Below are 72,089 nucleotides of genomic sequence, written 5' to 3' on the forward strand. Positions count from 1 at the left end.
CCCGCTTCATTGGAGGTCCCAAGGGGAGTAAGACAAGGGGTGCATTCTTGCACCTCTGTTATCTACACTTTACATAATCAAATTAGAACCTGCAGTTACTGATGCATGCAGGGATATTCCTAGGGCCAGACAAAAATTCATACCTGCTTTAATGTATGCATATGATGCAGTTTAGATAGCAATGACAACATTGGGTCTGCAAAAGCTATTGGATGGCGTCATTGGTTTTGTGGATTTTCTGAACCTTTCTACCAATTTTTAAAAATCACATACCATGGTGATAAGTGTCGCGATGTCAGCGGCTCAAAGTAAGGAATGCCACTAACCTCGGAGGAACACCGTCGAAACGATGGTGCGTGGAATACCCCCCCCCCAGAACCCTGAGGCGCAGTCCCACACAGAGTGAAGGAGACACCACTATGTGAGAAAGCCCGCCGAGGAAAAGGGAAGTGGAAAAATAAGAAAGTGCTGCTTAACAGCTAACTGCCTCTTAGTCCGGCGTCTGTTTTCAGGGTTCTGTACAGATGCAGAAGGAACTCCCCGGGTATAACTATAGAAGAGAAACAAACAAGAAGTGTTGTGGGTTAGCGCTCTCCCTAACAACTCACTTCACACACAAGCGTTGCTACGTCTCCCAACCTTGCCACCCCGATACTCACAGGGGAATGTAGCAGCAATCACAGGGAAAACATGAGGGACTGAGGTTGTGTTTCTGCTTCGGGAAGCAGGTCCTCCACCGGGTTGGGTCCTTCAAGGAAATGGAATGTCTTGCAAACAAGTACCCCACACACACCCCAATGCTGTTGCCTCACAGCAATGGTGTATCAAGGGTCTGAATACTAGCGATATGATAGTGAAGCAGCTTAACAGAGTACCTGGTGGGGCGCTCCTGCGTGCCTCTCTCACGCATTGGGTTTAGCGCTCAAGTCTCTTGGCAGCCAACAGAGTACCTGGTTTGGGTGCTCCTGCACCTTTCTCACCCACGGGTCCAGCGTTCACATCTCTCGCTGTCCCGCGAGGGAAATGCCTCCGCTATGGGCCATCCGGCTGTTCTCCGGCCCTAGAATCCTTCTCCTCAGTACTGATCCCGCGGGGATTACCATCCGCGTTCTTCTCCCGGAAGGATTGTCAAGCCCTGATCCCTGGAAGAGGGAAGGGCTTTATGGTGGCAATTCCGGCGGCGAAGCCGGGATCTTCTTCCGGGTCAACCGCCATAGGCATGCCGTGATTTGTAGTGCTGGGCGTTTGCGTACTCCCCGGCCTCGCCTTACGCACCATGCTTTCCGTACTGCGCGCTGGATCCTGGGGGTGCATGGGGGGCATTGTGTCTTGCGCGCCGCGCTCTGGCCTTGGTACGCGTAAATCGCCACAGAACCTCCTCTCAAGGACCGCCGTCCCGGCGGACGTCCGGGTTTTTTGGGATGACTAGCATGAAAGCGTGCAACAAGAAGAGGGCAGTGCAGGTTATCGGCGGGTTCCCAGGTACGGTCCACTACCCCATACCCCACCCAATCTATCAGGTACTGAATTCGCCCTCTGACTAAACGGGAGTCTAGTACTTCTCGTACTTCATATTCTTCCTGTCCGTCTATCTCAATGGGAATAGGTCTCGATGGGAGTCTCATGGATGCGGGACAGCTTTTGAGCAAGGAAACGTGAAATACAGGGTGTATGTGCCATGCTTGGGGTAGGGACAGTTTCAGTGCGACAGGGTTAATGATTTCAACCACGGCGTAAGGTCCTATGTATTTGGGTAAGAGCATGCCCACCCCTTTCAGATGCAAGTTTTTTGTGGCCAGCCGGACCCTGTCTCCCACCCGATATACAGGTTCGGGGGTTCTCTTCTTGTCTGCGAAGCGTTTGTGTGTGTTTTGAGCGATCAGCAGTTGTTGCTTGGCTTCGCTCAACACAGCCCGAAGATGGGCATGATGTTCCTGTATAGTGGGATGGTTGGAAATAACAGGCCATTCAAATGGAAGCATATTGGGATGGAACCCGTAAAGACAGAAGAAGGGGGAACATCCCAGCGTGGTATGTTCCGCGCTGTTATAAGCGAATTCCGCCATCCAGACCAGAGGGTACCACTCAGTGGTGTTTTGCAGGGTGAAACATCTAAGGTATTGCTCCAAAGATTGGTTAAGCCGCTCCGTTTTACCATCTGTTTGAGGATGGTAGCTGGTGGACAAGCAGGCATCTACTTCCATGGTCGTGCAAAGCACTTTCCAGAAACGAGAGGTGAACTGAGCACCACTGTCTGTGATGAGGACCCTGGGTATTCCATGTGCTCGTACAACATGTTGAAGGAACGTGACTGCCAGTTCGGAGGACGTAGGAAGCCTTTTCATGGGAATGAAATGCCCCATTTTTGTCAGATGATCGATGATCACTAGTATAGCGGTGTAACCTTCACAGGGGGGCATTTCTATGATAAAATCCATAGCGACTGTGTGCCATGGGAGAGGAGGAATGGGAATGGGCCGCAATAGTCCTGTGGGTTTTGCATGACTGGCTTTGCCTTGAGCACACACTGCACAGGTCCGTAGGTAGTCTTTAGTGTCTTTACGCAGTGTGGGCCACCAAAAGGATCTCTCTACCGCAGCTATGGTCTTATATTCTCCCAGCAGACCTCTGAGAGTTGAATCGTGAGCCCAGGCCAACACTTGAGTTTGGAGGGCAGCCAGGGGGATATACAAGGCATGGTTCTGATACGCTAGGTCCTCTTTGGCGCTCCTGTGTTCGGGGTCTTCCTCTATCCACCGTTGGACATCCATATCGGCCACGGCCACCTAACGTCCTCAAGAAAGCCCTGGGACATGAGTAGTGCGAGGGTCTCGTCCTGGAAGGCAGTGCTGGGTAGTATAGAGGGTGGTTCCGTTGTTTCTTCCGCCTGGTGTTCTGTAGGTTCATCCTTTCTGGACAGTGCGTCAGCCTTACCGTTCGGGAGACCAGGCTTATATTTGATGATAAAATCGTAGTCCGAAAAGAAAAGAGACCACCGTAGCTCTCGTGGAGTGAGAGCTTTGGCGGTCTTTAGGAACAGAAGGTTCCGATGGTCCGTATAGATTTCGACGGTATGGTGAGCTCCTAGGAGGTAATGCCTCCATTCCTCGCAGACTCGTTTGATTGCTAAGAGCTCCTTGTCGGAAATAGAATAGTTCGCCTCGCAGGGGGTGAGTTTCTTGGAATAGAAGGCAACAGGGTGGAGTTGCCCCGTGGTAGGATGCCGTTGTGACAACACCCCTCCTAGGGCGTATTGTGAGGTATCTGTTTCAAGGATGAAAGGCAGGCGTGAATCCGGATGACGCAAGATGGGGGCGTGTGTGAACCATTGCTTTAGTTCCTCAAATGCGTGGTCTGCCTCGTCGTTCCACAAGAAAGGGATATTCTTCCGTAAGAGACTGGTTATGGGGTGTATTACCTTGGAAAAGTCCTTGATGAACCGTCGTAATAGTTGGCGAAACCTAGGAAGCTCTGTATGGATTTCACATTTTGTGGTGCCCTCCATTGTGATATCGCTGTGACCTTTCCCGTATCCATCTGGAAGCCTCGAGCATTAATGCCGTATCCCAGGAAGGCGACTTCCTTAACGTGAAAAAGGCACTTCTCCAGTTTGGCGTAGAGCGAGTGTCTTTGAAGGCGTTCCAGGATGGTTCTAACGTGGGTGATATGGTCTGGGAGGTTTGCTGAATAGATGAGAATATCGTCTATGTATACGATACATATGGTGTCCAGCAATCCCCGCAACACCTCGTCCATAAAGAACCTGAACGCTGCTGGTGCATTGCACAGTCCAAAGGGCATCACTTGGTACTCGTACAGCCCATACTTAGTTCTGAAAGCAGTCTTCCACTCGTCCCATGTCCTTACCCGCACCAGGTGATAGGCCCCACGGAGGTCTAACTTGGTGAAGATCTGTGCCCCCTTCAACTGATCCAACAGCACCGGTATCAAGGGCAATGGGTATCTGTTCTTAATGGTAATTTTGTTGATGGCTCTAACGGCTCTATAGTCTATGCTCGGCCTCATCCATCCATGGAAGAACACCCCAAGATAGCGGATGGGTCGCAATCTTTTTTGGTGATGAAAAAGAGAGGGGACGAGGCGGGGGAGGTCGAGTGTCTTATGAATCCAGATGCTAGGTTTTCTTCCAAGTAGTTTTTGAGGTATCGGGTTTCGGGTTCGGTAAGGGCATAGACCCTGCTACAAGGGATGTCTGCACCGGGCAGTAAATCAATGCAGCAATCGTATGGTCGATGGGGTGGTAGCCGGGTCGCCCTTTGTTTGTCAAAAACTGGCAGGAAGGACCGGTATTCCTCCGGTAGCAGGGTAGAACAACAAAGTCCGATGGATTCATCTCCGATAGCCAGGAACCCTGCTTGGGTATTGATGGTTGGTTCCTGGAGCGTGGATTGTTTGGTGCAATGTTCCATGCAGAACTCGGAAGACAAGGAAACCGTACGGTGTGCCCACCGTATAACAGGATCATGCAATGTTAGCCAGGGCATCCCCAAGATGAGGCGAAAATGAGGGGCGTCTATGAGGTCGAAGTGTATAGTCTCATAATGCTCCTCGTTGATGTTCATCACCAGCGGGATGGTCTGGTATCGGACAGGTCCCGAAGTCAGCGTCTTCCCATCTACCGCCCGCACCATGGTAGGAGTCCTCTTCTTGACATAGGGGACTCCTATGTTCCAAGCGTATTGCTGGTCTATGAAATTGCCCGTGGCACCTGAGTCTATCAAAGCAGGCACTCTCAAGGGCGTGAGGGCGTGAGAAAGATTCAGGTGGGCCACAGATGGTTGTATGGTGTTTGCCAGAATAGAAGGGATCGTGATTGCTCCTGAACCCAAGACGGAGATACCGTCCTGGCTTGGGTTCTTTAGTTTTCCGCCTCTTGCTGGGTGGCTGCTTGGGTCCTGAGAACAGTTCCCTTCTCTGGGACCTTTGCCCTGGCCCGGCATTCTCTTATAAAAGGACCCCCTTTTCCGCAATACAGACACAGTTTCTGTTGTCGTCTTTTCTCTCGCTCCTCTGCGGAAAGGGGACCTCGGATTCCTCAGTTTTTCATGGGTTCTGACCCATCCGCTATCTTGGGGTGTTCTTCCATGGATGGATGGGGCCGAGGAAAGGCAAAACGTGGTTCTCCTATGCTTTTGTCCCCCTTTCTTTCCTGCAACCGATGGTCCAATTGAACGGTTAGCTCAATTAGCTCTTCGCACGACTGAGGGAACTGTACTACTTGGGAAAGAACGTCCTTCAGCTCCCCCTGTAGGCCTTGAAAGAACTAGTTTGGTTTAAGAAGGTTTCAAATTTTTTCGGATCTCCGTAGAAGTGTTCAGGGGGTGCTAAAGGAATCCCGGGGTTCTGTATGACATGGACCGTAGGGGCGGTGCCTACAGCGGGAGAGGTGGCTACGGGTGTGGAAAAGAAACCGGTGCCCTTGGACCCTTCCCCCAGGGATGATGCTGGTGGCGGCAATGTCCACTCCCTGATATAAGAGCTTTTCCCTGTGTTTGAGGGTGTACTAGAGAGCCCCGCTACCTCCCTACGTAGGGTCCCATTTCGTTCCTAAGCTCCTGGGTCTCTCTGAGGGAGGTCTGTACTTCCTGCTGGACAGCAGTAATGCTCTCCAGCAGTGTGGACATGACCGCTGCGGCGTCCATCACTCAGGCCGACAATCTTCTTGGGCTTGACAATTACGGGTGTGGAAAAGAAACCAGTGCCCTTGGACCCTTCCCCCAGGGATGATGCTGGTGGGGGCAATGTCCACTCCCTGATATAAGAGCTTTTCCCTGTGTTTGAGGATGTACTGGTTCTAGAGAGCCCCGCTACCTCCCTACGTAGGGTTCCCATTTCGTTCCTAAGCTCCTGGGTCTCTCTGCGGGAGGTCTGTACTTCCTGCTGGAGAGCAGTAATGCTCTCCAGCAGTATGGACATGACCGCTGCGGCGTCCATCGCTCAGGCCGGCAATCTTCTTGGGCTTGACAATCTGTTGAGATGTCAGCGGCTCAAAGTAAGGAATGCCACTAACCTCGGAAGAACACCGTCGGGAGCGATGGAGCATGGAATACCCCCCCTCAACCCCGAGGCGCAGTCCCACACAGAGTGAAGGAGACACCACTATGTGAGAAAGCCCCCCGGGGAAAAGGGAAGTGGAAAAAATACGAAAGTGCTGCTTAACAGCTAAGTGCGTCTTAGTCCTGCGTCTGTTTTCAGGGTTCTGTACAGATGCAGAAGGAACTCCCCGGGTATAACTATAGAAGAGAAACAAACAAGAAGCGTTGTGGGTTAGCGCTCTCCCTAACAACTCACTTCACACACAAGCGTTGCTACGTCTCCCAACCTTGCCACCCCGATACTCACAGGGGAATGTAGCAGCAATCACAGGGAAAATATGAGGGACTGAAGGTGTGTTTCTGCTTCGGGAAGCAGGTCCTCCACCGGGTTGGGTCCTTCAAGGAAATGCAATGTCTCGCAAACAAGTACCCCACACACACACCCCAATGCGATATGATAGTGAAGCAGCTTAACAGAGTACCTGGTGGGGCGCTCCTGCGCGTCTCTCTCACGCACGGGTTTAGCGCTCAAGTCTCTTGGCAGCCAACAGAGTACCTGGTTTGGGCGCTCCTGCACCTTTCTCACCCACGGGTCCAACGTTCACGTCTCTCGCTGTCCCGCGAGGGAAATGCCTCCGCTCTGAGCCGTCTGGCTGTTCTCCGGCCCTAGTATCCTTCTCCTCAGTACTGATCCCGCGGGGATTACCATCCGCGTTCTTCTCCCGGAAGGATTGTCAAGCCCTGATCCCTGGAAGAGGGAAGGGCTTTATGGTGGCAATTCCGGCGGCGAATCCGGGATCTTCTTCCGGGTCAACCGCCATAGGCATGCCGGGATTTGTAGTGCTGGGCGTTTGCGTACTCCCCGGCCTCCCCCTTACGCACCATGCTTTCCGTACTGCGTGCTGGATCTTGGGGGTGCATGGGGGGCATTGTGTCTTGCCCGTAGCGCCCTGGCCTTGGTACGCACAAATCGCGACAATAAGCCAGCAGAAGAGAGCTAAGAGAAAATCTTTAGGAAATAGGGCCAAACTTTCAAGGGTTGCTATCTTCCCATATTTGGGTGTACTTTTTTGATTAGCAGGAATCGTGGATCTCTCAAGAAATAAAGAAAAAAAACACTTAGTTAAGAGCAGTGGTGGCAACATTTGCTTTCGCCAGGAGATTAGGAGCTAAGCTGATAAAGGCTTTGATCAAGGTGTACCAAGAAAATTGTATCCCCATGGCTAGCTATGGTTTTGACTTCTGGGGATACACAAATTGTAGGGAGATGCAAAGGACAGAAGATACATTTCTGAGAAATATTTTGGCTGTTCCTGCGAGCACCCTGTCTTTCATGTTACATGAAGAACTGAACATAGGGTACATATCGGATTTGATCATCTTGGCCTTGATTTTGCGATGGCTTAGAATTTGGGCAACCCCTGCTCTCAATTTAAATAGGTTAATGTTTAATGACTGGAGGGTGGGCTTAGTATCCCCTTGCTTGGATATGTCAAAGGCTGGTTATACAAAGTGGGTCAGACAGATTTGTTCGACAACCCGGCAACCTTGAGAAAAAGGAATTTGTTGTAAATACAGAGCCTACTATTTCAATCATGGCTGTGGTAAGAGAGGGGAGGGAGCTTATCAAACCCTCAGTGAGAGTACACATTATGTTGGTAACGGGCCCTGCAATTGAGCAGTATTTGGTGACGGTTATTAACCCACACCATAGGTTTTTATTGACCAGGTTTAGGTTTAATATGATTTATTGGTTCTTGGATGGCCCCACAGGATTCCATAAAATTGAATGCCTGGCCCCTTGCCCCTGCAATAACTTTTCTGTACAGCATATCATGCACTTTATATTATGTTGTGATTTCTATTTGCTTGTAAGGAACCGTTTTATTTTTACACTGTTAATAGGAATGGGCTTACCGCAAGCTAAACCAGCAATGATATACTTGCAAATGCTCATGTCCCCCTTGGTTACTTGTAGCATTGCAAGTTTTTTGGGAGGGGGGTACTTAGGGGCATATTTACAATAGAAGTGGCGGAGCATAACACCGCGCTCTTCCACTTCTGAAACGTAGGGCTGCACCATTTTTACGACAATATGGTGCAGCCCTGCGTTTGCCCCTGTGCTGGAGCTTAACTTAGCAGCCTAGCGCCAACGCAGACACCCTTGCACCATAGAGCAAGGGTATCTGCGTTGCAGGAAAAGATTGTTTATGTGCAGGAAGGTGTCCCTTCCTGTAGATTAACAATCTTTGAACAGAGTTTTGTAACTTTTATGTGTGCTGCTTAATGCAAAGTTGCAAAACGTAATTGTTTTAAAAATGATTGTGTTTGTGCAGGAAGGGACACCTTCCTGCACATGAACAATCAATGGCATTTAGCTGTTTCCATGTGTGCTGCAAAGTGCAGTACACATGGAAACAGCAAAAACAAGGAGTAATTAAACATTTCTCCTTGTTGTGTCAGTGTACAATCAGGTTTTCACTGGTCTTAATTTTGGTGCTTCCCGATATTTACTCCACTCTTGTAAATATGGGGCAGCGTCAAAATCAATGGATGTTGTGGCGGAACCCCCATTGCCCTCCCCATCCATACTAAGTATACATAGCGTGAAAGGGTGCCTTATTTACAAGGCAGCGTTAAACCACGTTAAGGGCTTAACTCTGCCTTGTAAATAAGGCAAAGCCCCTATCGCCACTGCAAAGCCGTGAAATGTGACATTATGGTGGAGATAGGGGCTTGTAAATATGACCTCCTAGAGTCAGAAAAATAACTTTTTGGAGCGTAGGTGTGATTGTACATGAGATATTCAGATGGGATGGCTTTATTAAAGCAGTGGTGGAGTACCTCTTGTTTATCTATGCCTAGGTAATATTTGTTTTATGATTTTGAATGAGTTCCAACATGGATCTTATGATACTGGCTTTTAACATGGCACTTGTTTTAATGAGTATTATTTTATGATATGGAACTCTTTATTAAGGTATGTGTTTAATGGATATTATTTATGTTATGGTTTTTAATGTCGTTATGTATTCTGGATCTTTTATGGTTATAAAATTAACGTATAAAGTATTGCTGACTGACTGACACACTTCCCAACATTATAATCACATTGTTTTGAGTGCATCATTAATTCATCGATTACAATTATATTCATCATAAAAATCATTAGTATGCACACATTATTTATTGCTCAAAAATGCACATTTGAAAAATCTTCAACACACATATCTGTCAAGTCATACCAGAGTTCTAAAGGATCAATTTGAGAGGTAAGTAAAACACTTTCGAGGAAACCAATCATGTCAATGAGCAAGACCTCAAGTAATTGATTATTTAAACGTTTGTGAAGAAAGGCAGCAAAACCAGCAGGACTCCAAGGTTGTTCTGGAGTACAGATGGTCTGGTTGCAGATGCAGGGAAGATGGCAGAGAGTTCCTGAGTGATTATTCATGGGGTTAGGGGAAATATCCCCCAAAACGCATTTAACAAAACAGACTCAAGAAAATCAGTCTTGGGCCTAAGACTGATTACCCTATTAGCTAACAGACTTATGCTTGTGGTTAGATAGAAGGGTAGGAATTCTGGAGAAGTTACAGGAACAAGTCATGAAGAGTGTTTTGAGTTAGACACAAGTATTTGTTCTTTGAACATTGCTCAATTAGTAACAAGTGTGGCAATTTTTTTGCCGTTATGATGTAGCAGCAGCACCAAGCCAAGATTAAAATGAAGAGAAAAGAAGAACCTCCTTAAAGGCATTATTACAATTCTCACGTATACTCAGTAAACATATGTAATGTAGGATATTATAATTCTCTATGCCATTGCCATAGAGGAAGTAGCAGGAGAAATCACAGTAAGGCTCTCAGAATATGGAAAATGAACTGTCTGACAGAACAGACCCTTGGATCCAATGATAGAAGCCGAATCCCAGCTGTGAAACTTCACTGTTGATAGAGGAGTTGTGCCCATGGTGGAGGGTCAGCTGGGATCCATCTGTCCAGTGAGCAAGATATCTCTTTTTATGTGGAGCCTCTAGGGATAACTGAGCCTGCACACTAGGGACATGTGTACTACTGTGGTCTTAGACTTGCATGACAGAATTTGCTTCACTATGCAATATAAGAATAATTATGCTTAGGTGCATTTTGGCAGGTTCCCAACAATTAGAGCTCAAACACACGGAGCTACTCACCTTGAACCCAGGGCCACTGCAAAAGTACCACAAATAGAAGATATTTCTAAATCAACTTGCTATACTACAAATTTCTGTTTTGCAGAAAAGACAATGTAAACACTGCTGTAGTAGTACACGTGTGTCCTGAGAGTTTCTGAAGATAGTTAAGCAAGTTTAAACCTCTATCTGCAGGTTAATAGTGGGTAAGGTGTCACACTTTATTGGGACAGCAGATCCCCAGGACGTGGTTGCTGTAGTTGGATTTGAGGTGTCCCATGTCGGGCTTTGGTGTAAATGAAACAGGAGAGCCCGCCCTCTATGGTTGGCTCTTCCCTGAGAGCCAGACAGTCTTTCGGGGCAAGAAAAAGGTGCCTGAGAGGGCCCTCCAGCAGGGGCAGCCAGGGGATTTTCAAAGTGGTGGAGCACAGCACTGAAATGAAAGCAAAATGAATGAGCACAGCAAGCAGGCTTAAACAGAGAAAGAAGGGGAGGTGGCGGGGTGAGGGGGCATAGGGTAAGCTCCTAGATTTTTTATTTCCCCTTTGTTTATGTAGTACAAACGCGACCTGAAGGTACTGGAGTGCTTTACATGACCGTGAGCTACAATACATTAGGTCACATTTATTTTGTAGGCATTAGAGAGTTTGCCCAGAATCACACACTGTTGAGCTGACTCAGATCTTGGTTCTCTACTTCCAAATCCTTTACCGTAGATCTGACGTCAGTGCCATGGATACCTAACTACCTTGGAACTATTCTCACATGTCACAGCTTCATTAATGTAGAAGGAAGCTGGCATATGCCTTTTAGTTTACTAATAGAATTGTCATCACAGCAGGGCAGGAATATGTCTCAGTTCGAGTTTAAAAACTTGCACTTTTAATAAAGATTAATTCACCAACGTAATCCAATGTACTAAGGTGACACACATCTGTGTGTTCAAGAAATACACTGTTTTTCATTTTCAAGTCACCATATCTTGGATCAATCCCGGCATCCCTGTTTGACCAAATTTTGTCATCCTAGGCAAATACTATATTTCGTCGTCCTTCTCTTTTTAAAACATGGGTGAGGACAAGATGACTTGTATACCCTCAGTCAAGTATTAGGCACCCTTATGACTGACTCTGTCCCATTATCGCCAGCATGAATACTTGGATGGTGTGGATGAAACAGTGGCTCAAAAAGGGCTGAAATGGGACTGTGGCTGAGGGACATTGAAAGCTGGTTGAACATAAGTAATAATGGTCTCTCTGCTTATGCCCTTCCCTCAACACCTTGCCTCAGTGTCCGGGCCCACCACTAAACCTGGAAGATAAGGTCTATGTTACCACCACACACTGACTCGCTGACTGTTCTGGCCTGGTAGATTCAACCATTCCAACTTCGTTTCTTCAAATGGGCACTCCTATTTTTTATTTTATTTTTAAAAGGATTCAGAGTGCTTTACATGAGCACCAATTACATTACATAATGTAACATTCAATCTGCAGTTGTGGGGAGATTAAATGATTTACCCAGAAGCACGGGCTGTTGAGCTGATGCCAAGAATTCACAGATATAATCTGGTGTACTGAGGTAACACACATCTGCATGTTAAAGAAATATGCTGTTTTTAATTTTCAAGTCACCTTATCTGGAATCAATGCCAGCATCCCTTTTTGGCCAAATTGTGTGATCCCAGGCAAATACTCTATTTCATCAGGCCTTCATTTTCTTTGTTATTGCATAAATGAGGTCAACAAGGCTGGTGTACACACAGTAAAGTATCAGACTTCTTTATTACTGACTGTGCCCCAAACATTGGGGACCCTTGACCCTGTCCACAGGCAGGTCGCTCCCCCATGCCTCACAGCACCACATTTGTGCACGTGGCCCCTGCTTGCTGCCGCTGCTGCAAACTCGAGGCCCCCTGCCTCGGTCGCTTTGGTAATTGTTAGCGCTGTTGTTGCCCTCATTTTGCTGCATTGCTCTCTGTGACCTTTTTCCTTCTGTGCCCTTGTGCCCTTTGTCCGTTGTGCCCCTTTTGCCCTTTTGATTTTTGGGCCCTTTGTGCTTTGCCCCTTTTTTGCCTTTTGTGCCCTGTGTGCCTTTGCCCCTTTTGCTGACCTTCCGTGCCCCTGCTCCCTGCCCGTTTTCCCGCTGCTGCGTCCCCTGCAGCCCAGCCCCCTGCTCGCCCATTCGCCGCCCCGCTCCTGACTCCCAGCTGCTCCTCCCTCCCACCTCCCCTTTATATGGCAGCCACGCGCAGCGGGTGCACTGCTGGTGCGCCAAAGGCGCACCTAAGACAAGCCCGTCTGCGCCCGTCCGCGCCTGGACCGCGCCCAGTGCCAGAATCCATGGCCCCCGCGGATGCCACGACGCCCGTCTCCGCTACGATGCCAGCACCCTCCACGCACTCAACACCGGAGGATCACACACCTGCTTCCTGGCCTCCCCGAAGTGCACCCACGGACCGTTCTGCTGCTGTAACTGCAGCTTCACCAGCATCCGATCCGCCAACCCACCCACCGGGAAAGATCGCAACCACCTCAGATGCATCCTTTTCAACACCCGCTCCGCCCGCAAACACGCCGTTGAACTCTGGGACCTACTCGACTCAACCGACCCAGACGTCACCTTCCTGACCGAGACCTGGATGAACGACCCCTCGCACCCGACATCGCCATAGCCATCCCTTACGGCTACAAGATCACCCGCATAGACCGCACCAATGGAGTAGAACAACAACAACACCAACTCCACCACCCTGATTGACAACCTCACCAACCTCGGACTCAGACAGCTCGTCACAACGCCCACCCGCTCCGCCGGCCACACGCTTGAACCCATCTTCTCCGCAAGCTCCCACGTCTCCTTCAGCCACACCATCGAAATCCACTGGACCGACTATCGCTGCATCCACTTCACCTTCCGGAAACCCACCACGCACCACCGCACCCAACAGATCCCCCACCGCAGCTGGAACAAAATCGCCGAAGACCAGCTAAACACCGCCCGCGCCTCAAGTACACCCGCCGACCCCACTGACCCCAACTCCGCCACCAGTGACCTCAGACGCTGGATCGACGACTGCATCAACACTCTCACCCCGATCAAGAAACCCTCCAACAGACGCACCAACAAGAATACCAGCTGGTTCACTGCAGACCTCCAGACCTCCAAGCAAACTTGCCAAAAACTAGAGAAAAAATGGCAACGCGAACAGACACCAGAGAACCACTCAGCCCACAAGAACGCCATTCGCCAACACCATCACCTCATCAGATCCGCCAAAAGGACCTCCTTCGAGGACCACCTCAAAAACAACGCACACAACAGCAAAGAGCTCTTCAACATCGTGAAGGAACTCTCCAACCCCAGCTCCAACACCAACGACATCCCACCATCGCAAGACCTGTGTGATGCCCTGGCCACCTTCTTCCATCGCAAGGTCGCAGACATCCACGACAGCTTCAACAACCTCCCCACCCCAACAGCCAACGACTCCTCAGACCCCACGGCCACCACCCACAGTGACCCCCTGCTCACCTGGACCAACATCAACAACGAGGACACCATCAAAATCATGAACACCATGCACTCCGGCTCCCCGTCAGACCCGTGCCCTCACCACATCTTCAACAGAGCCAGCACCACCATTGCACCCTACCTCCGAAAGGCCATCAACATCTCCTTCGAGACCGTGACCTTCCCGGAGAGCTGGAAGCACGCCTAGATCAACGCCCTGCTCAAGAAACCCAAGGCGGATCTGAGGGACCTCAAGAACTTCCGGCCCATCTCACTGCTCCTGTTCCCGGCAAAGGTCATCGAGAAAAACGTCAACAAACAGCTGACCCGCTACCTCGAGGAGAACAACATCCTGGACCCATCCCAGTCCGGGTTCCGCAGCAACCTCCGCACCAAAACTGCCCTCATCGCCGCCACCGATGACATCAGGGCCCTGCTGGACAACAACGAAACGACGGCCCTCATCCTCCTGGACCTATCAGTCGCCTTCGACACTGTCTGCCACCACACCCTACGCACGCCTCCACAACGCAGGGATCCGAGACAAGGCTCTGGAATGGACCACCTCCTTCCTCTCTGGCAGAACCCAGAGAGTCCGCCTCCCCCCTTTCCACTCCGAAGCCTCCGAGATCATCTGCGGCATACCCCAAGGATCATCCCTCAGCCCGACATTGTTCAACATCTACATGGCCCTGCTCGCCCACGTCGCCAGACTGCATGACCTCAACATCATCTCCTACGTCGACGACACACAGCTGATCCTCTCCCTCACCAAGGACCCCCTAACCGCCAAAACCAACCTCCACGAAGGGATGAAAGCCGTCGCTGAATGGATGAAGAACAGCCGTCTGAAGCTGAACTCAGACAAGACGGAGGTCCTCATCCTCGGCCCCACCCCCTCAGCCTGGGACGACTCCTGGTGGCCGACCGCCCTGGGAGCTGCACCGACACCCACTGACCACGCATGCACGCATAGGATTCATCCTCGACTCAACGCTCTCCATGACCAAGCAAGTCAACGCCGTCTCCTCTTCCTGCTTCAACACCCTCCGCATGCTCCACAAGATCTACAGGTGGATCCCCACCCACACAAGAAGAACAGTCACCCAGGCCCTCGTCAGCAGCAGGCTGGACTACGAAAATGCCCTCTATGCAGTAGCCCCGGCCAAACTGCTGAAACGACTGCAACGCATACAGAACGCCTCCGCCCGCCTGATCCTCGACAACCCTCAACACAGCCACATCACACCCCACCTGAGAGACCTGCATTGGCTCCCCGGCAACACAAGGATCACCTTCAAGCTCCTCATCCACGCACACAAGGCACTCCACGACACCGGACCAGCATACCTAAACAGTCGACTCACCATTTACACCCCGAACCGCCAGATCCGCTCCGCCGACCTCGCCCTTGCCACCGTTCCCCGCATCCGAAGAACGAACTGCGGCGGCAGATCATTCTCCCACCTCGCTGCCAAGACCTGGAACACCCTCCCCATCCTCCTACGGCAGACCCAGGACCTACTAACCTTCAGGAGGCTACTCAAGACCTGGCTATTCGAGCAGTAGCAGCACACCCCCCCCCCCAGCGCCTTGAGACCCTCACGGGTGTGTAGTGCGCTTTATAAATGCCTTGATTGATTTATTGAACCATCACCAGCTAGGCTACCTATGGGTGAACCAATGGTTCAAAAACACATTACATGGAACTGTGGCCGAAGAACATTAAAGGCTGTTGGAACATGAGCAATAACAACCTCCCTGCTTATGACCTTCCCCCAACACATCGTCCTACTGTTGGGGCCCACCACTAAATTGGAAAGATAACATCTATGTAAACACCACCATGCACAGACTCGTTGACTGCTCTGGGGCAGATTGAACCGGTTCCAACTTCCTTCTTCCACGTGAATGGTGGGCACTGCATACGCTCCAAGATTATTTATTTTTTTGCATTTTCATTTAGCTTAAACTCGACCTGAAGTTGTTGGAGCACTTCACATGTGCACCAGTTTCATAACATAAGGTCACATTCATTTTGTAGGCATGAGGCAATTAAATGTATTGCCCAGAATCACAGGCTGTTGAGCCAATGCAGAGACTCAGAACTTGGTTCTCCAGTTCCAAACTGGGCAGCTCAGGTTGTAACTCCCCTTCCCCCAATACCTCCTCCTACTGTCCGGGCCCGCCACTAAACTTGAAAGATAACATGTATGTAAACACCACCACACACAGACTCGCTGACTGTTTCGGGGCTGATTTAACCATCTCCAACGTCCTTTTTCCACGTGGATGGTGGGCCACTGGGCACAATCCTAGATTATTTTTATTTTTTATTTTTAAATAGCACAAATTCGACCCGAATGTATTGGGGAGCTTTACATGAGGCAGATTCAACTGGTTCCTTCCAACTTCTTTCTTCCATGTGGTATATTTTCTTGCTGGTACTTGGCCTGCATACCTAACTAACTTATTCTGGGAGGAAGCTGCTGGATTCCTCCCTTAAGCCAATCCTTTATGATAATAAACAACAGCAATTTGGTTGGCAGCGGTCACCTTCCCACCCACTCAAACTTTCTTCCATCAGCCTGCCCGCCCCGGGCCTTTTTTCCTAATGCACTCTACTAATCCTCCCACAACCCGTTAAAAATAACACCCAAAAAGGAACCGTATACTTGGCATTGGATTTCACTACACACACTAATGTGTCGCCAATGCCCTGGCATAGGCCACGAGGGAGACCTCATACGGCCAATGCATGTGCACTGTGCAGGAGGTCACACTCCAGACTTCAGTCAAAACACCTCCCCTTCCCATCCCCAGGAAGAAAAACACAGATCAGATAAAGTTATCACCAAGCAAAATTTATTTTCAGCTGCTCAGTATTCCTAATCCTCTTTGATTCTTTCTCGAGGTTGTAGGGCGCCAACGCCCCTCATGTCCATTAAATCCAGCCACTGCTGCCCTCCAGGACCAGGATCCCAAATGCTGCTCTGTACTGCTGGGATATGAGGCCCTCTGTTACATCCTTGCTATTTTTGCAGTTCTCTTTAATTGAGTTTTTCTACCATAGTTTATGTAAATAAAAAGTCAATTACATTTAAAGTGCACATATCTCTGACTGCCAATGGAGTTGATATTCAGTATTTACTAGTGTTTTTCCATATTCCAGTTTTAAACCATCTACCCTCTCCTCAAGTATACCTGGACTGCTCGCATTGATTGCTTTTGGCGAGTCAAATATTCAAACAGAATACATTTATTATCTAATTAAGTGTGCTACTAACCACTGACTTCTCAATGAATGAGAGTAAGGACCTCACAGAAAAACAACCAATTGGATTGCAACCTCTGTTTCATTAGCATGACAGTCTTGAATTAGTTACTTTCCATACATAGAAAAGACAAACTGGAATTTAAGCTTTACCAAGGGGAGAGGCTCTTTCTTATCAAGACCAATTACATTAACAAATCTCTATTACAATTCATGCTTGTAAGACCTGTGTTAGAATGGGTGAACACAATGTCAATGAATACCATGATATGTGCAGGGCTGACAACGGCAATACCAATAAATGCAATGTCAATGCATGACATAATCTGTGCCCACATAACAATGTCAATATCAATAAATGCAATATCAATGTATTCCATAAACTACGCCCGCACAGCAGTGTTGATACTGGCAGTAATTATGTCAATGTATGCTATAATTAGGGCTCCCGGTTTTCCATTTAAACGGATTTTTACATATAAATACAGACGGAAAACAAGTTTTCCTATATATATATATATTCACTGAAAAAACCATAGGTTTCACACACGTTATAGTTAGCTGGACATTTTACTCGTAAAAAACCAATGAAATTGCCCCGTTATAGTTAGTTCAGCTAACTATAACTCGCGCGCCCGCAATGCACTGCTGATGACGTCACATATTACATCACTCATGACATGGTCAGTGACATCACTCATGACATCACTGATGACATCTCAAATGACATCACTGATGACATCACTGATGACATCATCCTTGTGATAGAGTGGCAGACCTCCTCTCACCTTAATATAAGCTTTGATACACACATTCAAAAATAGAGACTAAAAATTTCAAAACAATGGACATACCAATACCAGTTACAACAACCTCTTCAGTAATTCTAAGATCCACATACACATCCACTCATTCACCAACAGTCCTATACAGTCACTCATACATGTACTCACTCATCATATGTACTCATACATCTATACATCCTGTTACACAATGCCACTCATCCATAGAGTTACTCACACACATAGTCACTCATGCTAATAAAGAATCAAACATACATTTACTTGCATATACAGTTATACACACACCACCACACTTACTTCTACGGAAACTTACACATACTTAGTCTTTTAAACAATCACTTATAGAAACACATACTTATTCATACAGGAACTCTTTCAATCTCTCACTTTCACATATACTCACATATATACACCAATAGTCACATATACTAGTTTAAAACGTATGTAGTTACTCCTGAAGACACTATTGAGACAGTCATTCACTCACTAACACACCCATACACACACTCATCCACCCATACAGTCCTGCACACATGCTGTGTTCAACACATACAAACAGTGAGTCACTCATTCATGCACCGATGCACTACGTAATACCCCCCACCGAACCATGCAGACACTCAGACTGATACTCAAAAAAACAACTAATAACCTAAATAGGCACCCATGTAGCTACTCACCAACCCATGCAGCCACTTATACACAAAGTGAGAGACTGATACAGATATTTACATATTTAAACATTATTCACTAAGCCATGTATTCACTATGATACACTTAATCAGTCAGTTACACAATCAATTTTTCAAAAACAAATCATCCATTTAGACACTTATATACCCATTTATTCTTCCATCGACCATGAGATATACATATATAAAACATATTTAATTTTCAGAATAACACACATTCACTAGATGATGTCATCAGTGATGTCATCAGTGATGTCATTTGAGATGTCATCAGTGATGTCATGAGTGATGTCACTGACCATGTCATGAGTGATGTAATATGTGACGTCATCAGCAGTGCATTGCGGGCGCGCGAGTTATAGTTAGCTGAACTAACTATAACGGGGCAATTTCATTGGTTTTTTACGAGTAAAATGTCCAGCTAACTATAACGTGTGTGAAACCTATGGTTTTTTCAGTGAATTTCTAAGGTTTTTTAAATGCTAATTCCTAACTATAACGTGTGTGAAACCCATGGTTTTTTCATTGAATTTGCAAGGTTTTTTAAATGCTAATTCCTAACTATAACGTGTGTGAAACCCATGGTTTTTTCAGTGAATTTGCAAGGTTTTTTAAATGCTATTTTTTTTTTATATTCTTCATTTTTTTCAAACATATTTTTATTTTAATTTTCTTATCTTTTATAAAGACTATGCTTTAATTTTTAAAATCCTTAAATATTTTTTTTATATATATTTTTTAAAATAAACATGTAAAATTTATTTCCAGATTTTTTTTTTTTTTTTTTTATAGTACGCGTACCGTAAGCTCACGGTAAGCGTACGGTTTACGCAACGTCCGTAATCTATCTACGCTGCTTGCGTATAGTTACGCACTTTGCGTAGCCGCGCGTACTGCGCGTGGGACGCGTGCGCGCTTACGCAACACGCGCACGTTACGCGGAAGTGCCGGGAAATGACTGTTATGCGCATGTGCGCAAGCGCGTGTCTTTTTTACGCGCACGCGTACTTTTTGCCGTAAGCGCACCGTAAGCGTACCGTAAGCGTACGGTAGGTCATGTGATCTTGAAACACAACTTTTGATTGGTTGAAACTACTTTCAGTTCTAGAACTCTCCTACACCACACCCATTCCCCTCATTTCTGCTTGTGATCCCTTGGGAGAAGGAGCTGGTTTGTCTTTGGGATACGATGGCAGAACAGCAGAGCTCTTCTGAGAGTGAGGCTAGCACCAGCAGCACTGTCTTGAGGCAGAGAGCGAGGAAAGTAAAACCTTCTTATGTTTGGGATTATTTTACTTTTCCAGAAGGCCAGCAAAAGGTGAATGCACCCTTAGTTACTTGCAAGCTGTGTCAGCGTGTACTTTCTAGAGGTAATCCTGACAGGAAGTATTCCTTTGGGAATCACACCATGATGAGGCACCTCAAGGATGTACACAAAAGGACACATGCTCAACTTTTTGGAGGTAACTCTTCAGAAAGACGAGCCAGTACATCCACAGCAGCTCAGCCTGGACCATCACCTGCAGAGCTTACTCCTTCTTCTGCAGCTCAGGTGAGCCCTTCATCTGTGGGGGGAGAATCTCCTTTTGCTGGCCCTCTGGAAATGAACCCTCGATTTCGGAAGGTTGATATTCATTGCACATTTTGTAAAGCTCTAATTTGTTATAGGGAGACCAGTGTTTCCCTAGTGAATAACAAAATAGATCAGCACATTTGTAGCTTTGAATGATTTTCCCATGGTTCCTTTCCTCTGTCCCTGCATGAACACAACGGTTCTTTTAAGAGCCAACCTTATCTTTCATCTTTTTTTTACATTTTTTTTAAAAAACTTTTTTTTTTTACCGTACGCGTACGGTAAGCGTACCTTTTTTTTTATTTTTTAAAAAAAACACTAAAAATCATTTTTCACATTACAAGGTCCTTGAAAGACTACAATTATTACTATTGACTTACCATACTCACTGAAAAAAATATTTATTCATTTGTTTTTTTAAAAAATAGTTTTTAAAATGGTTGTAGTTTACGAAAATTTTCTATATCGATCTGAAAAAAAAGAAAAAAGTATTAATATTTTTAAAACATTTTATAATACAGTACACATATTTACATTTTTTCCCAAAAAATATTTTTGCCTTATTTTTGCTGTTTTCAGAATATATTGCATTTCACTATAAATTGTGAAAGCAATTGCATTCATCATTTTACAGCGGGCAAAAAAAAATAACAATCTCAAAGATTGTATTAAAAAAGCCCAGAATCTCTTCTCACTTAAACTTATCATTACAGAAATGCATATTATTCTTAAAAAATGTCATCTAAAAACAATACTTTTTTCTTTAAAATACCGTCTGATATTTTTGTTTCAGAAGTACATTCACAATAATATATCTCAAATAACTCCAAAATACATCTGATTTTATTTCCTTTAGGCCAAATAGTATTTTTTATTCTTTCCCTGGAATAAATTTCCAAGGGAAAACCATTAAAATTCTAAAGTTTAATCTGTCCAGATCTCACCGATTCTCTGTAACATTTTGGTTCACGAAAATTTTTCGAATAATTTATTTAGTCCACAATAGAATTGCTTACTTTTCCACATGGCCAAATAGTAATTTTTGAAATTATTTTTGAAAAAATTTCCAGTGGCAGTCCAATAACATTCCAAAATTTAAAATGTGCAGAAGTTACCGATAATCTCTAAATTATTGGTTTTTCAAAATTGCATTAAAAATTTAAAAAGTCCACATTACAATTGATTATCTTTCCTTTAGGCCAAATGATAATTTTAAAAATCTTTTTTCTACAAAATTGCAATGGTAATCCTGTAAAATGGTAAAATTATTTTGTCCAGATCTTGCCAAGTCTCTCTAAAATTTAGGTTTCAGGAAGATTAGATAGGAATTTGCTAAATCAAAAGGCAAACGTTGTTTGAAAATCAATTGGGAATCATTACACAGTGTCCATCCTTTTTCACATTTTAGATAAACTGTGTAATGTCCAGAAGTAACAGTAGGTCCATCATGGAAAATTATTGCAACAGTTACAAAAGTTTTTCCTGAAATTGATAATTGCTGTCCTGTAAACTTCTTTATTAAAGTATCCAATTTTGATCCATCAGCTCTACATCGTTGCATCATTAAAATTACATACTGTCCGTATTCCCTTAAAATTAATGTTGATAACATGTCAGAATTACACTCACCACATTTCATGCTATGATTAGCATCTTTAACTAAGTTTGCAAAAGTGACTGTTTTACTCTCTGGCAATGTCAAATAAATAAACCTTTCATTATCAACAATAGAACCACTTATATTATAACAATTATCACAACTATGTTCCCATTTATAAGAGAGACCAAAAAAAATGTCAATGGGAACTCCTTCTTCTTCCACTACCTGAAGAAAATACATCAAAAATTCGTGAGCATCTTGCTGTTCATTTTGAGAAAACTGTGTTCGTCCTGAACATACATCTAAAAGTTTTCTAATATCAGTAGCACTTTCTATTTGAGTTTTATCTTTACTCAGCTTTTGAAAAAGGAGACTGAGCTCTGAACAGAATCTTTTTCCCTGATTTATTATTATCTGCTCTTGCAAACTTTCCAGATAAAAAGCAACATTCAGCACTACATTTGCGTAGCAGTTGACACCAGAGCTATTTTCAAAATGACATCCTACAACCTGTTCTTCATTTTCCTTATTCTTTTTGCTTGCAATTACATCACTCCTCTTTTTTTTCCTCTTCTCTACATCTTCATTACAGATATTCTCATTTCTCCTTTTACGAGAAACTACACGTTTCTCCAACACAGGATACTGACCTAAATGAGGAGCATAGCTTCTTCTTAATCTATTATACTCCTTTACACAGTTTGTATCAGCACTAACTTTTGAGTCATCGAAGTCTATCATGAATAAACCTGATAATGTTTTGACTCGTGACAAAGCAACATATGCCATACCTTCTTTGAACACACTAGATCCAATGTTCACAAATGCACAATCTACAGTCAATCCTTGAGACTTGTGAATAGTTACAGCATATGCTAGAGAAAACGGAAACTGCTTCCTACGTACATATAAGTCTTTCACAAGCATGAAACGAACTGAACAACGACAAATGTCTTTAACTTCCTCTATCTGATCAAATTTTATTTTTAACCATTCAATTCCATCTTTTTTCTGATAATTAATAAAACCCACAACTCTTCCCATCGCTCCATTTACTAAGCCTTTTTCAACATCCAAATTTCTCCTTAAAAACACTCTACAGTTCATGCAAACATATAGATTTTTTTCTAATCCTGCTGTTTTGGAGATGTTCTTCTCTAGTGAGTCCAATTTATTTTTCAGTTTGCCTGTTACTGTGACAGTAATTCTTCCATCCTCAATTTTGTCCACTGCTTCCAATTTCATGATCTCTTCCTTTTCCAATTTCAAAAGCTCCTCATTGAATATTGAGCATTCACGTAGAGTTGGCATTAAGCAGATGACACTTTTGTTTTCTGCAATGTTCTTGTATATCTTCTCTGCAACTATTTCTTCCTTTGGAAATAAATTATGTAGCAGCCGAGTCTGTAATGCTTTTTTGCCAGCTTCTGTGAGTAGTCCAATCCTGATATCTTTCAGAATACTTCCATATTCTTCATCGTTTGCTTGCCTCATATTAGTTGTAAGTTCCTTGTACTCAAAGAAGGACCAAATATTTGTATTACCGATGCTTCCCAATGACTTCTTCGTGTCTTCATGTGTCACAGTATTAAACACTGGTTGTCCTTTAACCGGAGTAAGTTGCAAAAGATCCCCAAAAACGATGACGTGTTTTCCACCAAATAACACGTCATAGTCTGTCTTCAAAATTTGCTGCATTCTTAAATGCACAAAGGCAAGCATTAAGTTTGATACCATGCTCACCTCATCAATAATGAGAACTTGCATCTTCTTCAATACTCTTGAAACTTCCAAGCATGCTTCTCCAGTTAGCTTGTTGAATTGTATTTTGTTCTCATGCTCCACTGGTAACATTAGCAAACGATGTAAGGTGATTCCTTTTATGTTATATGCTGCTAACCCAGTTGGAGCAGTAACCACACAAGACAAAGTAGAATCTGTTTTTTGCTTTAGGTAGCTTCTGATGACTTTAATTAGGAAACTTTTTCCAGTGCCAGCTTGTCCGCTTACATACATCCTGATTGGATGAAATGATGTGCATGAGCACTCTTTTTTTTCATGTAGAAATCCGTGTTCAATTTTGTTTTTGATCTCTTCATAAATTTGTTGCTGCTCTTGATTCAGTTGTCTTTCCAAATTTTCTAAGTCTATAAATTCTTCTTGAGCTTGATTCATAGCCGTTTCCACTTCATTCATGGCTATTGATGCTTCATTTTCAACGATTGGTTGTCCTAGGGGATCTTGACTGTATGTTCCTGAACTTTGGCTGTCCTGAGAACTGTCTCTAGCAATTTCTGCTGCAATTGTAGTTTCCTGTTCAATTTCTTCATTTAACATTTGCAGATAAGTTGAGAATGTACTGCATTGTATGCTGTCTTTGCAAGCATTAAAAGAATCTTCATAGCTCTGGAATTCTCCCAGTAGTTCATCCTCTGAACGCCATGGTTTAAACAACTGTAAAAGAGCCAAGTAGTAAAATTCTTTCTTGTCGGTAGTGTCGCAACTCAGCTTCCGGTGATTTATCAAACTTCCTTTGGTTTGCTTCACCAAACATCCTTCTTCACCAACGACTTTATATTTTCCATTATTGATGTCTTCTGCAGCTTTCCGTGAATAAATGTAGTTCTGCAGCACTTCATAGAGACACATGTTCTCCAGATGATGACTTCTCTTGGGATAATATGTGTCCAACATGTTTGTTTTCAATATATCTGTACTTTCAGGTTCGAACTGTGCCAAATATTCAATTTCTCCAACAGATTTCAGTACCCGATTTCTCATTGCTGCAAGGCCTAAACTTGCCCAAATTATTCTTCTTGACTTCGAGTAGAGACTTGCAGAAGATAACCTATCTGAACATTCGTAGGATCCAATTTCTCGATGCGATAACATCTTCAAACTGAAACTGTACAGCTTCTTACTGACAGTCTTCTCGTGAGAAATCTCTTCCCACATTTCCTTCAATTCTGTTTTTTCTGATTTCGTAATGTAAGACGTTACATATCGAGCAACAGCAATGGAATTGTCAGCAACATACTGTATATCCATGTTAGCGTTCCACATGGATAAAATGACTGGGTTGTAGTCATTTATATTTTTTGATTCTTCTTTTCTTTTAAGGTTGTAGGTATTCTTAGGTGATTTTCTTGTGATAGTATGTCTCACAGCTGACATAAAACTGTTGACTCTTCCATTTGTAAGAACAGGTCTAGGAAATCCAAATCGACATTTAGTGTAGTATTTTTCTTTGCTCTTGTATTTCCGTCGACAGTATTTTCCACACCGATGACTTTGGAAACGTAGAACTTGCTCCTTTAACTTGTACTCTTCTGTGCTTTTAGGTATAGCACATGTTGCATATTCTTCAATGTAAGATAACACTGCTTCATCAGTATCTGTTCCAAACTTTGGGGCATCCTTGATCCACAGCAGCATATGAATATGAGGAGCACCTCTTGCCTGGTACTCTTTTCTCCAAAAGAAATCCACTACTTCTCCAAGGGGTGGATTTTTTTTATTGCAGATGAAGGACATCATAGCCTCAAATCTATGATTGAAATATCTGCAAACATTAACCGGATCCAATGAGCACAGTTCTCCTGCTGTCTTGTATTCGATGTTTTCAATGTTTGAATTGGCCTCTCGTAGAAAATCCAGTAAATCATCCCAAGCGTACTCGGCGCAGCTTAGGGTAAGGAACCATGTTGGTGTTCCTAAATTGCGTAACATGCATTTTAGTTCACCATGGCGTCGGTACCAATATTCATTTGTCCCACGCTGACAAGCCATCAGATTGATCAGTTGTGTTTCCAAATGATCATCTCGGTGCTGCACTTTCTCCATAAAATCCTTAGCAGACACATTTTGTAAATGTACTCCACTTTTTAAAATGTGATTTACTGCATAAGACAGTGCAGACAAGTCGCTTTCAAATAAAAGATGGAACAAATAAGGGATACTTTGTCGAAATCTGGGATCTTCAGCATATAGTCTTGTAGTCCGATACTCAGAAGCTGGAATCTGTTCCGGACGTTCATCGTATCGTCCTCCTTTTCCTTTAGGAAACAGCTGGGGAAAACATCGAGCTTCCAAGCTCTCCTCCCATACACTCACGGGATTTCCTTTTGCTTTCTTCATCTGAAAGAGATCAATATTGTCTCCCATAACTTCTTTCGAATGGAGAGGATGTATGCTAAAATGTTCATAAATTTCTTCTTCCTTTGACTTGTCCACTTTTTCAATTTGTCCACTTGGTGTTTCTGTATCTCCTTGTAAATCTTCTTCTTCTTCTTCTTCTACTATATAAATTGATTCATACCATTTGTTATTTTTTTTCAAATACAAATTTGCTCTTTGTACTTTCCGCACATCTACCAGCTCCTGCCAAATCTTCTTATTCTTTGTAGGTACACCATTAACCAGAATAATTAATGGTTCAGTTTCCAAAGTATCCGCATCAATAGTTTCCATATTTTTTTTCAAATCCAAGGGCAAATACACCACTCTACCTTTTAAACCTCTCACTAAATCTGAAGGAGGTAATTTACCAGTTTTGGGCTCCATACGTACTATGGTCTGGAACGGATGAACACATTGAATGAGTATAGACTCATATGTATTTAATTCAGAAAGTTCAGCAGGAATAGCATCCAATTCTAAATTATTATGTACAGCTCTGGTCGGCATTCTATTTTCCTCTAACTTGTTGTAGCAGTATTTACAAATACGCTGATCTTCACCCAATTCAAAACAATTTTCAAGAAATATATATGTTGCAAAATCCATCCACTTATAATTATCTTCATTTTCACTCTTTCTGTAGAGATCAACATTCCTAGTTTGTTTTCTATAATGAGTTCTGCGGCAACAAATACAAGTAACATTTGGTCTTTCATTAGAGACTATTGCAAATTTTGTTATGTGATCATTAAATGTCTTACTTACACAAGGTTCTACATTCTCTTCCACTTCTGCCTCATTTACTGTGTCCTTCTCTGCACTGTTTTGTTCAGGACCAAAGTAACAAAACTGAATTTCATCAACAACCTTCTCTACATCTGATACCGTTCCTCGGAACAGAGCCCTATTCAATTCATTTAACTTTATTGCTGGACTTTTGGCAAAATACAACCGTCTCACAAACTTTCTCATTTCAGTATGATGAACAGCCAGCATCCTAAAATGATGGAAAACACTATTGCACACTTTTCTAGATAGACAAGCAAGAGAATGACCCTGCAAACCAGTATTCTCTCTCACTCTGCATGGATCCAGACTTTGAAGCACCTTAATCTTTTGTTTTACACTTTTTTTACTATATTCTCTTAGAAACTCTCGAAATCTGTCAATAGATTCCTGACGCACAGTGCAAATACTACTACAATTCCAAGTGTACACTGGGGCTTTAGGACGTCTCCCCATTGCCTCATCTGCCATCACTTGTACCTCATCTCTTGGAACCATTATCTCCTTCTCCATTATGCAACCATTTTTTACTTCGTATGAACGACCTCTGGTGTCAACTGCATGCAGCAAACTATTACTTTGAAAATAGCTCTCTTCATTAAAAAAAGGTTCACTACTTGAGCTATGCATCCACTTTCCTAAAAACACTTTACAAAAATTTGTTCTGTTCACTACTCTTTTGCTTTTGCTTTGTGATTTCAGTACATTAACCATTTTATCTAATGTACGCATCCTATTCAAAATTAATATGAATAGTTTCCTTTTTAATTCTAATGCCTTTGCTGCAATGGCTTCAATTTCTTTTTTTCTCTTATAATATTTAGCCTTTTGCTTATATTTCTTTATATCCTTTATCAAATTGGACATAACTCTTCTCTGAAACATTTTTCTACGTATCTCTTTAAATGCTGTTTTTCTGTTTATGTTAAACTTTTCAATTGCAGAAGGTATATTTGCATTAACTAAATCCTCAATTTTTTGCTGTTCTGTAGGTTTTGTTACATTTTTCCGAGAACAGACATTTTGTACATTTTTGTTTGTTTTCAATATTTTGTTTAGGAATTGTCTTTTTTGCTTACCAGAAGATTTTTTCTTTTTCCCAACATCAGCATCTTCTACTAACTTTGGTCCTCCAGTTGTCCTCAAATATAGTTTTTTTTTTAGCGTTTTTTGAACTCGAGATTTTGTAGGCATCTTAAATTTTGTTCACTGTTCTTCAGCAATACCTGCAAAAAAACTAAAAAAAAAATTCTTTATTGAATTTAAATATATTACTACATTTCTTTTCACAATAGTCACAAAACGAAATTTCTTTGCCAATTTGAATGCACACAAACTCCTCTTTTTTTTTGGGCAAGTGAAAATCTGTATAACAAACTGTCACATTATGAAACCAAGCTGTTTTTTTTTCAGACCACCACCGTGTGTATTCTCTGTGACTGCCTACACTCCAGCAGGGGCAACCAGCCTTAGTGATGCTGAATGTATTTGCATTACAGACTTAAACCTGAAAACCCCACTCGCTTCTAATTACTGTGCATGACTATACATGGCAAGCACATGGGTGTGTGCTAAACCTCTGCTTCTTCCCCCAAAAATTCGCTCCTCTTTTCCATCTACTGCAACTGTGAAATCACCAGAGCAAGACGCAATACATTTCTGCCTATAATTCTTCTATGCACACAGAGTCATGTTTTCACATTAGTGCCAAAACGAAATTTCTTTGCCAATTTGAAAGCACACTTACTGCTCTTTTTTTTTCGGGCCAAGTGAAAATCTCTTTTTACACTTTGAAATCACTTTTACAGACTGACACATTCTGAAACCTTTTTTTTTAAATTTATTTAAATGCACATGTCCAAGCTGTTTTTTTTTCAGACCACCACCGTGTGTATTCTCTGTGACTGCCTACACTCCAGCAGGGGCAACCAGCCTTAGTGATGCTGAATGTATTTGCATTACAGACTTAAACCTGAAAACCCCACTCGCTTCTAATTACTGTGCATGACTATACATGGCAAGCACATGGGTGTGTGCTAAACCTCTGCTTCTTCCCCCAAAAATTCGCTCCTCTTTTCCATCTACTGCAACTGTGAAATCACCAGAGCAAGACGCAATACATTTCTGCCTATAATTCTTCTATGCACACAGTCATGTTTTCACATTAGTGCCAAAACGAAATTTCTTTGCCAATTTGAAAGCACACTTACTGCTCTTTTTTTTTCGGGGGCAAGTGTATATCTCTTTTTTCAATTTGAAATCACTTTTACAGACTGACACATTCTGAAACCTTTTTTTTTAATTTATTTAAATGCACATGTCCAAGCAGTTTTTTTTTCAGACCACCACCGTGTGCATTCTCTGTGACTGCCTACACTCCAGCAGGGGCAACCAGCCTTAGTGATGCTGAATGTATTTGCATTACAGACTTAAACCTGAAAACCCCACTCGCTTCTAATTACTGTGCATGACTATACATGGCAAGCACATGGGTGTGTGCTAAACCTCTGCTTCTTCCCCCAAAAATTCGCTCCTCTTTTCCATCTACTGCAACTGTGAAATCACCAGAGCAAGACGCAATACATTTCTGCCTATAATTCTTCTATGCACACAGAGTCATGTTTTCACATTAGTGCCAAAACGAAATTTCTTTGCCAATTTGAAAGCACACTTACTGCTCTTTTTTTTTCGGGGCCAAGTGAAAATCTCTTTTTACACTTTGAAATCACTTTTACAGACTGACACATTCTGAAACCTTTTTTTTTAATTTATTTAAATGCACATGTCCAAGCAGTTTTTTTTTCAGACCACCACCGTGTGCATTCTCTGTGACTGCCTACACTCCAGCAGGGGCAAACAGCCTTAGTGATGCTGAATGTATTTGCATTACAGACTTAAACCTGAAAACCCCACTCGCTTCTAATTACTGTGCATGACTATACATGGCAAGCACATGGGTGTGTGCTAAACCTCTGCTTCTTCCCCCAAAAATTCGCTCCTCTTTTCCATCTACTGCAACTGTGAAATCACCAGAGCAAGACGCAATACATTTCTGCCTATAATTCTTCTATGCACACAGAGTCATGTTTTCACATTAGTCCCAAAACGAAATTTCTTTGCCAATTTGAAAGCACACTTACTGCTCTTTTTTTTTCGGGGGCAAGTGTATATCTCTTTTTTCAATTTGAAATCACTTTTACAGACTGACACATTCTGAAACCTTTTTTTTTAAATTTATTTAAATGCACATGTCCAAGCTGTTTTTTTTTCAGACCACCACCGTGTGTATTCTCTGTGACTGCCTACACTCCAGCAGGGGCAACCAGCCTTAGTGATGCTGAATGTATTTGCATTACAGACTTAAACCTGAAAACCCCACTCGCTTCTAATTACTGTGCATGACTATACATGGCAAGCACATGGGTGTGTGCTAAACCTCTGCTTCTTCCCCCAAAAATTCGCTCCTCTTTTCCATCTACTGCAACTGTGAAATCACCAGAGCAAGACGCAATACATTTCTGCCTATAATTCTTCTATGCACACAGAGTCATGTTTTCACATTAGTGCCAAAACGAAATTTCTTTGCCAATTTGAAAGCACACTTACTGCTCTTTTTTTTTCGGGCCAAGTGAAAATCTCTTTTTACACTTTGAAATCACTTTTACAGACTGACACATTCTGAAACCTTTTTTTTAAATTTATTTAAATGCACATGTCCAAGCTGTTTTTTTTTCAGACCACCACCGTGTGTATTCTCTGTGACTGCCTACACTCCAGCAGGGGCAACCAGCCTTAGTGATGCTGAATGTATTTGCATTACAGACTTAAACCTGAAAACCCCACTCGCTTCTAATTACTGTGCATGACTATACATGGCAAGCACATGGGTGTGTGCTAAACCTCTGCTTCTTCCCCCAAAAATTCGCTCCTCTTTTCCATCTACTGCAACTGTGAAATCACCAGAGCAAGACGCAATACATTTCTGCCTATAATTCTTCTATGCACACAGAGTCATGTTTTCACATTAGTGCCAAAACGAAATTTCTTTGCCAATTTGAAAGCACACTTACTGCTCTTTTTTTTTCGGGCCAAGTGAAAATCTCTTTTTACACTTTGAAATCACTTTTACAGACTGACACATTCTGAAACCTTTTTTTTAAATTTATTTAAATGCACATGTCCAAGCTGTTTTTTTTTCAGACCACCACCGTGTGTATTCTCTGTGACTGCCTACACTCCAGCAGGGGCAACCAGCCTTAGTGATGCTGAATGTATTTGCATTACAGACTTAAACCTGAAAACCCCACTCGCTTCTAATTACTGTGCATGACTATACATGGCAAGCACATGGGTGTGTGCTAAACCTCTGCTTCTTCCCCCAAAAATTCGCTCCACTTTTCCATCTACTGCAACTGTGAAATCACCAGAGCAAGACGCAATACATTTCTGCCTATAATTCTTCTATGCACACAGAGTCATGTTTTCACATTAGTGCCAAAACGAAATTTCTTTGCCAATTTGAAAGCACACTTACTGCTCTTTTTTTTTCGGGCCAAGTGAAAATCTCTTTTTACACTTTGAAATCACTTTTACAGACTGACACATTCTGAAACCTTTTTTTTTAAATTTATTTAAATGCACATGTCCAAGCTGTTTTTTTTTCAGACCACCACCGTGTGTATTCTCTGTGACTGCCTACACTCCAGCAGGGGCAACCAGCCTTAGTGATGCTGAATGTATTTGCATTACAGACTTAAACCTGAAAACCCCACTCGCTTCTAATTACTGTGCATGACTATACATGGCAAGCACATGGGTGTGTGCTAAACCTCTGCTTCTTCCCCCAAAAATTCGCTCCTCTTTTCCATCTACTGCAACTGTGAAATCACCAGAGCAAGACGCAATACATTTCTGCCTATAATTCTTCTATGCACACAGAGTCATGTTTTCACATTAGTGCCAAAACGAAATTTCTTTGCCAATTTGAAAGCACACTTACTGCTCTTTTTTTTTCGGGCCAAGTGAAAATCTCTTTTTACACTTTGAAATCACTTTTACAGACTGACACATTCTGAAACCTTTTTTTTTAAATTTATTTAAATGCACATGTCCAAGCTGTTTTTTTTTCAGACCACCACCGTGTGCATTCTCTGTGACTGCCTACACTCCAGCAGGGGCAACCAGCCTTAGTGATGCTGAATGTATTTGCATTACAGACTTAAACCTGAAAACCCCACTCGCTTCTAATTACTGTGCATGACTATACATGGCAAGCACATGGGTGTGTGCTAAACCTCTGCTTCTTCCCCCAAAAATTCGCTCCTCTTTTCCATCTACTGCAACTGTGAAATCACCAGAGCAAGACGCAATACATTTCTGCCTATAATTCTTCTATGCACACACAGTCATGTTTTCACATTAGTGCCAAAACGAAATTTCTTTGCCAATTTGAAAGCACACTTACTGCTCTTTTTTTTTCGGGCCAAGTGAAAATCTCTTTTACAGACTGACACATTATGAATCCACCATGTGTAACTACAACAAAAACAATTCCCATTTCTATTATTCATTTCTTAAGTTACCACATACATCCCCTCTCAAACTGTAAACTCACCTTTAAAATTAGTTAGTTGTGAAAGAAATGTGTCACTCAAACAGCAGATTATCAGAGCCAGGATCTCTGTTCTGTACACCTCTCTCCTCTCAGCAGAACCAGATAATGGCAAACTTTCCCTCTATTTTTCCACACATATACATGTAAGTTTCAAATCTCAGTGCTTCCCCCTTTTTTTCAAATGTAATGACACATTTCTATTGGTTGAAAACCAACCCTTTTCCAAAAGTACCCTGCCCCCAACTTGACTTCTGCCTAGTACCCTTCCCCCAACTTGACTTCTGCCTGCTACCATAGCAACAGCTCATGGAACACTGCTGTGTGCAGTTAGGTCAGAAGTTCGACACACAATGTTTCAATTCCACAGAGCAAGAGTGCTTGACTTTTCAAACCTAACTGCAAATCCATAGTACTGTTCTTTGGTTACACATTTTTTTGTACCAATACAAAACATGCTTCTATTAATTTTCACATACAGCCTAGTTTTTTTTCTAGAATGGTATGAAACAGCCAATCAGTTCTTTTTGTTTTGTAAAAAATATGTATGCCTCCATTTCCAAACTGTCTTTCTTTTCATATTGCCATTCTACTGAAAGACACCTCCTGAGTGCATCCAGTTCTCCTTTGAAGATGTTCACAGTGTGGATTGTAGGGCACAGCTATGTCTTCTGGAGTGAAAAGTTTGCAGAGAAAACAGATATGGTGAGAGACCTTGCTTTGCCAAATGTAGACATTAAATGGATTGGTCAGAGAGGGTTAAAGTGGCACCAATTGATGCCATTGGTGAAATCCTTCATGCAAATCCAACACCCTGACCTCATAATAGTGCACTGTGGTGGCAATGACCTAGGCACTTTGACTGGGGTAGGTCTGGAAATGCTTATGAAGGACACCTTTGCACAACTGTTTACACTTTTCCCTAAAACTGCCTTTGTGTTTTCCAACATATGCCAAAGGCAAAAATGGAACTGGTCCAATCATTTCTGTCCACAGATTGACAAAGCAAGAAAGCACGTCAACAAATCTGTTTCTGCTTTCCTCCGTGACTATGGTATGGGTGCCATTTACCACAACAACTTGCGTTACGACATGCAAGACATTTATAGAGGAGATGGTGTGCACTTCAATGATGAAGGGAACAGAGTCTTCCTCTTGAACCTTAGACTCTGCATCGGTACTTACTTGTAGGTACCACTAAAAAAATGACTCCATAAACACAACAGCTCTTTTTAGAGCTCCCTAATTTCTAAACTCTTAAATCTGATTTTCATTTATTTATTTTTATTTTTTTTACCGTACGCTTACCGTGAGCTTACCGTACGCGTACCCCGTGATTTTTTTTAAAATCAATAAATGTTTTTTTTGTACTTTTCTGTCCTTCTTTGACCCCCTTACAATTGTTAGGGGGTCTGTAACTCTCCTCATTGCCCCCTTTCCTTGTTTTCACTCTTTTTTTTCAGAGTGAAATACACAAAATGGCGGCCGCCGCTTCCTGGTTTCGGCCGATTCGAATGTTTACTAAGATCTAAGAGCCAATCAGAATCGCGCTCGCGCACGCCACCGTACGCTTACCGTAAGCGTACGGTAAGCGTACCGTAAGCTGGCTCAGATATATATATTGATTTAAAGGCTATTTTCTCAAAATCAACTGAACTGATTTACACCAAACCTACAAAAGGCACTTCCTTGACCTGAGGACTACCTCTCTGCCAAATTTCAAGTAATTCTGTTCAGCCGTTCGGGCTGTAGCCCTGTCTAAAGGTCCTATGGAAAAATGCATGGGAAAAACGCGTTTTGGGACCCCCCTTTTATCTCAGCCCCCGCTTGACGGATCCCCCCGAGACTTTCAGGGTAGGAGCGGAGCGTAGCGCCCCACCTATTTTGAGAAATTCGCGAGGATTCGTCGACCGGCGCCAAAGTTATTCAAAATAGAATGTTGAGGTTTTCCTATGGAAACGTGGTCCTAACTATAACTACCTACTGGCGACCGCCAGTAGGTAATATATATATATATATATATATATATATATATATATATATATATATATATAAACGGGAAAATACTAGTACCTGCTCCTGCAGACAAGCCTCCAGTAACACAACACTCTATTGTTGATGCCCCAGCTCCGCTCCGCCCCGCCCCTCGAGTGAGGTCTTAATTCACATCAATAGAATCACCCCCCCAACCATCTGGTGTCTCCCCCTCCTTAGACGGTTAAGAGGTGTCAGCCCAGGCTGAGACAGCTTCCCTGCGCACACACAGCCGCACCCGAGTGCTTCACAGTTCTTTAAAAGACCATTTCCTTTTAATGAGGCCTTGTTGTTCTTTCGCCCCTCCTTAGAGCCCCTGCCTGTCTGAGCAGTCTCACATACAAGCCGAGCATCACAAGATTCAGAGGGTTACATATAATTACACGAACTGTGGAAAATGGGGTTCCCACTGTCATGTAAAATTTTCACACGAAGAAGTAAACATTTTCACACAAGAAACTAGCAGAGATTTTGAGTTGCTTCTCGCTATACATTTTAAGCTTGCACCAGTGTCTTGTGAACACAAGCACTGAAACACAAGCGCCGCGGCCGCGAAAGTTAATTGTAGTGAGAGAGAGAGAGGGGGAGCACGCCAGATGTACCTGCCCCTGATTAGTTGTACCATCGCGACCCCAAGGAGAATGCGTTTTAGCAACCTAGGAATAACGAGAGATAAAATAACAAGCATTTGCAATGCAATAGGTGTCGCTTTTATGCAAGTGTAAGCTATTTGCAATGTAAATAACAATGCCTCTTATTTATGTTTTAAAAACCAAAACAAAAATTAAAGGCATTGGTATTTGCATTGTCAATAGCTGAAGCCCTCGTAAATGCGAGACCTATTGCATTGCAAATGCAGAGTTTGCCAGTGAAGCGCTACTTTTCTTTTCATGTTGTTTGCTTTTTTCAAGCAAAAACACTCATTGATTTCTGAATAATGAGTGTAAAAGCATTAAGTTGTATTCCCTATGAGTGTTTGATTTTTTCCAGTATGTTGTTACTTTTTTTTTCAGGCAGCATATTACTGTAGTCTAGTGCATAATTTGAATTGAATTGTTTCCAGGTGTTTATAGCCGGGCACAATTGGGCTGTAGCTGAAGGCAGTGTGAGTTTCTCTCAGTGGGGCAGTATGGTGTTCAGTGGGGAAGAAAATGTGGCACTCTGCGGATGACAGAAACTGCCAGACTCTGAGACAAATGGCTTGTCATAGCACTTTTAAGCATATTTGGGACATTCTTCAAATGGCAAAGTCTTCAGATGAATGTATAATGTTGACCAATAACAACCGAGCGCATGTGTGCATTGTCAATTTAAATAAGTGTGGAAAATACTAGCTGTAGCGTCGTCTTTTGCTTATGGCAAAAATCAATATGGATAAATACAGAAAAAATGCCCAAAAAATAAATATGGATAAATACAGACGGAAATGGCAAAAAAATAAATACCATAAAACCGGGAGCCCTAGCTATAATCCATGCATGCTAACAATGTTGTTACCAGTAGAAACAATGTTGATGTACCTCATGATCTAGGCATGCATAACTATGTCAATATCAGTGAAGACAATGTTGATGTATGCTGTGAAAACTGTATGTACAATGTTAAGAATGTTGGTAAAAATTATATCAATGACTGCTGTATTATTTTCAGAAGTTCAAATGAACTCATATCATTGCTGCCGGATTCCCACAAGGTGACCTCCCCATTGACCCCGAGTCAGAGATATGTGGTCAAATAGGTCCTGCAACCACAACCCATGCCTATTGAGTGTCAGGTCCCAGGTGGGGTCTCACTTAGCCTAAAGACAAGTGTGCACTCAGGAAAAACCATGATCAATCCCACAGACAGATAGTTGCACCACAAACAGGTCTGAGGAAATTGGCCCAATAAAACTTATATAACCAAAGGATTGTGTTCCCCAAAAATACCACAAAGCTAGATACCCCATGTAGATAGGATCGCTCAGCCAATCAGGACATGACATTCACAAGACACGTAGTGATCACGCACTCCCCACACCAGACATCTGTACACATACACACTAACCCACTGGCCCAAAGTTGAGAGTCATCTGTGTCCTTATCAGATGCCCAAACATGTTAATTTATGACTGAGATGCTTGTTCAAGAATGCAGAAATTGTTTTATTATACCTCACGAGATGTACATAATGTCAGCCGAAATTTTGTACTATGAGAGACTTTCCTCAAAAGCATTCTGTTCTGGTAGTAAAAACTTAAAACATTGGTTTTTACTACTGCAAGGCATAGGATAACATTGGGTTTGCCTTATTACATTTAATAAGCTGTAATTTCCAAATGGGAACAGGTAGCCAGTTCATGTTTCGTGTCTTTGGGATTGTAATGAAGAATCCTATCTTATGGTAAACTTGAATTTTTAATTACAATTTTGAAGGAGCCGCTTTTTGAAGGCTGGTGTTTTTCTGCCATAGCCGTTTGGTGCAAGCAGCCTATCTCTGTGTCACATGACTGGGTGTAGCTGACAGTTGGGCTTGTCTATTCCTCCTAGACTGCTACACACAATAGAGAGCTTAGGTGTGCCTGGATGGGCCATCACTGGCAGGATAGGAGGTGGAGCTGGGCACAGCCTTACTTACACTTGAAGAGGCTGTGTCATGCCTCCACACAACGGGTTGCATACCCCCTATAGTTAGTCTGGAGCCAGGGCAGGGAAGGCAGGAAGGGTGTGGACTTCAACTAAAATCCTCTAGAAGCTTCTCCCTCTTCAAAGGAAGAACCAGATATAAATATTGGACCTCAGACACCAACTGTCCAGTACTCTTCTGGACCGGTGGGGACTCTGCCAGGAAGAAGGACTGTTGCGACGCTGAACAAACTGCTACTCTGCTGGACTGATGCCCTGCTGGACTACTGCCTTGCTGGACTGCTGCCTTGCTAGATTGCTGGCCTACTACCCTGCAGCCCTCCTGCCTGAGTCAGAGAGTTTTGCATTTGCACCTGAACCCAGGACTTCCAGAGTGACTCTAAGGGCTAGTGTACTGTTCAACTGTTCAGAGCCACTGGGACATTACAGGCTCCCAACCACCCTAACCAGCACCCAGAACCAGTTGGAGCAAGCCTCTGACTCCCCAGTGGTACCCCTCAGATCCTGAACTCTTGGTGTGGTCTCAGAGAGGCTGAATTGAAGTTTCCGGGCTGTTAGCGATTGTGAACTAGCCTGTTAGTGCTGAAACCTTTTCACTTGCACAGTTCACCAATGTAATGTTCCATCCGCCCAACCCTTAGCCTGAATCATCGACTGCTAGCGGGGAATGCCACCATCCGAGACGACAACAGGATCTTCGTGCTACAGCAATGCCCATCCTCGACACCTGGCCTGCTCTTCGTACTAGATCAACAACTATCCGCGAAGCTTCCTTGCTCCTCGCGGGCCCTCATCACCACAAATGAGTCTCTTTGCACAGGACAGGGATAGTTAATTTTCAGCAGGACTAACCTGGTTCCTCTTTCCGACCCACGTCCCATCATGGTCAACCTGAACCTGTGACTTTCTCCTGGTCCCACACCACTAGAAAGCCACTTTGGCCTTTTTGGCTCTCTTTTCACCTAAATCTTCAAACATTGCATATCTCTGGTTCTACTGATTGGATTTTTGTCACTTTGGTCTTGTTTTATTTAGAAAAATGTACTCTATGTTTCTAATCTGATGTAGGATCCTTTTTCACTGTCTTACTGTTTGAAGTGTTGCAAAAATACTTTACACATTGCCTCTAAGTTAAGCCTGACTGCTCTGTGCAAAGGTACCAGAGGGCAGTGGCGTAACACAGGCCCCCGCAGCCCCCGCAGTGCGGGGGGTCCTCAAGCTCCAGGGGGTCCCCTCAGCCCAATACTGTGACCCGAGAACTCTTCATTGAGCTCGGAGGGGGGCCCTCCACGTACCTTGCAGGGAGGCCCCCTCAAGTTTCACTATGCCAGTGCCAGATGGTTGAGCACAGGTGAATTTGGAGTTTGCTTGTGACTTCACCCTCAACCCATAACCCAGTTTCTTACAATACCATAATATAAAACAGATACTGTATGCTTCACAAGTTAGCAATAGTGATGCTGTAAGAGCATTGTTTCAGCTTTTCCTATCAGCGCGTTCTGACTTTCATTCTACAGACTTTTTAACCTGTCTCCACGTGCTACCATCAGGCCTACCTCGGTCCAACCCAAACTTACATTGCTATGGACTGAAGGTTCTTCTGATTTAATTGGTTTGAAGATCGTCAATATCTAATTACTAACTTCAGAAATACAGAAAGTACTCATGCTTGCCTGTTTGTGGATCGAAATTGTGATTCAGCACTGCAGTACAAGGTCTCGCCCAGTGCTGTTAGATAGGGTATCTTAGTAAATGATTTTCTTTTTGAAGGTGTCAGTCATATATTCCTCACAGGGAACCCATTATAGCTAGAGACTGCAACGGCAATTTTAATAAAAAAAAAAAAATTCTCCTGATGTCACGGAGTTTGAGGATTTGATCGTCACCAATGGATGCATTAATATAAATTATGCGGAGAACACAATCCTGTTGCTGGTCATTGTTTGCTAGACACAAAGATCCTTCCCAGTCCAAATCAGCTTAAAAAATCATTGGGTGGAGCAAGGTGACATTGAGGTGCAAACTCCTTCCTGGTCCTCAGCTGGGTGAGTGAACTAGTTGGAAGAGGATTGGCAGGTTTCCTCTTGTTGTTTACCATTCAATTTACACACTGGCAGTGAGAGCAATGCCAACTCAATAATAAGTTGAATCCTTGTGTGTTTTTTTAACATGCTGTGGTGAACAAATGACCTTCATTTTGGCCGCATCTCAGGAGAATGCGCATTTGGCATAGGATGTATTATCGAATTTAGTATTCATGGAATTCACAAGATTTCATAAGTCAAAGACAGTGGTCCTGCTTAGAGCCCTCCAATATGTTAAAAGCTGTCTCTCTGCTTAACACATTTTCTGTGTTGAAGAGTTCTGTAGCAATACAAAATGAATGCTTCTGCACAGGAGGCTGGCTGGCGGCCAGATAAGACCGCTTGAAGTTATGTTATCTAATATACAGCAGGCAGTAAGGTTCAGCATTCATCATGAGTGTATGCATCCATTTTACACGTCTAGCAGTTGTGTTACTTAAGTAAGCTAGGTCACGGTACTTGAGTTCACAAATTTAAATTGGGCACATTAATTATTAGATCTCATTAATTTATGAAGCTTCAATATTTCAGGTAGTGAAGTCGGAGAGAGGCCAGCTGCAACACTGAAGGAACTTACAGGAAGAATAAACACGCGGCTTTTCATACGGCATAAAGTAATTTACAAAACAGTAGACGGTTGGTGCAGGCTTTACAAGTGCTGCAAGTAAAAAATTCAAAACGAGGGGAAAAAAAATCCTGCAGCAATAGTGAAGTTATGGATATTGGTCCATATCTGTAAATGAACTGCATTCTAAATAGGTGTAGAAAACATTTATTTATCTATGATCATGACAAGTTCATGGTTTGTCGGCGCATGCGCACACGTTCAAGCTGCTGTATGAAAAAGATTAAGAGTGAGGTTTTCTCAAGTTTGGAAAAACCGAAATAATCAAAATAATATCTAAGGGATACCTTGCAGGGTTATCAGGAGTTCACATTACTGTCCTAGGTGGGTCATTCATGGATATGGGTTATTAGCAAAGGAAATTACACCGTCAGAGCGCAAGTACAAGGAATAACTTGATGAACAATACTGTTCCGGGGTCACTGGAATCCTCCTCAGTGGTTTATTGCTATGTCTCAGGACAGGGCAGCCCTGACTGGCGTTTATATCCGCACTATTACAGTCACACCTTTAAGGGGCATGGAGCATGTTTCAAACCTATGTTATTTAGTGTCGTTGTGACTGTAGTATAAAAGCCTAAATAAATAAAAATGTACAATTCAAGCTAAAAAAATACCACACAGGAAAATTAAATCCAGGGGATTAAGAACTATCTCAGTGAGCAGGTAACATCGATAATAAAAATATGGCCTCAAATATATATTTGTTGTGGCCCCGCGCTATTGGATGAGGATTTGCTATCATTAAATCAGTGGGGTGATATTTTTATCAACGACAGTTAGGGCACTATACTTTTGTCAGAAAATATTTAGGCCACAATATTGTGGTTCATTGTATTACTGTCCATTGATCAGATAATGCTTTATTTCGTCGGTGAAACACAGCCATAAAAGCACAATGCAAAGATACGAAACATTATTAAAAACACATTTCATGATCATCTCAATACAAGTCTAAGAACTGCAGTTAAAATAAATTATTAAAAACACAATCAAAGTCCCCCTCAAGCAAAGTAGGGAATACTGCCCTGGGCTTCAGTGCCCCACATTCATCATAGAAACAGGGCAAACTAACCAGATCAGGCAATCTAAACAAAATTAGTTTTTTACTGGCAATATCACCCTTTAAAAAGGAACAAACACAGGTGCACAGTGTAGGGGAGTTTAACCCTTGCAGGTATAGCAAAGCCTCAGCACATCTTCTAATATCGCAAGCTTGACTTAAAGGAATTAAAAACCTTTTTGAAAATGCCGAATAGAACTTGCAGAAGAAAGTAAAATGGAGCAAACTCTGAGGGGCAGACTCATCACAAGGACAGAATAAAACCTTATTGCAGTCAAACAGGCCCAATGGAAAACTCAGATGCCATCTTATATTGCCGAGTCCAAATCAGATCAAAAGTGCTCTGTCCCAGATGGCATTGTCCCAGACAGATATTGCTCCATATGTGGGCGGTCTGCAAGGGCCCATAATCCCTAATTGAAGATTTAACAAAGACCCCTGTCTCTCATAGTCATATTTTCCTGGTAAGAAATGCTTTTTTGACCCATTTAATGTTTGTCGTGGTGATTGCAGAAGGGGAAGAAAAGTGTCGGTCTCCCCCAAGATGGACAATTCCTGCTCAACATAGTATAACCAAGGTATGGCCAGCCCTCTATCCCATGCCAGGTAATTGAAGTTCACCCTCCTATTAAGACCTGCATGCAAATTCGCCAAAATATTGCTCCATAACACCAGGGGGACCAGTTTAATATGATCTTTAATGAACTCGACCCCCAACTCCTGATGGACCACGTAAGTAGCACAGGCCGAAGGTATGCCTAACATTGGATCGAAGGACCCTATTCCCTTACGTCTGAAGGGTGGGGGTGTTAGAAAATCCCCAGATACCAGTCCCATATTTGAGGATAGGTAAGCATTTACTCCTAAGGACCTCCAAAAGGTGGGCAACAGGTATTTTGCTAATGCTTGAGGCCATGTTATAAATATAGCCCGCAGCATTGGCAAACCTTTGAGAAGTTTTATATCTGCAGGGGCCTCAGTTACCCCTAGCATCAAAAACCACACCCAAGTAAGAAAAATCCTGTGTAGGAGCAACAGGGTGGCCATGCAGAAACACGCTCTTCGTCTTCGCATATTTAGAACCACAGAACATGGTGAAGGTTTTAGAGCGATTTGTGGCTAAACCCAGGGATTCCATTATGTTAACAAATTCCTGGAAGAGTATAGAGGCTATTATATGTTCCTCCAAGCAAAATGGCATCATCCACAAAAAAAAACACCAGAACTTTTTTTTACCCACATATGGTACCTCTGCAGCACCAGCAACTAGTGCATCCTCAAGACCATTAATATGCAATGGGAATAGTATGGGGGCCAATACACATTCTTGATGTACCTTTCCAAAATATTCTGGTAATAAACATTATATTGCAACTACTCAGGGCCCCAACAGAGTGTACTTTTTCCTAGGGAGTGCAACTTGCTTGTTGCTACCACCTCACTTAAGTTGAAGTGTCATGAACAAGTTCAAAACTGTGGAACCAAAACAGATTGTATTCTTGGCCTTCCTATCTGACTAAATTGTATGCTCTTAAGTGATTACCTTAGAACATATTCTTCTGATTCTGGTTTTTGCACAAATTGTAAATATTTAGAACCATGCTAAACAGTGGTTGGTGGTGTGTAATGCAGAAATTACTTACCGGTAATAGAATTACTCTGAGTCCTTCTCTCACCGTGATGAGGCACAGGGGCATCAATGTGTGCTTCATCACAGCGAGAGGAATGAGGAGGTAATGTGGAAACTCAACTGAACCAAAACACATATTGGGAATTACCGCACGGGAGGCAGCTCCAAGAACCTAGGCTGTCTACAAACTGTAACAATGGAAAGTTGGGAAATTATGTACCTTGAAACAAACTGTTGTTTGCTTCAGTCCTAGATCTTTTGCTTGCCCAAATGATTTGATCTTGCACAAATTAAGTTATTGCTATCTCATTGTTCCCTTCTGTGGACTTAAGAGAACTTCATAACGTGTTTATTAGAGGAAATGAAGGGAATATTCTTGAGACAAGCCCCCTGTTTGGTTTTGAGGCACTTCTGTGATTATGATAAAGTTCTTTTTTTTGGTTAAATAGGATATAGCTGACAGCTAATCACCACCTAAACCACCAATGTCCCTGATCAATGAAATGCCATTTAGCCTAATGTTTTGTCTATGTTTTTGAACTACGATTACAATAAAGGTGTGCAAGGAACAATCTCTGAATGTATCCCTAGTGGAGGAAATAGATACCTGGAGTCACAAAGCAGCATTTTCCTTTTTCACAAGCAATACAAACGGTTCAAAATCATAATTCAGCATTTAATACAAGGCTCAGGATGTTATGATCACTATTTCTGAGCCTGGCAATTAACTTAATTTAGCTAATGTAAGCAGGGGCATAACACAGGCCCCCGCATCCCCCGCGGTGCGGTGGCCCCGACCTGCAGGGGGCCCCCTCCGCACAGTACTAAGGCCTGAGCGCTCCGTATTAAATCCAGAGTGGGGGCCCCTCCGTGTACACGGCAGGGGGGCCCCATAATCATTCATTACGCCACTAAATGTAAAGTGTTTGATACCGTCCTCTGCTAGTTTGGGACTGGTAAACAGCAGCTGAAAGCTACTGTACATGACAGGGCCACATGAAAAGATCATTGGGGAGCAAATGGCCCGCGGGCCATACACTGGAATACCTTTCTTACAGCTTATTCACTTATTTGTTTATTTTGCAGTTTCATATGGTGTTTACTAGCCCCAGAGGTTAAACAGCACTTTGCAATAACAAAATTAGTTTGACATAATAAGGATGAACCTGAATGTGTAGCATCATAGTTTCTAAAAGGCCAGCTCTAGCAGGAAAAAGGCCCAATTTTATTTAGAAAGGATTTGATTTTGTCTAATCAAGTAAGACTGCGCGTTTGGACAACATATGCCTCAAAATATCGGGACCGAGTTCATGTGTATAATCAGAATATATTGGCCCAATTCCTGGCAAGCTTAGTGTGCCATCTGGATGCCTAAACCTGACAGGGTACCGGATGGTGTCTGCAAACCTCAGAACATGACCACTCCCACACCCCCAAGGAAATTGTGGAAACAGATCTACACTTTCATGGTACCTTGGGCGTGTCCAAAGGGAGACACAATAAATACACAAATTGGTATTTCAAACATTTACTGAAGCAATTGGATTCTTGTGTTAAAAACATGAGCTTCAATTACTAGTAGAAGAAAACAAATCATTGTTACCAATATTACAAGAACGGTGAAGAAGATGACTAATTCAACCATTATAAAGTTGCTGTGACTATATGAGTATATATCATAATGATAACTGTACCTAACACTAACTATACTATAGAGAGCATAGTAAGAAGTACATTCTGTCAGATCTCTTGGAGCAGCCTAACTCCCCATTTACCTGTATGTGTGATGTATCCGGAAGCCAGTCTGGTATAGAACAGGTTGCCGTCCTTGAAGTCAGCAGGGCTGGCAATCAGTCACAGGCAAACATCCAGGATAATCCATGGAAGTGCTCCTCTAACAAACCAAAGCTCAAAAAGCAGTTTATATAATCAAAACCAGATCCATTCACACTGTGACTAAGGTCCTTTGCTAATGTTATTATTTGTTTTTCTTATTCAGAGCTGTCTCCAAACAGACAACAAAATACAAAGGCAGTGTGCTCGGTGTACTTTATCCTTGTACAGAATGTACAGTGTCATTATAAAATGCTTACGAAAAAGTTTCGTTGCAAACAGAACACTTTCTGAATACTTTATCAGGTACATGCAAAGTATGTTAAAAGTCACTATCTAAAAGATGTCAAGTTTAAACATGAACTTGTAAAATGGAAGCTTTTGTGCACTGGCCATAATGAACCTTACCACACTCACTCCTTGCATATCAAACTAAAAATAAAGGCAGACTCCAAAATTAAACTTAAAATATGTATAAGCCTAAAATCATAAAACTTTATAACAATGCGCTTTAGTAATGAAGCAAAAAGTGAAAGCATGCAATGTGGAAAAAGCTTATAAAACAAATTTTAAAAATGCCCAATTAAAATTCAGGAAACTCCAGGAATGTTTCACATGTCCCAAGAGTCATTAGGAACCATGATGAAACCAGCCTCCGCAGACTATGTTTCTGTTGAGGCCCGACCCACAAGTTCTAAAGAACAAACATGGTTATATTAAACCAAATCCGCAGCCACTGATGGTGTGCCAGCTGGTAGTGTAGCCACAGAAGAGGAGCCAGGAACCATGAATCAAGGAGCTGAAGAACTCAGTGAAGGCTCATAATATGTATTCAGTAGCAATGGCAATTGCATACAACAACACTGAAAATGAATACTCAGCAGACACATCAACAGATCCATGTCCGTAGATTGAACTGGTTGCATCCCAAGGCATTTATCCAGAGCGCCTTTGTCATTTCATTCTTGAAGCAAAGACATGCCAAAACACTGCATTGTATGTTCACAACGCTGTAGCATATGTGGCAATTCCACTCACCATTTTGCAGAGCAGCAAAAGTAGGATCAAAATACCAACAATCAGAAAATGTACCAGCTGGATGCCTCCAAAAAAGCTGGAAACCAAGGAGTGCATGAAAGATGGAATCACTCCTATAACCGTCTGGACTCAATCGTTTTAAACAATGTACTATTCCAGCAGTATTGGAAGCATTACACATGCTGCCGCAATGTTCTCCAAAATGTTAAGGGAGGTTAGCAGCGATTGCATTTCAGAGGAAGACTTGGAGATCAAAAGTCTCTCTAGCAGATGTTAAAGAAACCTCCTTCTGAAAAAATAAGGCTTTTAGTCTACTCAACGTGTCAAAGTTCACATTAAAAATAGCTATTGAAGGCTAAACCGTCACCTCTCTCACTGCACGTACAGGTGGAAATAACATGCTATTACAGCAAGTCACGATCCTGGAAACTGTCACCACTTAGGGTACTGCCAGTTTCATCCCACAACAACTTTGTTTATTCAGCATCAAATAACTTCTGTTTGAAAGCAGTCTGAATTCCAATCACATCAACGCAGCAGGGGCACCTTTCAGATTACATGCTTAGTTGGCCACAGACGCATTACAAACACCATGAAGCATGCCTTCCTTGCAAATGAGAGAATGGGCAAACAAAGTTTCACATTAGTTTCCATGGAGAAATACTTCAGTTACTCCATTCCTACATCTGAAGCTGAAACGTAGGATCCTTGTCTCATGCACGAATATTTCCCCTAACACCTCATGTCTGCCTACTTGAAAATGCTACAGGCAAGACGTGCAATGAAATGCAGAAATTGGCAGTTAGATAAATCTATGTATTAACCATTCAGCAGATAGTGTTTCAGCCACTGTAAACAGAAATTTCTCCAAATGCTTTATGCTTAACATTGGGTTAATTGGTTTAAAGTTGAGCCCTTTTCGCTATTATTTTTTGTGAACGTGTTAGATTATAAAGCGAGAGAAAACAAGTCACTTTAGGTGTTTCCATGGCACACGGCCATATTTTAAAGTCTGTAAAGTCCAGCTTAATTGCATAATTGATCTAAGCTGAATTTTCCTGTGTTGTAAGAAGGACATGTCACTTTGTATATTGTCAATTGCTGAAGACACAATGTAATTCAAAGAATAATACTAGTTGACAATGTAGTCATCTATTTATCAACAACAGCTGATGCCTTTTCTAAAGTAGCTATGCCAATTTCAGATATTAGCTCATCAGCTTCTTGCCGGGAAACTTTCCAAAGTTCATTATGCAGGGCACATAAAAAGCATTTATGCTGTGGTGTTCTGGAACCAAACAAGAACTCCTGTAAATCCAAGCCATCAGAAAGAATAGAAAAGTGTTCTTTCACCTCATCCAAAGTGGAATGTTGTAACCATTGCTGGCATAACTTTTCCAGACTGTATGTAGTGACAAAGCCCGATTGTTTTGTCTGCACATAACGTGGGTCTGGTCTCTTTGTTTTGAAATCCTTTGCGTTGTTAAAAAAACATGCATGACAACAATTAATATCTAATGGCCACACTAGCCACCCATCTGGACTTGAATGTGAAGAATTGTTTGTACCATTCTGTGTCCTCTTGTTGAACTGTTCTGCTGTGTAATTTGTAAACGGTTACCAATTATCAAAATATGCATTTGTGGGAATGTTTGGTGTATTCCTGTCCTTTATTTTAGCTAAGCCTAGGTACGATGTTTGCTGTACAATTTTGTTTAGAAAAATCATCTGTATCTGTATTAGACACACTCTAAACAAAGACTCATTGCCCTGAACTTGCCAATCTTTTGTTCCCCAAACAGATTTAAATCAATATTTTTTTACAAAAGTCATAATCCTGTACAGAAAACTGGGAAATAAAGGAAGCTGAATAAATCAATTTAGTTTAGTGCAGCATATTTTTCTTTGCTGGGGCAGCGGAAAGTTTAAGATAGTAAGACACTGGGGCTAAGGGGTTGTTACCAGAAAAAATTCTAGCTTCTGCAGGTACGTTTTTGAGCTAACCACTGATGATGTTGGGCAATGTTCCCATTGTGTATAATTTAAAACTGTATATGGAGTGTTAGTTCTGTGTAAATAATGGTGTGCATAGTGATGATTGCAAAAAGAAACATTGATGGACAGAATGCTGAACAATGCCAAACATACACCCCATTACAGAGATCTGGGCCTAAATCCATTGTTTTTTTGCTGTCCATGCCATTCTAGTTTAAACTGATAGAGAGCTCACTGTGCCACTGGATTCAAGCTAGCCTGACTGATGAGGGAGTGATATCCTAAAACCCGTCCCAGGATGATTATTTCTGGTCCAGGGAGGACCTGGCAGTTCAAGCTAGACTGTTCCTATGAGGAACTGGGTTAAGACTGATTTGCATATGACTGAGTCCAAACTGGGGTGACATAGTGAGCAAATGAATGATAGATTAAACCCAGATCTCTTGACTGGGGGTTAGTGGTTGAAAAGTTTCAGCACTCCGTCCATCATCTTGGTGTGTTTGCATAGTGATGATAACTGTCCATTTCACCATCATTATTACTTCAACTATACATATCTTCACTTTCAAATAAAGTATGATATTCTAGCTCAGTACACATAGAAAAAATTGGTTTTACATTCCAATCATCAGAAAAGCTGCCAAGAGTTATTATATCACTTAATGAAATTTTAATAACATAAGGAATCTATAAATTCTGAGTAGGACCAAAAATATCAAATGGGACCTTACCCCGAATAATGGCATCCAGGACAAGAAATGCACAAGGGACAGGTCTCTTCCCACTCTATGTGATGGAGAATGGGGCTTCAATACCTCGGCTACCAGTTCAACAGTAGAGTATTCTGGAAGAAAATGTTATTTAGGAGCAAAAAGAAAACCGTCACAAATCCAATCCAAACAAAATGAAAAACAATGACATTGCAATCAAAATGTAATCCAAGGTGGAACAAGATACGTCTGTTGAAGCTAAAAAATAACTGCACGAATCCCATGCAATTGTACATCTGACAAATCGGAAGAAAAGTCATCTACATCGTCAAAATAGCCAGAGGCACTCTGTGCAAAATCAGGAACCTCACGCCGTAATTTAGAACTGGTAGATACCTCCAAAGTTGGATCATATTAAACAGCTTCGTTGTTAGGAGTGGTAGTCGAAGACTGTGAATTCACATATGCTGTGTATATGGTATTGGTAGTTGTAAATGTAACTAGCAAAACTTCAGAATCTGCTGGGTAGTAGAAACCTCAGTATTATTTAATGCTTGTAAAGGGATTTCCTGTATGGTAGTGAGAGGGGACAGGTAACTACCCAGGAGCCCTCATGGCCTACTGCGTAGAACTGGTCACATGGTATCGTTTTATGAGATCAATGGAGACAAATCTCTAGTGTTTACTAACAGCAAGGGGTGACAAAAGTACTTGTCTGATATCTTCAACTGCCAGGACTGGCACCGGTGCTCTGTGTGATGGGGCCAAATTCCTTCTCGTCAATAATCTTCTCTCGAACTAGGTCCCCAGTCTTTGGAATCCAGACAGGAGTTTCTGGTTGCACCTTCACTTTTCCAGTAGCAGAATACTTCATGTGTTTATTCCAACGATCATCTCAAAAGTATTTCAGGTCCTGTAAGACAGCCAAATGTTCCTAGATGTCAAAAGGCATGTCCGCCACCACTGTACCAGGATTATCATGGTCTGGAAACCACATCTGGATGCCGTTCAGGACCTGATAGGGTGTCCAGTTGCCCAAAGATCTTCTAGGCAGATTATTTAAAGCTCTCTACACTCCATACAAATGTAGGATCCAACTACGACCTGAACATAATACTCTAGCTGTTAAAGACTACTTTAAGTCACAGTCTTTTCTGTCCACTATCAAACTTCCCTAAGGATGATATGTTATGTTATGTTATTTTAATTTATTCAGCGCACAGCTACTCGGAAGTGTCCCGGCGCTAGCAACAGAAAGGCGGCCCAAAAACACAGATGTCCATTAAAACAGCAGAGTCTTCAAAGACTTCCTGAACAAACGAGGATCAGAGATGGCCCTCAAAGTCAGGGGAAGCGAATTCCAGGCAAGGCAGGCTCTACTTGCAAAGGAGTTGCCCCCCAACCGTTGACGCTTAAATTTGGGCACCTGCATCAGCAGCAGTGAGGACGACCTCAGCTGTCTCCTAGGAATGTAGAAGGTGAATCTGTCCTGCAAATAAGAGGGGTCTAATCCATAGAGGGCCTGTTGCACAATTGACAGCATTTTAAATTTCAGTCGTGTTTCAACGGGAAGCCAATGAAGTGACCAAAGCTGCGCCCGTACACTATGCCTGGAGGACAGCCCCCCTAGAAGTCTGGCGGCCGAATTTTGGACCACTTGCAATTTCTTTACAGGGTAGCCCGGGCTGCCCGCCAGGAGGGCATTCGCGTAATCCAGGCGGGAGAGAACCAGTGCGCGCACCACCGTCTCTCTGGCCTTATATGGCAGCAAGGGGAGAAACTTCTTCAAACTCTTCATCAGCCCAAAGCATGTGCCGGCCAGTTTTTTTACATGTGATGCAAAGTTCAAGTTCTCGTTAAACCAGACGCCGAGATTTTTTATGGCCCCATTAATCTCGGGGGGACATGGAAAGCCCGAGGGCCAGAGTCTTGCTCTGAACTCAGGAGAAAATGAGCCAAACAGCAGGACCTCCGATTTTGCCTCGTTACATTTCAGCTGTGCATTAGCCAACCACTGAAAGACCGAGGACAGACACTGATGAGGTCTAGCCACTGAGTTGTCTTGCTTATTCCAAGTGAACAGCAGCTGGGTGTCATCAGCATAGGCCATCACTTTAGCCCCTGGGAAGGAATAATGCACAGCCACACCCAGCCACACCCAGGGTGCCTACGGTATCCCGGTTAAGCCCTAGAGGCAAATGCTGGTCCCTGGTCCGAGTGGAATGCAGCTACTGCATATGTCCAGATAAAGACTTGCAAGTCTTTTATAACAGTTTGAGCGTCAGCCAACCGCTGTAGCCATACCCATAGGAATCTTGAACACAAATCCACTGCTAACAGGATATATTTAAATGAGCCATCTGAATTTATTGGCCTGCCATGGTAAAGATACACACAAGCCAAGGGCTTGTTTGAAACTAGGCGAGATGTCTGCAGTGGGAATGCTGTGGTGGAAACTTTCATTTGTTGACAAATGTCACAGCTAAGGACAAATTGCTTGGGCTGTTTGTAGAGACCTGGCTAGCAATAGTGTTGCTTAATATTGAAACTATAATTTCCACATCTGCATAGGCAGTAGTTAACCTCTCATGAGCAGCTATGATCAATTCCAGTCTGCAGTCTGAATTTGGAATCACTCAATCCCCACTCTGTGAATACGAGCAAAAGGTATGTTTTGGGCACTCAGTAGCTAGGAGTATTTTGCGGTATATTTTTTAGGTAATGGAGAGGCAATGCATGAAGCATGGACAGCTACCATGATGTCTCCATCCACTATTGTATAGGAACGAGTAATTCCAGCTACAACAGCAGTCTGGACTGCAGCCTTTGCGGCATCACCAGCCAGTGAATTCACACCAGCATGTATTCCAACACATTGGAGACTCAATGTGTGAATTAGATGAGCTTGTGGGAGACATTCTAACAAATGTTCCACCTTTCCCCAAAACAACTTGTGTTTGATAGTATTCCCTTTATGGTCTCTGAATCAGTTCAGGTGCCAACAGTGTAAGTGTGTATTGTAAGACTTGTCACAAAAATATGAATCACACACTATTAGTGTAAGGAATTTGGGGTTGGTATTTTTTTAGTGCCAGAATTAAATCTTTGAGTTCAGCCAGCTATGCAGTACAATCACCTATTGATTGTGTAAATGTTTTAAGAGACTGGAAGATTTCATCCCTCATTTTTGCCCTTTACAACTGAGCGAGCGTTGGAGTATTGATGTTTAGTTCTAATGGCAGGCTGGGCAGAACCATCAGCATAGACAATTAAGTTGTACTGATCAGGAGGCAAAACGTCATTGGGCACAAGGAATTCTTGTGTATATTTTAGGAATACTTGTGTTTATAGTGTAGGGCCAAAGACATGGTCTACGTCTGTAGCTGTCAAGGGAGTGGTCGACTCTATCCATCTAGGATTTAAAGCTTTTGTGTGAGGAATGCTGGTCTTTTTAACAGCCTCTAAGACAGGGAGAGGAGTCGCGACAATTATGCATGTCCCCTGAGACAAGGATCTTTCCTTTATAACAGCCATCTGAACTACAGTCAGTATTTTTTCAGTAGGTGCAAAACGTATTTCTGCATTGTAATATGAAAGCGATTTATATGCAATTGGTACAGTATCACCTTCGTTGAAAGTTACACATATATATATAGTCTGTGGTCCCTGCATTTACATCGATCGCCAAGTTTGTGGTGTTAACATGTGTGTAAGTGTTTAAACGCAAGCCTGTCAGTTTGCAGCGATCTCAGAATGTGTGTAGACTCCAGCGTCCAATGTATTATTGAGAAGTCTGGACATATTAAATCATAAAACGGTTTCACTAGTTGTGCATAATCTGATATGTATGTTCTACCAAAGTTGAGAAAGCATAAAAGTGATTGTAGCTTTTTATTGTATTTGGTGCAGTGATTAATTTGCCACTGCTTTCAGTTGTCCGCCCAGCTACATTCCTGGCACCACTCCATTATACCATTATCATGACACTACTAATGATAACTAATGAAGGTACTTAAAATCAACATATAGAACACAGCTAAAAGTTTTTAAACAATTATAAAGATTCCAACAGCACCTCAAATGTAGATTGAAACATCCACATAATCCTGCCAGACTCATGCAGTTCAGCAGCTGGGGATGGCGCACTGGCAGACATAGTCTTGCACAGTGCTAAAAGGGGGAGTGGTGTGGCCAGTGGGCCATGACAATGACACATCGCTGGCAGTTTTATGTCTAGTACTGTGTACTGGGCTAGGCAGCAAAGCAAGCGCAAAGACTGTACGTTCATTTGTTCCTCACGTGGCCTCCCTATCAAGTTTGTCTTGCGCCTGTGCTTTCACAGCTTACCTTGCTCAGTTCAACAATGGACCAGCCCCCTGCTGCAATCATTTAATGGGAGACTCAGACACGCAGTATTAGCAAGCCTAGTGGTGAATAGATTAGAGAGTGGGCACAATTATTTAATGATTGCCCAGGGTTGTGACAACAAGGCAGGATGACATCACTAGCATGATGAACAATACACAATCATCATGCCTAAACCAGGGTGGGATAGTCTTTGGAGGCATGCCACGCATTCATCCAGCTAGGTATATTTATTCTGAAGAGTTATCGGGTATTTCGAGTGAGGGAGAAAAAAGTATAGTACCGGCCCTGTAATTTAAGTGCCTGTGCTGAGCACTGGATTTCACTGGCACAAATTAAGCACTGAATTGGTGGTTGTAGGAGTGCATATTTCACTAAGAAATGTGGTGCCAGGCTTTTGCCTTTGCTTGATAACTCCTATCCCAAGAACAAGACACTGAGATAGGCAATGTTTGTTTTGTGTAGTTGAACTTTTGCCATTTTCAGGAAATCCTGCCACAATTCAATCTACTCTGGCTTGATGTGTGTTTATGTCATCCTCCGTAAGGTATATGTCATAAACATGGAACAATGCTTCTGGATCAACGTCTTGTAGAATTGATGTTACATGGGTGGAGAACCAGCCTGGCCTTTTCGTATACTCCTGAAGGAGTTGACAAAACATTTTTTGTGGTTAGATCCCTACTTTCAGGTGCTATGTTTTGGCAGATAAAGCCATTTGGCATATCTAATGTTGTTTTGTATTTTTTGTGCACTGCTCAGCTTATATCCACAGACAGCCCACTGCTGTCACCTGACTTGTGTTTAGGATCCTTTTGGTAGGTTCTTAAGTTTTGAATTTATGTTGCTGAGTCTTGCCGACCTGTATATAATAACAAGTAATATCGACCATGGCCTTTGTGTGATAGCCTGCCCAGTTACGGTAATGCCAGTATGTAGGGCCGGACTGGCCATAGCGGGCACCGGGCGTTTCCCTGGTAGGCCACTAGGGTGGGGGCCGGTTTTGGGCCTTTAGAGGGCCGTTTTTGTTACCAAGAATCGGCAATATCGGCCGCCTGTAACAAAATTGGCCGAAACAGGCCCTCGCAAACTGCTTAGCTGCACTCCCCCTCACCCTAGGGGGGGCCAGCTGAGCAGTTTGCCAGGGCCGGTTTCTGTTCCCAGTCCGGCCCTGCCAGTATGCAGTTACTCAGAAGCAGTTGGTAGACACGGTGTTGCTCAGAATTAAATCCACCTTGGTTTTATTTCGGTGTCCTGCACATTCTTATGGTATTAATGGCAGTTTTTCTCAACAATTTTATCCCTAGTTCTAGAACATCTATATTGGCCTATGGTCATTGGCATATGGATGGCCTGGAGTAACATCAAACAATCCACACCCTCCTGAGCAGGCAGGAGAACGAGTGAAGAAAGTGCCAAGATTCTGTTTTACCACTGACCTGCCATTTTAGTCAAGTGCATCACTGGATGGACTTGTAATGGCTTTGTAGGTGGTCAGCATAACCCCCTCCCTCCAGGGTGGGGCTTCTCTAGAGGGACACTTGCAGGCCATGAATAAGCACCACAGAGCACCATCATAACACCATCAAAAATAAGATAAAAAGGCTGGTCTTATTGTGATCGGAGTAACTCCTTTACCGCCAGCACTAGCAAAATTCATGCTCCACCGCTCCACGCAAATGCTGTGTGTATGGGCATGTCGAAAGCAGGTAAACTGAAGTTGGCTGGAAATCAGAAATATCCTGTTACGTGAAAACTGACCAGGAAGGAGAATCTTTTGAAAGGTAACACTTTAACCCATATATAGTGGTTACAGGAATAAATGATTTAATCGTGAAGTATTTTAATTACATTGTAAATAATGGGCTTTAAAATCATGGTTGTAAAGCTGATTTAGGTGTCTGATTTCAGTTAATCAAAATGTAATATTGCATGTGAACCTTTACAAGAAAAGATGAGCGCTCCACACTTACAGCAGAAAACACATTATTTCAATTTGGCTAGGAAGAAAATCCATAGACGCCATAATAAATGTAAAAGAAATCCTATACACTTGCGGTATTAAACTACAGATGGCAACGGGATGCTACGGAGAAAGTCTGCAGTCAGGACAGGTGTGAGCCCTATGAACATTTAGGAATCTCTGGGTACAGAGAATCCTTGCTCCAAGAGGATAGAGATCCTCCAGCCAACACCAGCTCTCTAGCAAGGCAGGCTGCATGGCTGAAACGAAAACCTGAAATACCAGGCACCCCAAATTAAATGATCCCGAATCATTTATGAATGAATGAATGAGTTTATTTATAAAGCACTACATTCACTCCAAGGAGCATCTTGGCGCTAACGAACCGTGAGACAAAAACAGAGGCAATAGTAGGATGGGGGGAATAAGAGTGGGGCTATTAATTCATATCTACCATCAATCGGTAACTAGGGACTATCAAATAGTTCGCTGAAGACGATCGCAGAAGACGCTGTGTAGTATAGGGCCGAATTCTGGTTCTGAGATATGTCGGCCCTGATGATTTTATAGCTTTATAGATAATAGTTAAGACTTTAAACAAAATTCTTTTATGTATTGGTAGCCAATGTAGTTGTTGAAGTGCTACTGAGGAATGGGATCCTCTAGGGAGCCTAAGCACCAACCTGGCCGCTGCGTTCTGGACCACCTGTAACTTCTTTATAATAAATGTATTTACCCCTGCATACAGGCTGTTACAGTAGTCCAGACGTGAAAGCACTAGAGCCACTGCAACGGTTTTTCTAGCCTTCAAGGGCAGTAGATCCAGAGTTTTTATGGTGTAAAAACACATGCCTGCTACAGCTAATGCTTGACTATGGAACGATAAAGAGTGATCATATAAAATCCCTAGGTTCCCAGCTGTATCAGCAGTGTTAGGTGGTGGGACCATATTTTCAGGCCACCATTGACTAGGCGTAAAAAGATTAGTTTTCCCAAACAGCATGATTTCAGTTTTTTGGCTGTTACATTTCAGATGATTAAGTTTCATCCAATTCATGACTGCCGTTAGGCAGTGATAAAATCTTTCTTCCGATCTGGTGGAGTTTTTATCTATGGTGAGGATGATCTGTGTATCATCTGCATATGTAATAGCCTCAACGTCAAAGGAGTCAATCAGGACAAGTTGTGGGGTCATGTATAAGGTAAGTCATTCTGTGCAATCAACCTTTAACATACTCGTACAAACTATAAAGGATATTCGTTTCCTTGGAGTTCAAGATGGTGTCCACCTCAAAGATCTACCTAGGTGTTTGCAGACCTCAACTATTCATTGTGCGCACTTCTTCATTAAAAGCACATGCGACCTTCAAGATACTGTTCTCTTCCTTTGCAGGTACCAGTTGTGCTCTAACGTGAAGTCCTTTTGCTGTGGGGGCTCTCTGTCATTTTTAGATGTTTCCAAACCTATGCGCCACGAATAAGCCTTGTCAAAATTTTTATTATGCTGGAGTAATCCGGGTAATTTTGGTAATTTCATATTACGTTTTTGATGCAAACATACCGAAGGTTAAGCGACTACTCCAGTTCGCGTAATTTTGAGTAATGTGACACAACAAATCCTACTGCATGAGTACATGAACAACTAATTTAGCAAGCGCCAGTTGCTGCTGGCTGCTGCTGTGGTTTTATTTTATACTTGATTTTATTATTTTATTGCTCTCGGTGTCATACAGTCATATAATCACATACTCCCCATGTACACTTACAGCTGTAGTATGAAAAGAAAAACATCACAGACGTCATATCTGACATTGTGCCTGGAGTTCCATCATTCAAAGAGGATCACAACTGGGGTGCAACTGCAACAGTGCAATTCCTGCATAACATAGCATCAAGTTTGCTTCACCCATGGTACCATTAAGCAGTGACAGTGGGAACTCCGCCAGGTCAATGGAGGTCTGAGGCCATGTAGTGTTTCTGGGATCCCGCTTCAGGGTTTGCTGTTCATAGGTAGACCTTAGGGGTTGCCAGATGTCTTTAGGCCTAGATGTGGGGTCTGCAGCATAGCAAAAAGTTCACTATTAGTATTGCAGTACATTAGGCTTTTAATCCATTGTCCCACTGTTGGAGTGTGTCTGCGTCCCCAGTGTATGGCGATTTTTGCTGTTTGCCAGCTGTAGTGCTATCGCAACAAATCTACGCAACGCCTTAGGTATACTGATGACATACCCTAGCAATGCCAAAAGGGGGCATGGTTCCTTCTGCAGTAGTGTAATTCACTCTAGTTCTACAAATATACGTCTCCAGTAATCTGCTATCTTAATACAGGTTCAGGTCATATGTAGAAAATACGCAGTGGGGGTCTGACATTTAGGGCAGTGTGAGAGGTGGATGGGGTCTATGTGGGCCATTGCTACCGGTGTAATGTAGATTCTAGGTAGACATTTATAATGGATTAGTTTGTGTTGATGGTTGAAGGACACTAACCTGGTGTGTTTACATCATTCCTATCAGATCTTCTCTTTAAGTGGGTATCCCAAGTCGTTCTCCCATGCAGTCCTCAGCTTGGTATCCTGTGTAAGCATTAGCTCTAAACATGCTTGATACAGTTTACTACCTAAGCGGTTCCTCTCCACATCCATAATCTGCAGCGTGAGCGGTGAAAAGTTATCCAGCTCTATAGGATATGTTGGCAGTCTACTCCTGAGTGCATTCTGGAGTTGAGACAACACAAAATGGTTGAGGTGTGGGACGCCTTCAAAACGGGCATCCTCGGTGCGTGAAAAGATGTGGCCACCATAGAAAATGTCTCCAAACGTATGTAGAGCACACCGCCTAAGGGTGCATTTTACTAGGGGTTCTCTCGTGACTGGTAACCATGGATTGTCCACCAAGGAGAGTGCCGGTGAATACAGTACCGTGCCCCCCGTCATTCGTAGTAATCTCATCCAGACCCAGCAGGTGGTGGTCACTGTTTGGATGTCAGTCTTGTCTAGTAAAGATGGATATTTGGGACTCCCAACCCATTTACCTTACATTACATTTTTACTGGGAATTTATTTTCACCTTGGTCCAACGAATGCCACAACAATTGTGAGGACTTTAACTTGCTTTTATCTACATCTTCTTGAGAATTACTCTCTCTCAACAACTCTTTGTTATCCGCATCGTCGATTCCAGGTATTGGGGATCTACTTACTTTATCTGAATTTGTGACGGTTGGTGGATCTCCTCGGCCGCATCTTTCAATCCGTGGTGGTGTTCCCTGCTCGAGCTTGCTGTGACGTTGGCAAAGAAACCTAGGATTTCTCCGTTCTGCTTCCCATGGTCCTAGCTGTGACGTCTGCTCTATGTTGTTTCTTCTTGGAACCAAATACATCATCACACAGCAAACCTATACGTCACCGTGCATGGTCACGCAACATTACCTTGCGCAGAAGCCATTTTAACTAGTTTACTCTTGTATCCTAGCAGAGATCACATCTTCAGCCTGCCGTCTGAAGCGGAACTCCTCTCCATCTAGTGCAGTATTTTGTAAAAAAATGTTCTGTAATTTCATTGATTATATGCTTTGAAGACTCATCCACCTTAACGTTTTGCTTGACAAGCACGTTTCATCAGCGAACTTGACTACCTTATTCCCTTATTCCCTTTTCGTCAAATGCACATGGTGATGTGCACACCTTTATTGTTACATTTGTTATTCATAAGGGCACACGGTGATGTGCACACCACTTTTGTAGTTGTTATTTTAATGATTGAGTTCATGCAGAGTACAGAGCACACAGTGATGTGCACACCATTGTAGATATTACTGTTAATTGTTACTGTCACAGAGTTATTACATTTATAAACTACACTCATATTTATCTGGTCTTATATACATGCTTTTGGGGCACTAAGAGAGTGTTATCTTGTTTTTTATTTTATTTTTTCCATTCTCTCTTTTGTTTTTTTGCTCTTTTCTTTGCTTGTGCACTTGTCACCATGCAGTTTGATTCTCCTGCGAAGTTACTTCAAATAAAAGGAGACCCTCCTATACCGTGGTCTAGGTGATGGTGAGAGACTCTCTGCCGAAAGAAAAACATTTTTTTTTTGCATTGTCTGGGTTCTGAAGGGCAAGTTGTTTTTAGAACTCTCACTCAAACTGATGGGAGTGGGGATAGGAATGTTTTTGAAGATGCTATGAGTCGAATAGAGATCAGATTTAAACCTGCTTCCAGCATTGCGTTGAATAGATCTAAATTTTATACAAGAGCTCAAGAAGAGAGTGAAACCTTTGATGATTTTCTTATGGGGTTGAGAGGTCAATCTGTAAATTGCAATTTTGGTCCTATGACTGACGAAATGATTCGTGATCAGATTATTGTGCACGTCAAAAGTAAGAAAATCCAAGAGCATCTCTGGATTATGGGAGATCCTAATTTAGGAGATGTTATAAGTATTGCAAAGGCAATGGAACAATCTGAGAAATTGATGAAGTCTTTGCAGAAAGACAATATGGGGACAGGAGACGAAATGTGTGCAGTAAAGACAGAGCCATCACGTATTAGCACAGAGTCATCACGTGTTAGTCAAAAAGTGTTTACAAAACTTGACTTTCATTGTTTTTGGCATGGAAGCCCAAACCATGGTGCTTCATTTCCTAAATGTCCGGTCTTAGGTAAAGAGTGTAAGAAGTGTGGGCGTCGTGGGCACTTGCTTCTGTCTGCAGAGATCAAAAAAACTATGCTGCTGGGAATTCTAAGGGGAAAGTTTCTTATGTCAACCAAGAGTCTGATAATAGCAGTGGTAATGAGTGTGTAGGAGGAACGATCTTGTCTATTGCTGAAGACAGTAACAGTGAGAATGTTGTTGAACTCAAACCACATAAGTGTTTAGTACATATAATGAATGTGGAGATTGAACTTATGGCTGATTCCGGTTCTCCTTGGACTTTTGTTACTAAGGACCTTTTCCTAGATTACTTTGAAAATGTTTCCTCGCTTAAGGATTTGAAAGAATCTGACATCGTTGCCAGGGCTTTGGATGGTTCTAAAATTGATTTGGAGGGTTTGTGGATGTTGTAGAGTAATTTAAAGGATGTGTAGCTAATATTAAAATGTACGTTGCTGTCAAGGGTGTGAACGTGTTAGATTGGAAAGACCAGTGGAGTCTAGGAATTATTCTTAACCCCAAGAGTGGTGATCCTGTTTTAGTGGTGTCTCAAGCGAGTGAAAAATAGAATTATAAGAATGAGAGTGCTGACATTGTTAATCTTTTTCCCAACGTTTTCTCGAAAAAATTAGGAAAGCTCAACAACTTTTCTCATAAAATTAAACTTAAGGAGGGAGCTTCACCTGTAAAACAAAAGTTGAGAGGTGTACTTGTATGTGTAAGAGAGGATCTTTAGTTACTTTTACAAAATCTGATTGAAGAAGATATCATAGAAGAGGTGGAATCCTCTGAATGGGTTTCTCCTATTGTTCTTGCGAGAGAACCTAAAAAACGTTGAAGGCTCTGTGTTGATTTGAGAGTGTTAAATGCAAATTTGATAGTGGACTGTCATCCATTGCCTAATATAAGTGAAGTTGTTTGTATGCTAGAGGGTGCCAAAAAAAATGTCTACCTTTGATTTGCGTTCTGCATATCACCAAATTGTCCTAACTGAAGATTCTAAAAAAATATACTGGTTTTCTAACACCGCAGGGGTTATTTCAATATAAAAGAATGCCTTTGGGGTTAGCCTCTGCGGCGTCGGTTTTTCAGAGAGATATGTATCATATTTTTAAGGATGCGGACAGTTTTCTGAGGTGTTTCCAGGATGGTATCCTTGTGTTCTCCCCTAATCCTGAGAAACATGCTGAACATGTGAAAGAAGTGTGTAAGCGTCTAGAACTGAATGGACTGACTTTGAAGCAAAATAAATGCAAAATGTTTTGTGAAACTGTCGAGTATTTAGGTCATACTCTCTCTGGAAATGGAGTTGTTCCAAAAAAATCTTTGGCGGAAGCTAATGTAAATGTGCCCACTCCTGACAACAAGGAGAAACAGTTATCTTTTGCAGGGCTATGCGAGTACTATAACAAGTTTATCAAAGACAATGCCACCAAAATGGAACCATTAAGAGAACTTACTGTGCACAAGGTGGTGGTTTCCTGGACGCAGAAACAAGAAGATGCTTTCCAGTTGATCAAAAATTAGATTGTTAAGGCTCCCACTTTGAAGCCTTTCTGTATGAATAAGACCTGTATTGTGAGAGTTGATGCCAGTTTACCTGGGTTAGGTGGATTGTTATCTCAGAAGTCCAGCAAGGAAGAATGGTGTGTGGCATACGCTTCCTGCACCCTCAATGAAACGGAAAGGAGATATTCCGTAATTGAGAGGGAACTGTTAGGATGTGTGTGGGGAGTTGAACATTTTCAGAATTTCATATGGGGAAATAGTTTTGTGCTTAGGACAGATCACAAACCTCTTGTTTCTATTTTGTCACCTGGAGGCGGATGGAATGCTACTGCTAGGATAAGTAGGCTCATGTCCAGACTTCAAGAATAGAGTTTTTCTGTGGAGTATGTGCCAGGGAAGCAAAATGCTACTGCTGATTGCCTCTCTCGGTTACCTTGTCCTGAAATGGAGGAAGTGGAAGCTTCTTGTGATATTGAGATGATTGCTTCTGTTTCGGATTTTGTTTCCCAAGAATTTTTCACCATATCAGGGGAAGAATGGAACAGATGCATGATTGCTGATATTAAGACTTGGAGGGTACTTAGAGGTTTTATCCTCAATGGGTAGCCTAAGGATAAGTGTGTTCCAGTTGAACTCATATCATTTTCACAAGTATCCACCGAACTGGCAGTAGAAAGTAATTTAATTTTCAAGGATGGTAAATGTGTTCCTCCCGAATCTATGCGTGACATTATCCTTAAACTTGGTCATGAGGGACATCCTAGGAAGTCGTCCATGAAAAAAATAATAAGATTTAGTTTTTGGTGGCCGGGTATAGACAAGATGGTGGACAGGACTGTGAGGGAATGTTCTCAATGTGTTAATAGTGATAAGATGTTAAAATCTGTTCCTGCTCCTCTTAAACCGGTACCATGGCCAAAATATCCTTGGCAAAAGATTGCGTTTCATGTTTCTGGTCCATTCTATTCTTTACCTCAAGAGTCTCGCTATGTTTTGGTGATAATTGATTACCATTCTTAGTGGCCTGAGGTTAAATTTGTTCAGCCTGTTACAACTCAGACCATCATAGAATTTTTCAGAGAGATTTTTGCTAGAGAGTGTTGTCCCTGGTAACTGATAATGGTGTGCAATTGAAGTCTCACGAAATGGAACGTTTTTTGAAGTTGCTTAACATTAAGCATTATACCACTGCCCTCTATGAACTGCAAGGGAACGATCAGGTTGAAAGATTCAACCGTGTGATTAAAGATGGTGTGGAAATAGCTAGGAAGTCAGGTAAAGAATGGAAGGTTGTTCTGAGAGAAAAACTTTGGGTGTATCGCATTATCCCCCATTCTACAACAAATCTTAGCCCGTTCTGAGAGGGAGAGAAACAGCTTCTAGACTTTGTCGCTGGTGGAGCAAGAAAAAAATGTCAGAAGGTCTTGTAAGTGGCGATTTGCCACTAGATTTGCAACAAGTTTCTTTTAAAGTTCAACAGAAACAGGAAAAAATGAAAGAGTGTTATGATACTAAAATGAAAGTGAAAAAACCGTCCTTTGTGGTTGGTGAATGATTTAAAATAATGTTTTGATAGTCAGATACAAGAAACAAAATAAAATTTAAAAAAACCTTTTGATAAAAAATAAGCAAATGTAGTTATGGTCATTAACGTATAATTGTACAAAACGTTTTATGTATAACTACAATTAAGTTCTCCTGGAATTTGGAATTTTTTGATTATTGACCAGCTTCCTTTTTTCCCTTTTAGGACTCGCTTATGTCCTGCAGAACAATGCGGGAACGGGTCTCATTGAGTGGGGTAATCACTGTGCTATCTAGTGTCGTGTCTAGAAGGATATTAAGATCGCCTCCCAGTAAAATATGCTCAGCATCTACGAAGTCTGTCTGCATTTGTAAATGTAGGTAGAATTTAGGGCTATCAATATTTGGAGAATATACATTGATTAACAATATGCATTGCCCTATCAGCTGGCCCGCCACTAACAGGTAGCGCCCCTCTGCATCAGTAATTGTGGATAAATGCTTAAAGGGCAGGGACTTGCATATTAGCATAGAAACCACCCAAGAGTAAGAGCTGTAGTTGGAGAAGAAGCAATGGGATCCCCAGGTGAAGGCAAATGCGCATGGGCACATGGGAGTTAAATGCATTTCATGTAGGAACACTATATCAATCGAGTGTCTACGCACATACTGCAACACCTGTCTGCATTTACGTGAATTATTGAGGACCCTGACGTTCCAGGACATGAACGTGACATCTGCATAAACTAGAACGTCAGCATGCATTGCAATACAATTTACACATTAGATGCTGCATCCTGCAGTAAGAAATTTGAAATGTCTTCTCACAGAGAAAGTTCAACAGCAACATCCCATGCAAAGAAAACATCCTACAATCCCCTACCCAGTCCCCTCTCCCATACCTGGTGGCTATCCACCAAGCAAACACAAGGAGATGATGGACGTAGTGCTGAAACTTTTCAGACACTCACCCCCAGTCACAGATCTGGGTTGAATCCATCATTGTTCTTTAGCTGACTTCACCACCTCAGTTCAGACCCAGCTATATGCAAATCAGTCTTGACCCTGTGCCTCATGTCTGCATTTGAGGCTATCCACCAAGCACATCCCTCATATATCAAAATCACCAACTTTAGCCAAGTATGGCCGCAGAGAATCCTGTGAGTGAACATCACTGGGGCGTGGCAACACCACATCGACTCCCCGTATCCTGTAGGAGAAAAGTTATAACTAGGCAACTACAGCTGCATCCTAGACCATATCAACCTACACTTCAATCAAAAGCAAGATTAGCTTTATGTATTCAATGCTAACTGCTCAGGTGGCTGAGGCAGGAGCCCACGCATGGTCCAACAATCAACCAGACGGGAAGAGGACCATGCTGGCACTGGAGTGTATGTCCAGCTACGACCTCCCAGAGGATCCCCGCCGGGAGGCCTGCTTGTTCTCAGAGAAGGTTTTTCAGAAAGATTGCACTTCCGTAATTTTTATAGACTCGTTTTTTACTGTTGACATCCACACACAGGCGAGCCGGAGAAACCATCCTATATCAGAGGCCTAGGTTTCAAAGCATGGCTTTCACTCCCGTATACTTACGCCGGGCCTGCTGGACTTGGATGGTAAAGTCCGAAAAAATATAAATAAGGTGGACCCATGCCAATTCAGAGGACCCTTTTACCTCGCTAGCCTCAAGGCAGTGTCACGGTTCCTGAAATTTAATGGCCTTGTGATTAGTGACCTTGGAGGACTACCAGGATTAGGATGCGGTCCAAGCTACTGGTGAGCCCTCTTTACCACAAATGTAGTTCTGAAGGAGTCTTCACCAAAAAGGTCCACCAGTAACCTTTCAACAAATTGATCCATGCGCCTGGTGTTCATAGATTGTGTTACTCCCAGAATGCGTAGGTTATATCCCCTACTACTGGCTTCCAAATCTTCATTCTTCATGGTGATTGTTTTCATGTTTTTCAAGCATGTTCAGTTTTTTCACGGTTTGGACCACTCCGTCTTCAAGATCTGACACTCTACCCTCCACAGTGTTTAGCCTGAGCTCGTGTTGGTCTATGCGCTCCCCCTTCTTGTCCAGTCTCTTATCTAGTGCATCAAACCTCCCATTGAGCCATTTGAATCTAGTACGCATCTCCACCATGAGCGCATCTATACCTGACAGCAAGGGCTCACAGCCCGCCCCGGCGCCATGTCCTCAGCCATGTCTTGATTTGATGCTGTGCTCTGTTTTTTACTGTGTAAAAGGGCATGTTGCACTGGTTAGGATCCCAATGTGCCATACCCAACTGCATGAGTGTGTGGGTCTCAGCTGTACTGTGCCCCTGGCCACGTGCAGCCTGGCCTGAATCCAAGCTGCCCGCCGATCCCTCTCTCAGCAGCTCACTGCTGTCTGTCTTGGCTCTGTCCACCTGTGGGCAGCAGTATGCACTGTGCACCTCTGCCAAGTGACCCTGTGGAATGGGAAGGCCCCCGCTAGCCTCAGCAATGGGGGCAGCTACTAGGCCCAGTCAATGGACCGCCCCCATAACAGGGGAAGCTGTGAGTCCACAGATCGCAGATTCTACTGTGCAGCGATGGGAGGCCCAATGCCCATGGTCTCTCCTCGCCACTCCAGGCGCTGCATTACCAGCCATGCCAGTCAGTAGGCACAACACTCCCCCCTTCCACCGGGAGCAAACATGGGGAGGAGCACCAGCAAAGACAGGTAAGGTCGACATTGGGGAGGGAGGGAGAAGCAGGAAAGGGAGCAGGCAGGAGGGTGGCCCACCAGGCCCCGAGGACCTACACATGGGGCCTAGGCCTACCTGCGGTCCCTGTCACCCTAGGGCCCCTGGAGTAGCAGCACAAGCCACCCTTATCTCTCCTGGGGTTGCGGCTCCATGTAGTCACCCTCCGTGCTCCTTCGCTGCAGCTCAGGCTCCAATGTCGCTCCCTCCAGCAGGCCTCAGCGCGGAGGCGCCCCCATCGCCCCATAGCTCACCTCCACCACAAGGCCCCCGGCCGGCCAACTCTCAGGCCCCACGAAGGTCTGCACTCCGCTCCACAGGCAGCGGCAGGAACAGCTGGATGCCAGGCGAATCACACTGTCACGGCACAGGCGCCACGTCCAGCACTCAAATCTGTCTGCTCTCTCCTCTGACGCATACGGGGGCCGCAGGCCAGTGGCGCATTTTCAGACTATGCTGCGAGGTGGCCCTTCTCTGCCGTTCGAGCCCAGACAGTTCCGCTGCTGCCCTCCCTCAACGCAGCCACCAGTCCAGCTGTCAAGAGCATAGGGATTTTGGTCAGTGCTCTCATGTGTATAGATGTCAGCTGTTAAGCCCACATGGACTCATATTCGCGGGGATGCCGACGGAGCTTCAACTCCGCGCATCCATTCCGGTTGGCGGTTTGGCCATGCCCCCTGGCTGCTGCTATTGGTGTTCAGTTGCATTTAATGTTATTTGCTCAGTGCAAAATGTATCCTCAGGTTCATTTTCGATGCAAGAGGTTTTTTTGTACTATGAAAATAGCTCTAACTGCTGGGCTGCGCACCTCTTGTAATTCTGAGTTATCTCATGTTATTTAGCATAATTATGCTTCGACAAATTGCACAGTTTATGCCCACCCATTGTCACAAACCTAAACCATTAACAAATAGCTTAAATGCACCATTTTGGAAATAGGGTGTGACATATTTGATTGGTAACCATTTCATTGTTTAGACTGCCCCTCAATCCATTAAAGTTGGCTCATGCAAAGGAAGGAAATAAATCTAAAGCTTTGAAGAGGGACCATTCCTCTCTAAGCTTAACCTTCATTCAAAGTTAACATGACAATACAAATAATATCTTCAGATCTCTCCTCCTTTATGGCAAGATCAACTAAGAGGTTAGAGAGTGTATCTGCCACTGGCTTTTGTGGCATGCGTAAGAATCCCATCTGCATGTTGGGAAATCGAAACCTCTAAGATTCTCTGGTGCTTTATTTTGGGCCTCCATTGAAGACTTAGGGCCAGAGGTAGATAGATTTAGGTTTGCGACTACCTAATGATTGGATTTTTGCTATTCTTTATTAGGTAATCGCAAACAGCTATGAACTACAGTGTGTTTTACACTGTTTGTGATTCACAGTGGTTCACAGATTAACCTACCTCATTAATATTCATGCCGTAGGTCGCAATTTGCGACACATTGGGAATCGTCAAAATCACAGGGATAGTGGTCTGCTAGGGTCAGCAGAGCACCATGTCTGTGATTGCTTTTAAATAAAGCAACGTGATTTTTTTTCTAAATGCAGCCCATTTTCTTTAAAGGAAAATGGGAAGCATTTAAAAAAACAAAAGAAAAGTTTGCTTTTCAGTTTTTTAAGAGTAGGCAGTGGTCTGGTCTGTGGGATCACTGCCTGCTCTCAAAAACCTGTTTGCAACCATTCACAAAGGGGAAGGGGTTCCTTTGGGACACCATCCAGTTTGCGAATGGGATACAACCTAATTGAAGTAGGCAGCAAAGTGGAAATGTTTTGCGACTGCATTTCGGTCGCAAAACATTCACACATACCACCATGAGTTGCTATTGGAAAGGACGCCCTTAACATGCCTCTTCCTAATACTGAACCACTAACCCATTTTGTAATTCAGTAAGAGGTTAACAAATTGCAAAATTAGGTTTGGTAGAAAGGAAATGCTTTTTTCCAGTCTCAAACAGAGCGATTCTGTAAATCGGGCCATATGCAATCTAAAAAAAGCATTGCACATCTGGCCCTAAATGTTCCAACTCTCTTGAACAAAACCCTTCATTTCCTTCCAGCCATGCTGATACGAAGAGTGAGGTCTAACTCCATTGAGATCTGCTGGTTAGTATATCAGACAATAATTTTATTAAGACTGAACTTTACAAGTGTTTATATGAGCAATAGCATCATTTTCTCCATCACAAGGTGTCACTTTAAAGCAGGCTGGTTCATAGGTATTACTCTTTATTTATGTCCTTGTTTTGAATTTTATTGATCATTTCATCACTTGGGACACCAATGGCCTTACTTACGACTTTAGTGGCACAGATCAGTTCAGCACGTCACCTTGCTGTGCTGTCCTGCGTCACAGGGAAAGGGTAGGAATACAGTAAACAGCTTTTAAAACAAGGTTTTACCTCGTTGTGCCTATACCACACATTTTTAAGCACACATATTTTTACTACATGCATGCCTTTACAGCGCATGCCTTTACCATGGATTTAAGGTAAGTTGGGTGTGTGGGGGGGTCTCCCCCCACAAATACACTGTATTTATAAATTAAAACAATGCATGGTAATGGCATGCGTTGTAAAAGCATGTTCGTGGTAAAAACATGCGTGGTAAAAATGTGTGGTAAAGGCATACAATGCCTTTACCTTCGTTGTACTATCATACAACCTAGAAATACACTCTATTTATCCAATACGGCGCATTTCTGTCCTTTTCCGTTATGCTGGCACTGTTTTGGCAGACTGGCGCCAACACAGACAACCTTGCACAATGGTGCTAGGGTGCCTGTGTTGTAGTCAGGATTGTTTTTGTGCAAGAAGAGAGTCCTTCCTACACAAAAACAATCATGAGAGGCTTTTAACTGTTTCTATGTGTGCTGCAGAATGAGATACACACAGAAAATGTAAAAAAGAAGAAGAAATAAGCATATTTCCCCTGTTACCTTCCCTGGGGAGACGTATCTTTTTCACACATTCCTAGGTTTACAAGGTCTTGTAAATCAGGAAATGCATCAAAAACCATGGGAGTTGCGTGGGAACACCCACACAACGCCCATGGAACGCCTAACAAGGATAGAGTAATGTGACACAGCAATTTGCACAGCGTTGTGTTACTCAGTACTTTTGGAGCCACACAAAGTGGTTTTGTGTGGCTTCAAAAATAAGACTTAAGGTGTGTGTCTCTCTTTCACCACGTTACGTGGTGCAACAGCGACGCAAAATGGGTCATACATATGGCCCCAAGTATCGATATGAATTGTATTCATAACCCTTGTGGAATTAAATTATAAACTAATATTTCCAATTTGTAGAGCCCATAGATACTTGAAAATTTGAAAGGAAATGTCACCTTTTAAAAACAAATATGAATATGAAATAAGTTTTGTGGAGGTTTTTCCTTTTAAAATATACTTTAATGAGTGGTTATGCATATTAGGTCTGATCTGACCTAACAGTGCAGCAGTTACCAGACCTTATCTGATCAACCTAAAGAAGAACTTTAGGGAGTACTACAGATAGGGAGGTTAGCTCCACCACATGTTGCTGGATGGATAAGAGTTCATGTTTTTATTGGGCAGAAGCTGTTTGCTTTTACAGAAAAAGTGAACGTCCAAGAGCTGCGCTCTTTTATTTGTGTGAGTCAGAGCTCTTTATTAAGTTAGTTATTGTGCTTGTAACGCAAGCTACTGCAATCTCTATGTCTCCGAGGTAATTAGATAATTATGGTGTTTATTCTTTTCTGGCAGCAGCACAAATGGGAGGTATGCAGTCAGGAGGAATGTGTTGCAGTACTACCACTTCCCTTTCCATTATTAACTTTCGAGATACCTTAAACTGGTACTCCTTGAGAGACACGTGTCTTTTTTTTCTATGTCCTAATTTTAAGGTTTTATCAGCTGGAGAGACTGTTTTTAAGTTCCTGCGCTTGCAAAGTTAATTTAATAATTGATTTTCATTTATTATTTAATTTAAAAAAAATGAAATTACTAATATATTTAATTTCCTTTAAATGTAATACTTTTATATAGTAAATGAACGCACTTATTCAATATACTGTAATTTAAATTACTCTTTCCAGGATCCTAAAAAGCCCCGACTACCGCATAAAGCTACCATTCCCTGAACACTACAAACTCCTTGCTACCCCTTAATGATACTCTTCCCTAGACCCTACAAACTTAATGCAACCCTTCTCCGAACCCTTCATATCCCTTAATGTTATCTGTCCCTGAACCCTACAAATCTCTTACTATTCCTTCACACTACTAATCCCTGAACTTTGAAAGTCCTAACTATCTCTTAATGATACCCTTAGATGAATACTAGGAAATACTTACTGCCTCTTGACAATACCATACCTGAATTTCATTACAAGACCGGAGGCTACATTATGCAATAACTTTTATTGCTGCCCAAGATATGCAGCCCTTCAAAGTGTAACCATTACATCATGAATAAAACATTCCAAACAGCATAACAAAGCACCATAGTAACCAAGTGTCATCCTCTTTTATTCGCTGCTCTGGACAAGTTAAGTACAACTTCTCAGTGTCTCCTATATTTTTATGGGTTTATAACATATTTAATCCTTAAGATAGTGATTAGTCTGATTTGTAATTACTTTTTCGCAGTAATGTTTGTCTATACATCGTTTATACATTGTTTATACATGGTTAGCAACCTTCAAGTCGCTTTATGCTTATTATATGCCGGATTGAATTAATAGTTGCTTTTTTCCATAATCTGACCTTCATGAGGTAAGTTCCTACCTTTCTCCTCCTTACCCCTCCAATTTATGGTCGGGTCTTTCCCTTCTTTCTCCTTTTACCTTTCTGTCCCTTAATTTATCAAAGAAGAGAGTTGATATCCCCTTACATTCGTGTCCGCTTTAAACCCACGAACCGGAGTTGCATTTAATTTACGAACAGTAAATCCCTTTCAGTTACGATCGAGAGTGCAGCACGAACGGAGCAAGGAAACTTGCCCTCGTTCAAAGCTTGACAAACGGGGATTAATTAATGCCTCTCCTCGACATACGACCCACACCGGAGCCCAACGATTGCCTTTCCGTTGTTTCTTCCGGGTCCCAACCTTTAGTGAGACCCTCACTGCAAAAATGTTATGATTAAATGTGACCCGAAGGGCTAAATTAAGACGCTCTTCATAACACGCGTTACCATGGTAACGAATAGCGGATCCAACGGCTTTGTTTTTCTCGCCTGGATCAGCTGTTTTTACTCGCGTGTGCTCGTTTTTAACCACGTAATTCATCAAAACATCAGATCAGCTGTTTTTACTTGCTTGTGCCCGCTTTTAGTCACATAACTGATCACAACATCGCGTTTGAGCGAGTTTTGGAGCCCTTTTGGAGGTAATTGATCAAAACATCGCATTGGAGCGAGTTTGGACTCCTTTTTTTGGAGAACTCTTGCTAAAAGTTAAACCCCTCCTTATTCAAAAAAAAAAAAAAGAAAAGGGGGAAAAAGTGAAAGAACTCTCCTGGTCTAACCCTTCTCAAACAGGTATTTAACTATGTCTCAAGGTGACGCACAGTCAACCAATGACTCAACCCTTACAGAGTCATCATTAATGAACCTCTTTGAGAGGCAAATTAAAAATACCTTGAAGGAAGCTGTGGAATCAGCTCTAACTAAGAGAAGGAGAAATACTCCGGATAATGGGAGATCTTCATCTTCGGATGAAGAACAGGACTCCGCTCAAATTAAAAACGGAAATGCCACCAAAAAAACTAAACACATCGAACCAGTTAGCCTACGTGCTTCCTGTAGAGACAGAATCCTATCTCTTGGTAGCCTGTGCGCTACAAAAGACCTAGGTGCCCCGAGCGGCACGCAAAGGAAGAGCGACCTGAATGGCGCAAAGAGTTTGGGTGTCCCCCGCGGCACAATAAGACCTGGTGCTTATCACAGCACAATTGACCTCGATGATGATGACGACGAGTACCTGTCTCAAAACGATATGACCGAAGATGCTAACGAATACGTCTTTGACCCTCACGAAAAAATTGAGATTGACCTCGATGAAGATTTGGTGGAATCTACTGGGCAATCTAGTAACATCGTCAAGGATCCCTCTGGGTCCGAGATGTTTAACCCTTCTAAAATTACCCATCCAAGAGGTTCTGATTGGTGGCCCATGGACCATGTCGCTAAGTTCATTAAGGCATGGATTCGAAGACCCCTAGAAAGCAACTCTAGAAATTTTATGAGATCGGAATGCCCGAAACCCTTTCTAGACAACAAAGCGGGTTTAACCCCCAACTTAGATCCGGAACTACTTACCTTCCTCTTTAAGTCTGGGAGAGATCCACGCAAAGGTCTGGAACGTTGTCTAAAACAGTCCCAGGACAAATTACTGGACATCCGATGTTGATTTTTCCTATGCGCAAAAGGGACGGAGCGCATTCAGAGTGCATGCACGCTAAAACTATTAAATATGGACTAACAATGATGAACTCAAAGGAAAGGTGTGCTCCAGGCTCACACACATCGCATATTTTCGTAGCCGTTCCAACCCTGTTCAGCACCCTGATGAGACAAGGCATACACGAACATGTAAATGAAGAGGTCACGTCAAAGTTTCCAAAAACTGTCACCATTGAAATACGGATTAATCACATGCTAGAAGATCGTGTGGAAATTAGTATTATTTTGGACTTATTTTTTGATTTTTGTTTAAAGTTGGTTGTTGTTTGTTGAAAAAAATCCCGTAATGTTCGTCTCACATGGGTAAAGGGAAGGCTTAGGGTGGGACACTGGGAGTCAGGTGGGTGGGGCTAAAATCACGTGTTACACAAGGTTCACAGGTGGGAAATCAGACGCGCAGTTTAAAGTAGGAGCGCGGGAAGTTTCATAGGAAACTAGCCCTAAAGGAGGAGCGAGGTGTTCATGCTGTTAAAAGACTCGATTTGACAAATACAGGTATGATTAAGAGAGTGGCATTGCCATTGGGATAGAGGATAGAAAAGAGGGGTTAGCGCATTAACATTCAGCAGAGTTTGAATTAGAGGGTGAGATAAGTTACTGCTAGTCAAGATTACGGCATATTTCACATTTAATAAAAGCACTGATTTGTTCACATTAAAGGGTACGTCATTGGTGGGAGACATCAGCATTTGGTACAGAAGTTAGATGGCAAGGTATTGATTTAACGGGGGCACAGCTTGGTTGCAATTAATAGGATTTGTTTTTCATTTATCTATTATGTACTAGCTACACATTTTCAGAGCATATAATTGACGTGTATTTTTTAAACATCATAGATACCCCTGACGAAGGTCCAGGAGGACCGAAATGCATTGGGTGAAATTGTTGTGATAGAGGAACTAAGTTGCAGATTGTGCCTACGAATAGGCCCGGATGGGCAATTCTTGAGCAGTAAAACGCATAAAATAATGTAACTATGCATCTTTGACGTGATGAAC

General features: G+C 42.7%; 1 protein-coding gene across 1 annotated transcript; it reads right to left on the reverse strand.

Moving 5' to 3' along the window:
• Window positions 1-5,860: 5,860 nt before the first annotated feature.
• Window positions 5,861-32,374, reverse strand: LOC146785323 (uncharacterized). The gene is made up of 3 exons (XM_085633018.1): window positions 32,265-32,374; window positions 24,723-27,887; window positions 5,861-6,254 (listed from the first exon to the last, which is right to left on the reverse strand). Exons 2-3 carry the CDS (start codon window positions 27,842-27,844, stop codon window positions 5,861-5,863), a joined length of 3,516 nt encoding a protein of 1,171 aa, XP_085489144.1. The 5' UTR covers window positions 27,845-27,887; window positions 32,265-32,374.
• Window positions 32,375-72,089: the final 39,715 nt, after the last annotated feature.

This window comes from Triturus cristatus, chromosome 11, assembly GCF_964204655.1.
Source record: "Triturus cristatus chromosome 11, aTriCri1.1, whole genome shotgun sequence".
Lineage (NCBI taxonomy): Eukaryota > Metazoa > Chordata > Amphibia > Caudata > Salamandridae > Triturus > Triturus cristatus.

Coding starts and splice junctions, on each gene's coding strand:
- LOC146785323 (XM_085633018.1), bottom strand. CDS start 27,844: ATGCCTACAAAATCTCGAGTTCAAAAAACGCTAAAAAAAAAACTATAT. Junction 6,255..24,722: donor AACGCTAACATGGATATACA/GTATGTTGCTGA, acceptor TCTCTTCTATAG/TTATACCCGGGGAGTTCCTT.